General features: G+C 41.8%; 4 protein-coding genes and 1 long non-coding RNA gene across 10 annotated transcripts in view; 4 read left to right on the top strand and 1 right to left on the bottom strand.

Moving 5' to 3' along the window:
- Window positions 1–17,536, top strand: part of kcnj6 (potassium inwardly rectifying channel subfamily J member 6) — a 17,722-nt gene extending 186 nt beyond the window's left edge. Inside the window, exons 1-3 of the mRNA XM_015961234.3 lie at window positions 1–19; window positions 11,870–12,796; window positions 16,507–17,536. The exon at window positions 1–19 is cut by the window's left edge and continues 186 nt beyond it. Coding sequence (XP_015816720.1) covers window positions 11,893–12,796; window positions 16,507–16,862 — 1,260 coding nt within the window. The 5' untranslated portion in view covers window positions 1–19; window positions 11,870–11,892 and the 3' untranslated portion in view covers window positions 16,863–17,536. The remainder of the gene's footprint in view (window positions 20–11,869; window positions 12,797–16,506) is intronic.
- Window positions 17,537–21,686: 4,150 nt separating this feature from the next.
- rabgef1 (RAB guanine nucleotide exchange factor (GEF) 1) lies at window positions 21,687–27,083 on the bottom strand. 2 transcript variants are annotated; one of them, XM_070555786.1, is made up of 9 exons: window positions 26,960–27,083; window positions 24,047–24,238; window positions 23,694–23,884; window positions 23,444–23,610; window positions 23,290–23,371; window positions 23,044–23,176; window positions 22,758–22,849; window positions 22,408–22,664; window positions 21,687–22,332 (listed from the first exon to the last, which is right to left on the bottom strand). In XM_070555786.1, exons 2-9 carry the CDS (start codon window positions 24,223–24,225, stop codon window positions 21,919–21,921), a joined length of 1,515 nt encoding a protein of 504 aa, XP_070411887.1. In that variant the 5' UTR covers window positions 24,226–24,238; window positions 26,960–27,083; the 3' UTR covers window positions 21,687–21,918. The 2 variants fall into 2 exon arrangements, with proteins under 2 accessions (XP_070411887.1, XP_070411888.1); XM_070555787.1 differs by having other exon boundaries at window positions 26,984–27,080.
- A 3,420-nt stretch (window positions 27,084–30,503) lies between these two features.
- Window positions 30,504–48,250, top strand: LOC107372993 (dynein axonemal heavy chain 10). The gene is made up of 25 exons (XM_070555779.1): window positions 30,504–30,833; window positions 39,078–39,169; window positions 39,283–39,400; window positions 39,489–39,604; window positions 39,683–39,839; window positions 40,956–41,113; window positions 41,299–41,529; window positions 41,659–41,849; window positions 41,993–42,191; window positions 42,304–42,486; window positions 42,588–42,758; window positions 42,860–43,039; window positions 43,112–43,252; window positions 44,901–45,067; window positions 45,156–45,307; window positions 45,403–45,567; window positions 45,642–45,849; window positions 45,932–46,085; window positions 46,172–46,651; window positions 46,734–46,892; window positions 46,973–47,089; window positions 47,183–47,285; window positions 47,362–47,540; window positions 47,614–47,825; window positions 47,974–48,250. Exons 1-25 carry the CDS (start codon window positions 30,608–30,610, stop codon window positions 48,134–48,136), a joined length of 4,422 nt encoding a protein of 1,473 aa, XP_070411880.1. The 5' UTR covers window positions 30,504–30,607; the 3' UTR covers window positions 48,137–48,250.
- Window positions 48,251–53,683: 5,433 nt separating this feature from the next.
- Window positions 53,684–54,219, top strand: LOC139072242 (uncharacterized). Its single transcript, XR_011521825.1, has 2 exons — window positions 53,684–54,062; window positions 54,141–54,219. It is a non-coding gene; the product is annotated as an uncharacterized lncRNA (long non-coding RNA).
- A 12,515-nt stretch (window positions 54,220–66,734) lies between these two features.
- Window positions 66,735–70,450, top strand: LOC139072241 (uncharacterized). 5 transcript variants are annotated; one of them, XM_070555783.1, is made up of 13 exons: window positions 66,735–66,763; window positions 66,877–66,924; window positions 67,017–67,097; window positions 67,161–67,241; window positions 67,996–68,056; window positions 68,170–68,220; window positions 68,289–68,333; window positions 68,415–68,479; window positions 68,658–68,781; window positions 68,921–68,950; window positions 69,168–69,333; window positions 69,437–69,547; window positions 69,700–70,450. In XM_070555783.1, coding segments are annotated over exons 2-13 (918 nt in total). In that variant the 5' UTR covers window positions 66,735–66,763; window positions 66,877–66,922; the 3' UTR covers window positions 69,801–70,450. The 5 variants fall into 5 exon arrangements, with proteins under 5 accessions (XP_070411884.1, XP_070411882.1, XP_070411885.1 ...); XM_070555781.1 differs by having other exon boundaries at window positions 67,017–67,241; XM_070555784.1 differs by lacking the exon at window positions 67,161–67,241 and having other exon boundaries at window positions 69,700–70,449.
- Window positions 70,451–71,157: the final 707 nt, after the last annotated feature.

Genomic DNA, 71,157 nt, shown 5'->3' with positions numbered 1-71,157 from the left:
GATTGATCAGCTGCACGAGGTAGGAACTCTGTGCGCGCGCGGTTCCTGTTGGCGATTATCGCATGTTAATATGTAATAATCTGTTGTGTGTGTGTGTGTGTGTGTGTGTGTGTGTGTGTGTGTGTGTGTGTGTGTGTGTGTGTGTGTGTGTGTGTGTGTGTGTGTGTGGTGGGTGGGGTGGGGTGGGAGGGTAGTTACATAACAAGACGAATTACAGATTAATTAAATATAAATTAAAAAACAAGAGCGTGAATGATCGTGATGAAGAGGAGGAGGATGAGGGAGAATCAGCCGGTGGGATGCAGAGGATGAAGAAAATGTTCCAGGCTGGAGGAGCATGCAGGCCCTCAGAGAGAGGAGCTCCAACCAGGCTCGCTGCTGCTGCATGTGAAGGCACAAACATTAAGAGGCTTTTTATTCTCCTTCTGATTATCTGAATCACCTCCGTTACCATAACAACGGGAAATCTCCAGTCCGCCTGTTTGTTCTGCTTTCCTGCGGATGCACCTGATCCCATGGCTGAGCCTGCTCCGCACTAAAACTATATAATACTTATCGTTACGCACGAAGCTGGTCGGACCTGTTTTATCGGTGAATACCCGGAAACAAAAACAGAAGATTGACCAGACAGTGTTTGAACTCAAAATATGCTTTAAAATGTTTAAATTTTGTCATCAGTTTGACAGCGGCTCGTGATCTGAGCATTGTTTATGCTTCTTTTAAACACCATTCTGTTCAAATCTACCTTAAACGAGCTCAAACTGGCTGGGAGTTTTACAACTCATAATAACCATAGTGGCTGCTGCTGTGTGCATTCAGGAATCAAATATCTCGTAAGTCTCTCTGGGATTTCAGATCATGTTTTAATCAAATCAATAAATCCGGACTGTAATATCATGTAAACAAATTTAATGTCCAATAAAACCAGTAAGGAGCTCTAAAGCTCATTATATAAGTAGGCTGATCTCAGGTATAGTTAGGCTAGATGAACAATATCAATCAGGTTTATTCTTGTTCTTCAGAATGATTGTGCATCTTGTTTTTCCCAGTCACATGTTCAAACTGGTGCAAATCTTATAAAGTTGGTTTATGATCAATAATATCATTATTATTATTATTATTATTATTATTATTATTATTATTATTATTATTATTAGTAGTAGTAGTAGTAGTAGTAGTAGTAATAATACATCTGTTAGAGAACTAGCTTTGCCAGTCCAAATGGAGCCATGCTACAAATGGATTTGTAGTGCGACTCGGGTTGCGAATGACCACAGTCACCAATTCTTTGAATTGTGTGTACTGAAACTCTAATTTCCCTCTGGGATTAATAAAGTATTGATTGATTGATTTCTTACAATTTAAAACAACTAATCTGAAATAATTCATATATCATAAATCTCCACACTTCTGTGAGTGTCCTGGTTGTAGAAATCAGTGACAGAACTATATGGGATTTCCTACTTTGCAGGACAAACATAGGGAGTGCTGGCTGGGCTGGGTGACACTTTGATAGGCTACTTGTGTTTCTACAAAAACATCTTCTCATTTCCAACAATCACAGGTTTGTCTTAATCCTTATTATACTTTTTAAAGTAGATAGTGGCTGGGGAGAGGGAAGTCTGGGCCTATCTGCTATATGATGCCACCATGACCAAACCCAGAATAAGCAGAAGTGGATGGATGGATGGATGGATGGATGGATGGATGGATGGATGGATGGATGGATGGATGGATGGATGGATGGATGGATGGATGGATGGATGGATGGATGGATGGATGGATGGATGGATGGATGGATGGATGGATGGATGGATGGATGGATGGATGGATGGATGGAAAGAGACACCATCCTCATCACCCCGCTGAATTAGCTTAGCTTCCAGTGTTGAGGAAGCTACTTACAGCTTAAAATATGTAATAAATGAAGTATCAGTTTCACTACGAGTTAATTTAGGCAAAATGTAATTTCTATGTATTTGACCACATTCTTAAATACTTTATCAATTTACATTTCACACAAAAGTGACACCACAAAATACTTTCTTTTTCTGTGCTGTACTTTTAGTAAGCAGTACCCTATCTTTGTGCATACTTGATGAACATGAAATGGTTTTCACCGAAGAGCTTCATCCAAAAAATTAGATAATTGTCAAAAGTAGCCTGGTCAACATTTTCTTTAAATAATGATAAATGTGAGCTACAGGAAGTGCACCATGGAGCTTCTTCTACAGTTTCCAACTTGATTTGGTCCACCACATTATTTAGAGGGAGTTTAGCATTTGTTTCAAACACACATCAATGCAGACCATTTTAAATGTGCTTGTAACTTACATTAAATTAAAGACTAAATTATAAAGAAATTGTTATAGTCAATATATTGAATAAGTTGCCATACTTTTAAAAGAGCAGGTTCACTGAGAAACAATTTTTACTTAATATTTTTGAAAATGATCAGTCATTCTTAGTTTAACATGCAGGCCAAATGTGAAAATAGACTTCTACCCCTATTTCCCGCATTAGCATAATAGAAAATAGACAGAAAAACACTCGGCTCAGAAAAGCCTGACAGATCTACGTCACACTGTCACTTAACATTCAGGGACTCTCCCATCTTGGCTCGCGACAGAGAAGGCTGTTGTTTGTTTTGCTGTATTTTATATTCTGATTTGTATTTTATTGTTTTTAATGCATTCTGTTTTTATCGTTATCTGTTAAGCACATTGGTCAGCTGTCTTGCTGTTTTTAAATGTGCTATAGAAAAAAACTGGATTGAATTTAGCATCCAGGAAACAGCAGATCACATCTTGGCTAGTAGAAGCTAACAGTTAGCATTAGCAGCTCCACCACATGGCAGAACTCCTTCAGGGTTGTGTTATTTGTGGAGATTTAAAAAATCAACGTTGCAAAACAAACATTGTCAATGGTAGGGTTGTGTTATTGTTAGCCATTCAGAGGCAAGATGTATAAATATCAGGAAATAATAAGGCTTTCACATCTGGATCAGCCCGGCCAAGTCCTGGTAGGTTTATTGACATTCATTCCTACTTGAGACTACTAAAATTGTTTTAAAAATATGAGTAAATTTGACCCTTAAACGTTTGGCGGAGGATGTTTCTGAATTTCAGGAAATAACTGACTTCTCCACTATTTGAAAAAAAATACGCATGAGAGAGAACGCCCAGTTATCCTCGTGCACGCTCTGTTTACAATTAGCTGCTGGCATTGCAGCTAACTTCTTCTAGCAGTAAGCTGAAAGGAATTTCTCCAAATAGCATGCCGAACTTAAGCTTACTTGTCAAGCAGAAAAGCAGTGACAGAAGCATCTGTGGGAGCCCAACCTTTGCTTTGAAGTTTTTGAAGTAAAAACTACCCAGCAGCATGCATGTACGACGAAGGCCTTGTGTGAACAGTTCACCAGAATGATTGACAGTTATGCTGACCAATGGTTCAGATGTTACCCTGAAGAAAAAGATCCTCCGCTATAGGGAGCCTAAGTCTCCTCCCCTTCTGATCGGCTCACGGGTCTCCAGAAGAATGAAAAAATTAAAGCTAAATTAAAGCAAGTCAACGGGGCTAAAAGAGTTCTTTTCTAATCCGCTTTGCTTTAGGCCCTGGATCGCACATATGTTGTACTGCAATTTAAATGAAAACTAATGATGGGTGTTTCGACCATGCTTGTCACGTACTTTGAGATTTATCATCTTGTAAATGTTCCTAATTATGACTACAAATTAGATATTGACACGTCGCATATATGACATCACCACATAATCTGTTCTCCACTAACGTAGCTGCTACTTACCAGATAGCCAGATTTATGAAGGAAGGATTTTAAGATAGCTAAACTTACAGTCATTTTACCCTCAGTTTTCTCTGTGTCTCTGTGTCAAAATGCGTATTTAAAATCCACGGACATCATATGTGAAATAATCCATGGCACATAACATGCAGAATTAGAAAATGGTGTTTTTAGCCCCATTGACTTGCATTCATTTTTTCATTCTTCCGGGGACCCATGGTCGGATGTAGATGGGTGTGACTTGGGCTCCCTATACCTTTAAACTGATGCGCCAAATCACTGTTACTGAAAAAAGGAACATACATCTGTATTTTGTTACTTTTGCAATACATTACTCTTACTGCTAGCTTAGTTGCTCGCTTCTAGGTAGCTGCATTTGAAGCAGCAATCAGCTTTAGCTTGTCTCTGACTGAATATCAAATAGACAAGGGTATTAACTTTGACGTTTATTAGGCTACTCAGGAGCTTTTTAGTTATCATCTGTGAATAAATTCACAGTTGGACAGTGTATTCTTTTATTGATTTGATAAAGAATGAGTCATTTTCGGTTACAGGCCAATTGGTATCCCTAGGCAGACCTAGCCATCTGTTGCCTTTCCAGTTTAGCCTGTAATGCTTATTTTTATCATTTACCCTTTTGAATGTTATAGATGTGTTCTGAGTCCTAGTTCTTGGATTAGCCGTTCGCTTGTCAGTCTCTTGTTCTATAAAACACGTTCATAAACGCTCCAGAAAACCCTCCAATAGAAACAAATTTCCCTTACTGTCTAAATAAACCGATGAACTTTTTGTATCTTGATTCACTTTGAGTTCATCTGAAGCTCCTTAATAATGACTGTTTGTTTCAGGGGAAATATGTTGGCTAAGGAGGGGTGTACTCCACTGGGATTGGAGCAACATGCCCCCCACCCTAAGAGCTATTTTTGTGCATCTCACTTTCACAGCTCCAGGCTGATTTTCTAACCAGCACCCAGTTCTTTAACACAGAACTCAACAAAGTCCATCAATAATAAACTACACCAAAAGGATGCCCAAATGACTTCCTGTCAGCTGTTAAATTAGTGAAAGACTTGTGAGGTTCCTCTGTTCTCTTGTAAAAGAGTTGGTTTACCCACAGAAGCTCAGGAGAAACACTCTGAAGAGCTGAGAATTAGATTTGATGTCAGCTGCGCCGGCACTCAGCTGTTTACATGCCTTAAAATAGCACATGTTCCCATGTGGCATCTGCTTGAAATTGGCCACATCTGGATCGTGCTACCTGGTCACTGCTCACACACACACACACACACACACACACACACACACACACACACACACACACACACACACACACACACACACACGTGTGTGCTGCAGTGATAATGAAAAAACAAATGAAACAATTGTCTTCAGACTTTCCTCTGAGCTGTGCTTCAGCCCACACATTAGGAGGTCTGCTGGCACCACATCCTGCTGCAGGACACGTTTCAGCACAGTCTCACTTGCACCATCATATGCTGTCTATGGTAACCTCAGGTGTTATTATGACAGTTACTTAATAGGCAGTTTTAATGCTGTCTGAGGTCAAAGTCCTGTTTATTTCCCCCTTATTTTATTAAGTAATGTGTGAACCGTTGGCGAGCTGCAAACGAGCAGGGAACAAGTAGTAATAAAAACACATCCAGTTTCTATCTAGTCCATGTGCCTGAGTTTTGAAGCATGCTTTTTGTTTGTGTAGCCTCTTAACACTGACCTCTGAATCATTCCGACATAAAACAGGCGCCTAACTCCCAGGATGCAACTGGAATAGAAAGCTGAGCAAAAAGGCAATTTAAAAAATATTTGGGTGCTTTTCAACCTGCTGCGTGTCTATCTATCTATCTATCTATCTATCTATCTATCTATCTATCTATCTATCTATCTATCTATCTATCTATCTATCTATCTATCTATCTATCTATCTATCTATCTATCTATCTATCTATCTATCTATCTATCATCTATCTATCTATCTATCTATCTATCTATCTATCTATCTATCTATCTATCTATCTATCTATCTATCTATCATCTATCTATCTATCTATCTATCTATCTATCTATCTATCTATCTATCTATCTATCTATCTATCTATCATCTATCTATCTATCTATCTATCTATCTATCTATCTATCTATCTATCTATCATCTATCTATCTATCTATCTATCTATCTATCTATCTATCTATCTATCTATCTATCTATCTATCTATCATCTATCTATCTATCTATCTATCTATCTATCTATCTATCTATCTATCTATCTATCTATCATCTATCTATCTATCTATCTATCTATCTATCATCTATCTATCTATCTATCTATCTATCTATCTATCTATCTATCTATCTATCTATCTATCTATCTATCTATCTATCTATCTATCTATCTATCTATCTATCTATCTATCTATCTATCTATCTATCATCTATCTATCTATCTATCTATCATCTATCTATCTATCTATCTATCTATCTATCTATCTATCTATCTATCTATCTATCTATCTATCTATCTATCTATCTATCTATCTATCTATCTATCTATCTATCTATCATCTATCTATCTATCATCTATCTATCTATCTATCTATCTATCTATCTATCTATCTATCTATCTATCTATCTATCTATCTATCTATCTATCTATCTATCTATCTATCATCTATCTATCTATCATCTATCTATCTATTATCTATCTATCTATCTATCTATCTATCTATCTATCTATCTATCTATATATCTATCTATCTATCTATCTATCTATCTATCTATCTATCTATCTATCTATCTATCTATCTATCTATCTATCTATCTATCTATCTATCTATCTATCTATCATCTATCTATCTATCATCTATCTATCTATTATCTATCTATCTATCTATCTATCTATCTATCTATCTATCTATCTATCTATCTATCTATCTATCTATCTATCTATCTATCTATCTATCTATCTATCTATCTATCTATCTATCTATCATCTATCTATCTATCTATCTATCTATCTATCTATCTATCTATCTATCTATCTATCTATCTATCTATCTATCATCTATCTATCTATCTATCATCTATCTATCTATCTATCTATCTATCTATCTATCTATCTATCTATCTATCTATCTATCTATCTATCTATCTATCTATCTATCTATCTATCTATCTATCTATCTATCTATCATCTATCTATCTATCTATCTATCTATCTATCTATCTATCATCTATCTATCTATCTATCTATCTATCTATCTATCATCTATCTATCTATTATCTATCTATCTATCTATCTATCTATCTATCTATCTATCTATCTATCTATCTATCTATCTATCTATCTATCTATCTATCTATCATCTATCTATCTATCATCTATCTATCTATCTATCATCTATCTATCTATCTATCTATCTATCTATCTATCTATCTATCTATCTATCTATCTATCTATCTATCTATCTATCTATCTATCTATCTATCTATCTATCTATCTATCTATCTATCTATCTATCTATCTATCTATCTATCTATCTATCTATCTATCTATCTATCTATCATCTATCTATCTATCTATCTATCTATCTATCTATCTATCTATCTATCTATCTATCTATCTATCTATCTATCTATCTATCTATCTATCTATCTATCTATCTATCTATCTATCTATCTATCTATCTATCTATCGGTCTGTCTGTCCATCTAGAACACGGTTATGTTTTATTGTGTGAGTAAAAAATGACATAGTTAAGGATCTAAATGCTAGCCCTAACTCCAAAGGAGACATGGTGTCATTTCTGGATTTAGATTATAAAGAAACATTTGGGTAATACTTTACAATAAGGGTCCCTTTTTAAGGCTACTTGGTGCATTATAAAGCATAAAAAACGCTGATAAATAAAGGATTAGCTATGCCTAATATTAATGTTAATATTAAATAATGCATTACTAATCTTAAAGCAAGAGTTCATCAGGATGAACAGGTCATTTGTCCTAACCTAAGGACACTTAATAGTTAACAATATTGGGAATATTACAGTTTTTCTCCATTGGTTTGGCTCATTTCTTGAAACAGAAATTTCATTCTCAAACCTCTAAGATCCTTGGGCAAAACACTCTTACAGCTTAGCACAACCCTATAGCTCACTTGCAAAAGCTCATATCTCTTCCAAGACTGTTCACTCAGGCTTCAGTCTAAATCCCTTTCTCATTTAAACAGTCAGTGTCTCCAAAATGGCAAAGATCCTTCTCATTAGCTTTGGCTCATTTCTCGACACAGATCGGACATTCTCATCGTTCTTGGTCCTTTTGTCAAAATAAACCTGGATGGTTGATCACAACAACATGGTTTACCTGCAAAAGCTCATATCTCTCCTAAAACAGTTCACTCATGTGTTAAAACTACATTTCCTTCTAATCTGAACAGTCAGTGCCCCCAAAATGCAACGTCCCTTTGGCATTGTGTGAGTACTACCATACAAAATGTTTAGATGTTTTGACACTATGGCAAAGGACCAACAATATACAACCCAAAAGAGTAGCCTCCAAGGTTTGACATCACAGACTGCACTCTCACTACCAAGGAAATTTTAACCATTTTTTATTCACACGCAAAGAAAGTTTCATACGTATGTAAAAAGAAAAAGTACATTACAGTAATACAGTGAATTGTTTGAACACAATCAAAAAACAAGGACGTATTCAGTGGTCGCTGTACTCATTCTCCCGCTCTTGTCCACGGTCTTCACCCTCCTGAATATTTACACGCTGTTGTCCGTCTGGCCACAGATGCTCGTCCACATCACAGCGGATACTTTCTCTTGTCTGTTTGCTTGGCCTTGTCTATCCGTGTTCAGAGATCGGACTGGCGCTGGTCAAGCTCTATATATCTGTGTTTGGCAGCACACAACCATGGAAAACACCTGTGTGTGTGACACTCCCCGTTCGTTAGTCTAGTTTCACCTGACTGTCAATAACTGTCATCAATGTATCAAATATTCAAAGAAATTCATATATGGTATTATGCTCTTGACCAATTCTGACAACTGAACAGACAGTTGTGCATGCGAGTACTTATACAATGAAATCATGCTGACATGTTTTGGAGAGAATGATCGTTAGAATGAGAATCAACTAATCAGTTTAGATCTAGAAGATCTATTCATTTGGAAAATGTGCTAAATGTGGGCTAACTGTATAACTGTAGGCTACATGTACTTAATCATTTGCAAAGATGCACTGAGACAATTGAGACATGTACTAAGGCATTTGCCATTTGATAAAATAAGTGAGAAATGCCATTCTGTTGTGAACATTTGCCAAGAGGTTTGGAGGTTTGTCCATGTTATTTTGCTAATGTAATTTCTGTTTCAAGAAATGAGCCAAACCAATGGAGAAAAATTGTAATAAAGGGATCCTTTGTTTATTACTGTAATACTGAATAATGCACTAAGGTTAGTGAAGTGACCACTGTAAAGTGTTAAACATTTTAGTAACCAGGGTCATTTTTACTTTAAAATCTAAGGAGGAAAGGCCTCATAACCTGGTTTTCTTTGAGTGAAAGTGAAAAGTTTTTTTTTATGTAAATGTTTTCAAATTTTATATCCATTCAGTAATTAGAGGTGAAAATGTGTTTAAATTTCACTTTCAGGTCCTAGATAGGACATTTAATTGGCCACATTTAAGATAGTATCAGACTGGGCCCTGAAATCAGTCCAATTTCAGAAAATAAACTATTTTTAAACAGAAAATGTATGAAAAGTTGAAAACGAATGAAAACTTCAAGGAAAACGCACCACAAGACAAAAAAGGAAGTAAATTTGTGTGTCTAATAGTCAGCGTGCACTCACGATAAACCAGATAAGAGATTTGCTTTTATTGTGTTTATTTCTGAGTGCCCTCACAGTGTGCATTGTGTGTGTTGTTTGTGTTTTATTCAGTGTGACAAAAAAACAGATGTTACATGAATGGCAGCATTGTTCCTCCAAGGGGCTGTGCTGAAAACCAGATGAAACACACAAACGTTACCCAACGCCGCGGCCTCATCCAGGCACATTCCTGCTATATTGCGAGCACTTTGTAGATGGAGCTGTGCGTTACCATGGAAACCAGCACAGCTCGAGCTCATGATATTCCCCCGGTGAACAGAGTGCACAAACGGCTTTGGCGTTTATTCCAGTGGTGGGAACGCTGATGGTGGCTGAGGATGGGATTGTGCAGGGTAAAGGGATTCTGATCTGATCTCAGGTCAGTCTGGAGGGCTGCAGGGGGGGGACTCAGGGACCTGACTTAGTGAACAGGCAGGCTGCTATTTGTTTTAAATTTATAGTAAACAATCTAAAAAGTTTTGGATGGCATCAATAAGATGATTATTGCATATTTTAAAGATGTTCACCTTATTCTGTACTTCATTTTGCTGCACTGGAATTTCATGTTGTGCCATATTTGGGAAGTTTGCCCCCCCCCCCCCCCCCCAACACACACACACACACTTTTCAGTACGCACCGACAGGGGGCAGCAGCCCCAAACACTGACCGAGCAACTGTACAGCAACTGCAAATCCGTTCAAACCAATCAAAATGTACATTGACAACATGCTAACACAACTTTTACGAACGTGGTATTGTATATTCAGTAAGTCTTACGTTCAGCCAATCATCTACGTTATCGGCAGATGCAGGACCCCAAACTTATCTGGCAGCCCTAGGAGATCCCTTACCGACAACAGCACTGTGCAGACAGACTAGAGGCAAAGATGAGCCCTTCTTTCCGCATTAGCCACCGATAGAGTAGACGGGGAAACACTAGGGTTAGAAAAAGCCACACAGATCTACATCCCACTGTAAATTAGCATTCATGAACTCACCAATCTTGGTTGTGAAAGACCAAGGCTGTTTTTGTTTTAGCATCCAGGAGAGAGTACAGCATGTCTCACTCCAATAGAAGCTAACTGTAGCATAAGTGACTCCTTCACATGGCAGAATTCTTTCAGGCTGGTGTTATTTGTGGAGATAAAACATCAACATTGCAGAAAAAATGGAGTCAGTGGTAAAGCCACATTGCTGTCAGCCAATCAGAGGCAAGATGTAAGAATATCAGGAAACAATTATGAGTAAGATTCCAAATTCTGCAATTCTGTGCTCCCCTCATCTTTGGCTAACTTCTACTTCCTGAAACAGGAGCGCCAGAGCTTTTTTACCTCAGAGATTGACTTACAAGTCATTAATTTATACTAGAGACCACTGCAAATGCATTGAAAAACTGATTATTATCTGCATAAAGATGATAGATGTCCTTAAAGATGACCATATAGGACCCAAAACAGAACCCTGTGGAACACCAAATGGTGGGTTGGGATCTGCCAGAAGAAACTGGTGATTTTCTAAGATTTTTATATATACTGTATACACACACACACACACACACACACACACACACACACATACAGCTTTGAAGCTGCTGAGATGGCGCTCCTGGATATTGTTGCTTTAAGCTGGAACCATGCTAAAAATAAATTTGTTTTAAGAAGGTCCTGTGCAACATAAGTTACAGTAAAATGAACAAAAATTCTGCTGTCCTGCAAAGTAAATTCAATAACAGAAAATTAAGTTCACCAGTTAGTAACCATCCATGGATCCACTCATTCCTAACCCTTTAAATCTCCACTCTTTCTTTTTGGAAGACATCAAGCCATTCCCAACCTGACCTGCGGCAATCTAATCGCTTTAGCAAGATCAGAGTTTGTTCTAAAACTGAGCATTCCGTTGAATAATCCAATCCTTCCAGATTCAGGATTAAATCTCATCCCTCATGTGTCATGCTTAGCTGTCCCAGTGTTGACTTAAATTCTCCACTCTTGTGATGCCAACAACAGTTAACCCGGGAACTGTGATCTGTTTCATAGTTATATTTGTACTTCTTGCACACATGTTAATCTTCTCCTGCACCAAACACCAGAACAAACTACTTGTCAGTGGAACGTCTGATTTAGGAATAAATCAGATCCTGATTCTCAATAATCCCTTCAATGTTTCCCATCTTGCAGGCTTGAATCCACCTAGAGTCCTCATGGAGCAGGATGTGGAGAGCCCAGCCGTCATCAGGAAGCCCAAGCTGCCGAAGCAGGTCCGAGAGGACCTGCCCAAACAGCTGTCAGAAACAGGCCGCGCCAAGAAGATCCAACGTTATGTCCAGAAAGACGGGAAGTGCAACGTCCATCATGGGAATGTCAGAGAGACCTATCGTTATCTGACGGACATTTTCACCACGTTGGTAGATCTCAAGTGGAGGTTTAACCTCTTCATCTTCGTGTTGGTGTACACGGTGACGTGGCTCTTCTTCGGCCTGATGTGGTGGCTAATCGCTTACCTCCGGGGGGACCTGGAGCATTTAGATAACGTAAATGATCCCTGGACTCCGTGCGTCAATAACCTCAACGGGTTTGTATCTGCGTTCCTGTTCTCCATTGAGACAGAAACCACCATTGGTTATGGATACAGAGTCATCACGGACAAGTGCCCCGAGGGGATCGTTCTGCTTCTAGTCCAGTCGGTGCTAGGATCTATCGTCAATGCCTTCATGGTGGGCTGCATGTTTGTTAAAATCTCGCAGCCCAAGAAACGTGCTGAGACACTAGTGTTTTCCACCAATGCCGTCATCTCCATGAGAGACGGGCGGCTGTGCCTGATGTTCAGAGTCGGAGACCTCCGAAACTCGCACATAGTCGAGGCTTCGATCAGAGCAAAGCTCATCAAGTCCAAGCAGACCAAGGAAGGGGAGTTCATTCCCCTTAACCAGACGGACATTAACGTGGGCTACAACACGGGAGATGACAGGCTTTTCCTCGTGTCGCCGCTCATCATCTGCCACGAGATAAACCAGCACAGCCCCTTCTGGGAGATCTCACAGGCCCACCTGGCCAAGGAGGAACTAGAGATCGTTGTGATCCTGGAGGGGATGGTGGAGGCCACAGGTGAGCTCTCACCAATATGTTGTAATGTTCATCTTGCAAGAAACTATAGGTGTGTAAGAAGAATGCTGGTCTGAGATCATTTTTACACACCTTATGCTGCATTTAAACTACAATTTCATGTAAACTGTCAGCAAGTCAACCTCTGTCATGACCGCCATTAGTCGCCAAAGTAAAACCAAATTAAATCCTAGGGTTTGTGGGGTTATATGGTTGCTTCATGCTGTGGCTGGTTATGCTGAAAGTTTTTATTTATTTATTTATTTTTACCTATTTATAACATTTACTTCCTTCTGCAATCCTCATCAACTAAATAATTATTATAATAATGAGAAGTGTTAAATTATTTTAATTGTGTTTCAAGAGCCACAAAATGTGATCTTTGTACAGTTTTGGGAGCTATAGACGCCACAGACAATTGTAAATTTATCCGACACAAACTCCGATAAGACTTTCATCATCCACAAAGATAAAAAAGCGAGAGACGAACAAAATATGTTTTGTAAAAGTCAAAAGTAACAGAGGATCTGCAGCTGGGAGCAGGACGACCACACATCTGGATCTCACCACATCAAAACCACATTTACGGCTTCAGATGAAAGAATCTTAAAATATCTGACGTGTGTTTTTAAGCTGATATGGAGATGATCAAGTACAATAAAAGGGTTACATAAGAATGGAATTTTGAAGCAGCTGCTGGAGCTTCACAGCGGATTCAGCTGTCTGCAGACAGCTGAATCCGCTGAGACGCTAATTAATGTCAAAATATCAAGTAAAGGCTGCTGGGAAGTGGTTAACAGTTTACCAACATCTGCAGATTCGAGACGGTGTTAGGGGCAGAAAGGTTCACCAGGGTGGAGACATTCTGGTCTAATCAGAGTGATGCATATGCAAAGTGTGAATAATAATCCATTCCTGATGCACTTTTTGCTGCTAAAAATGGGACATTTGTGTGTTTTATAGACCAGAGATCACAAGATTTTGGTCCAAACTACAGCAAAAATATGCGATTACTTGTAGGCAGCGCTTTAGAAGTGGACAGGGCTCTGCTTTGACCTAAATGCTAGCATCAGCGTGACAGCGCACTGACGGTGAGGTTGGAGAGGACTTTCACTCGATTCCCAGAGGAATGAAATCGTCACTTCCTACCAACTTTGAGCCAATTCTAGTTCTGCTGGCATCGTGCAAATGTGTTTATTTCTTCTTCATCTATTAAATCAGCACAAGTCAGCATCTGCTCCGGAATAAAACCTCAGCTGAGATCAATGTGACATTATCATACAGAGCACTAACTACTGCGTTTGTCAAAATAATTTAATTTAAATAATTTTCATTTTATAAATATTTTAAATATTATTATATACAAATTAATAAATTAATACATCATACTTTTATAAATGTGTGAAAACTGTTTGCAACTGACTGCTTAATAAAAAAGTATAATTAGTTACTAAAAACATTAATAAATTAAAAAAATACAAATTAACAATGGCAACAAACTTATTTGATTTATTAGATTTTTAAATATTTTTATTTATTTATAAATATATATTTTAATAAATATTGCATAATTTATATGAGTTAAACTATAATTACACATGAATAAAAATAAATCACTTAATAAAACTATTAATATATTTTATAAATATATAAATAAATAACATAAATTTAGACTCTGAGTCTGAGATCAGTGGACTCAGTGGTCTCCTTTAAAAAGCAGCTGAAAACTCACCTGTTCAGGCTGGCTTTGGTGTGACTTCCTGATCATACTCTTCTTCTTCATTAGCTTCTTTTCATGCTTCTGTTTCTGTCAATTCTGTATTTTTTGGGATCCCATGGCTACCTTTTTCTTTTTTTTTTCTTTCTTCACATTTTCTTATGTATATTTTTGAAGAAAAATATAAAAGGAAACAGTCTTCCCTCGCCCAGAGCCCCGGAACCCCCGTCTGGAACCAGGCCCGGTGTTTCACCCATGAGGCCCAGCCAGGCACAGCCCGAAGAGGAGAGTTGGGTCCCCCTTTCCCATCGGGACTATGCATTACTAGGACCTCTGATACGGGCTGTTAAGTCCCTATATGACCGATGTCAGAGTTTGGTCTGCATTGCCGGCAGAAAGTCGGGCTTGTTCCCAACTTACTGCTGGAAAACTTTGACACCAATCATACAGGGAACAGCCCGTATCAGAGGTCCTAGTACCCCATACTCCTGATGTACCACCCCACAGGGCCTCAAGAGGGACACAGGGCATCTGATACAGGCTGTTAGGTCCCTGTATGACTGGTTTCAAGAGTTTGGTTTGCATTGCCAGCAGTAAGTCGGGTTCATTCCTGGTGAGAATTGAACTAGATTTAATTAGATGGGGGAGATATACTGCTCCTCCACATCAACGTTAAAGTTTAAGTCCAATTAATTCATCACACACTGGTGAAATTCATCTCTGCATTCAGCCCATCCCCGTGGGGAGCGGTGAGTTACAGCTGTGGCCGCATTCAGGAACTATTTGGTGGTTTAAGACCCCAATCCGACCCCTTAAAGCTGAGTGTCAAACAGGGAGACATTGGGTCCCATTGTTAAAGTCTTTGGTATGACCCTACTGGGATTTTAAACCCTCATCTCACAGTCTCAGGGCAGACACTCCACCACTAGGCCACTGAGAAGAGGAGCCAGTTGAGGTGGCTCAGGCATCTGGTTAGGGTGCCTGCTGGACGCTTCCCTGGCCAGGTTTTCCAGGCACGTCCAACTGGGAGGAAATCCAAGGGAAGATCCAGGATACGCTGGAGAGACTATGTTTATTGGCTGGCCATGGAACGCCTTAGGATTCCCCCAGAGGGTCTGGCTCAAGTGGCTGGAAAGAGAGAAGTCTGGGCCTTCCTGCTTAGGCTGCAGCCCCTGTGACCCAACCCCGGAAAAGCGGACGAAAATGAATGGATGGATTGTTATAAATGTGTTAAAAACTAGTTATTCGAGTAAATTTTTGTTATTTAGAATTATTTAGTTTTGAAAATTCTGCAACAGTAAGGATAAGATCCTTTGCTGCTATAAAACAAGTATCCTATCTGAATGGAAGTTTTTAGGACTAATACAGATCAAATATAATTTGATACAATTACAATTTTAATGTGTTTTTCTGACCATTAGTTCTCATAAAAAAGTGGGTTTATGCTATTAGCAGATATGCATGTAATTTTTTTGTAATAAAAAGGTGAAATATTATGCAAAATCCACCTTTTGAATTATTTTGTGCTGCCATGCAGGTCTTTATACTGCCTATATATAAACACTCTATAAACACTCCAAACTTGAAGAAAAACCTGTACATGTGTTTTTTGCAAAATTCTTGTTTTAGAAATGATGTGCCTAAAATAAGCCGTTTCAAAGATTCCCTGTCTGTGATGTCACAAACAGGGAAATTAGAATAGAATTACTTCTCCTGCACAAGAAAGAGCTGCTGCTGAAGGAGCAGTGTCTACTACGAGCCCCTCCCAGATATAGGAGTCTCTTGGTTTATAGCAGCCCAAGTAGAGGGTGGGTGTGTGTGGCCAGACTCAGCTTGTTTTCTTAAAGTGACAGAGCCCTGAAACAGCTCATTGTGGAAGCACTGAAACTGCTGAATTCACTTTATGTGAGATGGATTTCATGCAATTAACATCTTGAACATGCTTTGAGACCATATAACAAAGAAACTAAGCTAAACCTTTGTGCTGCGTCTCCAGGAATGACCTGCCAGGCCCGAAGCTCCTATGTCAGCAGTGAGATCAAGTGGGGCTATCGCTTCATGCCTGTCCTGACTCTGGAGGACGGTTTCTATGAGGTGGACTACAACAGTTTCCATGAAATCTATGAGACGAACACACCAAACTGCAGTGCCAAAGAGCTCGCTGACATGACCAGCCGCGCACGTTTACCCCTCACCTGGTCTCTGGCCAGCAAGCTGAGCCAGCAGGGGCTGCCAGAGTCCGAACAGGAGGGCCAGGAGGCCAAAACCAGCCTGGAGAAGGACGAAGAGAGGAGCCAGACCACTGAAAGGAACGGGGACATTGCCAACCTGGAGAGTGAGTCCAAAGTGTAACGAGGGAGACTACTTTCACCTGGACTCAGTAATCCTGTAGAACAACTACATGTGGACCCACCGCTGGACTGGAAACCCTCTGCATGGTTCAGATATGAAGTAATGTCCTCCTGAAAAGAGTCCTATTATTTTTTCTATTAAGATATTCTAAGGGGCATTTGCATAAGTATTTTTGTACATAATACAGTTTTGACTGATCTGTTTTGTTGCAGTGTGAATATTTAAATGATGTTTGATACTAACACCTTTAGGTTAGTTCTGTACATAATCTATGCCTTACTCCATGTACAAAACTTTGTTTTCAGAACTATATCTAAGCATGTATAAACGTTATCTGCTGTTCATTTATCTTGTATTCTGTACATACTGTATGACAACGATGTAAGAAAAACGTATGTTTCAATGGATGCAAACTCTAGTTTAAACCAATGACTAATTCTTCCCCGGATGACAAGTGTGTGTTTATGGTAGTTACCACGCCAAGCCATGACACGCTGTTTACAGCTGACCCGCTTCACACAACGGCCCTTTAAAAACTGCATTTTGTCACTTTTTTGCACACTGGAGATTTCTCACCTGGTGGAGGATGTTAGTTGAATTTTCAGTCTCCAGAAATCCCTCACATGTCACCTAAATTCATCAAATAAAGAGTAAGATGCTAATTATGCACCTGATTGGGTATTCTGTCTGTTTTTATTTAAAAGGTTTCTTATATGATAGCTGGGATCTTTTGAAGTCTCACTTGTTGTAGATGGCTCTTTGACCAGCCTCAGTCTGGAGAAAAAGAGATTGCTTGATAAGCTGACTGCCAGTCCAAGATCAGAGCAGACTGTTGTTTTGTAAAAAACCTAAGTTTTCATAACAGCTCATAAGAACAGCATAGTAGAAAAGTTTGTCTTGGTAGCGCTGTTGCCTCGATTCCTGTTGGTATACTGTATTATATCTGTGGGGAGTTTGTTTCTTCCCACAGACCAAAACATGCAAGTTAGATTAATTAGAGACTCTAGGTCCCTAGGTGAAACTGTTTGTTTCCTTTTGATGGATTGTCCAGGGCATCCCCTGCCTCTCGCCTGATGACGGCTGGAAGTCGCCAGCTCACTGTGACCCTAGTGAGGAAAAGCAGATCAGAATATCTACTGTATCTACTAGCTCAGCGGCAGTTCTGCATTTTTCCACATGGAGGTTGCAAAAAGGGGGCAAATGATATAGGTGGGTGCCAGTGCTGGATCTCCTCATTAATGAATGGGAAAATCCTCAATATGTTAATGGAGTCAACAAAATATCCCCAGACATCATGTATGTCATTTTTTTTCTTCATAGAAAGACAGTTTTAGGCTTAAAGTAACACTAAATTGTTTTTTAAGCTTTAGCATTGATCTTGGTGATTATTGAGTTAGAAACTTGACCAGTTTCATATTTGACACCAATCTGCAGCCCTCTACTGGCCAGATACTGCATTTAACATTTTTGTGGAGCGGGTAGGTGCTCTATAGAGGTCGCTCTTTACATGCTTATTCTTTGTAAAAAGCACGAGAAGAAGAAAAAGAAGTCTGTTTCTCTGTTGGCATCAGGGCGAAGCCTGGAAGTAAAAGAAAGAGAGTAAAGTTTTTTAAGGAAAAGCAGAGAGCTAAAACCAGAGTGAACATTGCACAGCCTACGCTGGTTTGAGGAAGCTAAAGGAGGCCACAAAATCACGGACTGATGGTGACCTGGCTTTGTTGCTACTGGACTTGTATGTAATACTATTCAGTGTTTCCCCTAGGAATTTTTCCAGCTGTGTGTGTGTGTGTGTGTGTGTGTGTGTGGTGGGTGGGGGGGTGGGGTGGGGGGGGCTTGGGGAGAAATTATGACACGTCTCCAAATAAAGTTAAATTTTCTAGCGCAGAGAGGAGACAACCCATAGAAGCACTGATTTTATCTCATTTCAGAGAAAAATGGAACAGGTTAGATGCACCTAATAAATAAAATTACTAAAAAACTCAGGAATCTGTTTCTTTGCTTCACTGTTCTGGTGCTGAGAATATTACTAATGCGGATCAAAGGAGATACACAGATGAATGCACCTCTTATTTATTATTTGGAAACTGCAGCTGGCAGAGGCTGAGATTTTTTTACTATTGATACACGGAATTTACAGAATCATTTTAAATTTTAATAGGGGAAGACTGCAGGAGGGAGCGGTAAAATACAGGGGGTCCCCAGCAAAAACAAGAAACTTTACGAGTCTGATGAAACCCGCTGGTTTTCCATCAGGCAGTCACGGGGCAGCTCCAACGACCCAGTGGCTGTGCTGGGTCAATGTTATCGAGCTCAGTCCGGCTCTGCAGAGGGTGAACAAGCTGAGGCGACGTCACGCTCTGTTATTTTCCGGCTTCAGAAGAAGCGTCCAACGTGTTTTCACGCTTTCTCCGAGACTTGTCACGTCACTAAGTTGTTAGCGCCGCGCGCTAACACGTCAATAGTGCAGCGTAGCCTGCTGGAGGTTTTAAGGGTTCAGATGAAAACACCCGACCTCTCAGGCTGCTCACACATCTATCTTAAGTTGTCGCTGTTGCGCTCATGCCGTAATACAGTATTAGATGCGGTTAAAGTCAGACACGAAAAAATAAATAAATTTTACATAAATAAGTTATGCTTAGCCTGGTGGGAGGAGGAAAACCTGGCCTAATAAGCACTGGAGGAAACCCTGTCAAGATCGTCAACACTCGTTTATCTTAATGCTATTGAAACATGTAAACCACAAAGCATTATATCCACTGCTACCTTTCTAATTTTAAACTCAGATGCTGTAACTTCACCTTGCCCTGCCTGCTCCTCCTTGCTGCTTACCGGCTGTGATCACAAGCGACAACATAGTAGTTCCCGCTGCTTCTTCGAGAAACAGCGCCAAAAAAAAAAACTTGGGATCTTGTAGGCGTGGCGGGCTGCCACGGCTATGCCTATGTAAGGGAAACCCTGCTATTTTTCAGACAACAGTGTGGATCTTTTACTTCATAGTTTATTTTAGTATTAATGTTAGTGCTAGCTTGTTGTTAGCACTAGCTACAGCAGGCTGCAGCAGGGTTGTTTACAACTGTTCTAATTCCACTTTCACCTAGTAGGGCGGAGGAGCAGGAAACTGCTCACTAGGACTTCATGAAGTAAAACAAATGCTACACCAAAGAAAAACAGAGGAAAACAAATTCAGAAAACTTAAATGGCTGTACAGGGCTGAACCCGGCCATCACTTTTAGGAGTGATAAGTAAAGGCTCTACAGAAGGGGGCAGTGCCCCTTTGCCTCCTGGTAGAGCTGCCCCTGGTTAGCTACTGTGGATCTCTAGGTAAATAACACCACATTTTTCCTTTTAAACATCAAAATAAACTGAACAAGAGATATTTTAAAAGTCATGATGTTGCACGTAAAGGCGGGAAGTAAAATTATTTGGAAACAAATACAGAGAACATGTCGACTCCAAACTGACTGAGTGGAATTAGAGGAGAACCCAGGTTTGTTCTTAATAAACTGCAACATGCAGTGTGGAGAGGGGAAAGCCAACACAACTGCAAGGAGACAGCTCTGATTTAAGCAGCTGGTCAGGCTTTAGTAGACTCCTAGTGTCCTTAACTGTTTCCACACGCTAAGCTGTGACATGCACTGCAAACATATGGCTGCTTCACTTATTCCAGACCATTTAAATATGCCTCAGATCATTCTAGATCTAAATCTAAAAAAAACACACATTCACACACACATCTTTGCTTTTTATTTGTCAGACTTTATTTTGAAGTACAGTTTTTCTGAGAAGAATAGATACCACCTACACAGGTGAAGCTGCTCAGGCAACAAGCACATGTGGCAGGGTCAGAGGTCACAATGGACAGAACAAAGGCTGTATGTGAGATATATTCAAATAAAGTGAAATGAGATAAAATAAGGCCCAAACAAACAAAAATCAGCAGCATATATATAACTGAACAGCAGCTGAAGCAGAACTCGGATTTCTGCTCAAAAAGAAAATCAAATCTGGCAAAATGATGATCTGGAAAAGCATCTTTATTTCATCAAGGCATTCATACAGTCTTGTTATATTTACAATGATCCACCAACTCATTTTATATCATACAGCTAAAAATCAAACTGTTACATTTGACCTGCTTTTAAAAACTACAGTCTGTGCCATAATCCTTTTTTTATTATTATTATTTATTTTTTTTTATTTTTTTTGCTTTTCACATCTCATGAGATCCATAAAACCTGTTTCTAAACCAGACAAAAACTTTAGATTTTCAGTCAAATTAAGTAAAATGGAGGAAAATTGAAATGAACGGGGCACAAATAAATAAAAACATTTAAAATTCCTTTACATTTAATCAAAAGTGATTTAAATAATCCAGATTATTAAATAGGTTGTATTAATCTGAAAATAACTGAAATCATAAAGTCAAAGACTTTCATGTTCCTTAATTGAACGTAAAACAGAAAAATCAGCTGAACTGAAAATACAAACATTTATAAACCTACATATTATTATTATTATTATTTCATAATAAGGCATTAAAGAAGAAACAATTTGAGATAATGTTTGGAGATTTTCTGCAACTTGTTGCAGCTAAGTTTCTGTTGTGCACATAATTCAACAAAAAAACTACATACAATGAGAAACAAGATCACAAAAAATAAAAACTCTTATCTTCAGTCAGTACCTTTAACATAGCTGCGATTTTGAGCCACAGATGCTAACTTACAGCTTTAAGACTTTAACAGTAATGGCCTCTTTCCTATTTTGCAGGATTAGATGATAAAGATGGTTTAAAACAGAATGAACATTTAAAAACAACAGCTTATTATTTTTCTGTTGCTGAAGCTGCCTGATTATTTTAGAACCAGTCAGCAGCTTTTTAGCTAATGCTGCACACATTAGCAGAAATGAACATGACAGAACTTACTGGTCTAAAGTGAAATGATCTGGGTTAAATGTTAGCGTTAGCTTGATTCTAAGGTGCTGATGAGGAGATTTGTGACCCTTGTATGAATGTTTAAAAAGTTGGAGTGTTTTCCTGCTTCGATCGTTTCGGTTAGTCAGCAAACACCTGGGGTTTGATGGGTGATGGCAGGTTATCGTTGTCCGTGTTGGCATCAATAGCAGAAACTTTGGAGATGATCTCCAGCGGATATTTCTCTAATATGTTGTGCACCTCCTGCTGCACACTGTCCGACCAGGTGAGGAGATCGGCCTGGAGGCTTTGAGCGGCCTCCATCACGGCCTCCTGGCGGGTGCAGAGTCCCGTCAGCAGCTCCAGGTTGTGATTGAGTTGGACCAGGACGGGGTTGGTGACAGTGGTGCCGAGCCCCGACTCGGAGCAGGGCCAGTCGCTGTCTGAGCTGCTGAATTGCGGCGAAGTTTGACCGGACATGAAGCGCTCAAACTCCTCCGGGGAGAGGTTAAGAGACTGAGCGTTGAGCTTCTCAATGAAGGCCACTGCACAGCACTAGAGGAGAAATGCAAATAAGCATCAGAATCGTTTGAGGTTCCAACTGAAGCTGATGAGAATGAAAGGACAGACCAGATTTGTGAAGTAGTATCCATCCTCTCCAGTCATTAGCCTGCTGGGGTTACAGAACCTGGTGATGTACTGAATGTTGGACTGGAGCCGCGGAGGGTTGGCTTTGAGGACGATGTAAATGAGTGCAGGGAGGAAATCATCGGCGGATGCCGGCTCATTCTTGGTGATCCTAATGGCGCTGAAGATGTGTTTGCTGCAGCGGGTGATGCAAGCAAGCTTGTCCCGAGGAACTCTCTTGGAGTCCATCTCAATGATGTCTGGACACGAAGAGAGCATTGTTTCCTTTGAACTTGTTTTACCCCCACATGTAGACAGAAGTCACGACCCTGCGTGTTGAATCACGTCCTCACCTGTTATTGCTTTGACCACATTCTCAGAGACTTCAGGGATGTCTTCTTCCATGGACACACAGAGCATCTGGATGGTGACCCAGTGCAAAGCCCTGCAACACAAGTGATCAATGTTCATGAGGAGTAAGCATGAATGTTGATTTTTATCTATTTATCTGAATAAGACATGTGCATACACGTTTGTCACAGTAGTTTCCCTTGTGAGCCACAATCAGGCTGCAGCTGCAGCCGTTCGCTCATACGGAACAATAAAAGCTAAAAATGGCTGTTGCGTAATCAGCCTCACCTTATCCTGTCCTGTGTTGCCAAGTCCTTCTTCTCATCATCGGTTGTCTCTGGACAGAAAACGCTCTTATACAGACGCGTCATGATGTACTTTTCCACTTGGTCCATCACCTGCTCCACCGATTCTGAAGAGCCTGGAGAAAACACCAATTAGATGTTGATGGTGCTGCCATCTTGTGGCTGTTCCTGCACACACAGCTTGATGGTGGTAAATATAATTTCTATTTCTGTAACTTTTAGAGCTAACCTTTGAAGTGGCTTATCAGGCGGTCGGCCAAGTTCTGGTAGAAGTCCTGAACACACTCAGACAGCTCATCAGCGCCCAGGTCCTGTCGGAACAAGAACGTTTCTTTATTTTGATAAGAAATGCTGACCGTGATCGTTTCCGGAGGACAACACACCTTCTTACTCGACATGTTCAAGAGGAAAGCTCTGCACTGCTTGTAGGTCTCCCGGCCGGGCTTGTGGAGGTTCTTCAAGAAGTCCACAAACTCTTTCGACACTTGATCGGTATCAAAGCTAGCATGACGGCTAATAGACGGACTTGGTGCTTTAACTTCCTGGATTTCTAATCAGAGAGAACCACACAGCAAAGGTTTAGGCTACCTTCCATGTTTAGCTGCTTTAATCAGACCGAGCTGTGTGTGACACCTTTTTTAGAGGTAGTTCGCGATGAAGGGCTAAAGAACTTCTTAACTGTGGTCACTTTGCGCGTCTTCTCGTTGGTTTTCTTTTCCTCGAACTTGGAGAAGTGGCCGACAGAAGCGTGCTGCGCCGCAGTAGATTGGGAATGCGCACTGTGACTGCTGGCGTACGCTGCTGCCTCTTCCTCTCGCTGCAACCTGGAGCCAAGAAAAAGTTGATGCAATATGTCAACTACCAGGCAATTTTTAATTAATTCAGCTGAAGTAAAGAGGAAAAACCCAGCTAAATGTATTTGTCCTTTGGGCTGTTTTAATGAGGCTGCAGCTGGGTGTTGTTTTGGAGTCCAATTAAGGTCTCACTTCTCTGCCAAGGCCCAGTCATCCTGGATCTGCTTCTGCCGCACCCGCTGGTACTCCTCTCTCCAGCACTTTGAGCACAGGCCCTGCCATGCTGCGTTTCCATAGTAACCACATCCCTTTTTGCAGAGTAGGTCTGATTGGTCCACATGGATGCCCCGTCGCTCGGTCCGCTGACTCATAATGCTGGATGACCTGGAATAAAAAATTCAATATTGGGTTTATTAGTGTTTTGTGCACAGCGCTGATCAGGCTGATCTCTCTGATGCTGCCTGTTTGTGTCACGCTGACATGGATGGATTAGTCAGCCTGCACACAACACACACCTCACACAAGGAAAAGCTTCCATGATGTATCCATCAGATGAAGAGGCTTAGAAAAAAACGAGTCTAGCCTGCTTTCTTATTATGATATATTCTGGAAATGATTTATAACCCTATCTATATGTCTATAAGGTTGTTTGCTAACAGCTGTTTAGCTCTTTTATGGTAGATTGAAAGGAACCTTAGTGCACAGATTCAGTGACATCTAGCGGTGTCTTTGCAGCTTCTCTTCAGGTGGCTGCAAAGAATCATCATTTGAAAAAATGTCCAAAATTCAGAGCTACACTCAACAATTGGTTTCATTCCTGAAGTTTGAAAGAGAAAATAACTCCTCGTTTTTTTCAGGAAACAATGCATCTGAGAAGAAATAAAAATATATTTGAGAAACCCCATGAATGACAAATTGATGCTTCCTTCATAGACTTAAAAACATTCCAGAAACAATAAAAAGATGAATAATTTATCACTTTGGTTTGTTGTTTATTTTTGTTTATTTGACTTGATCTGGACAACATTCACTCACTCTCCAACTATATACATCTTTGTGTGACTTTAAAGGGACTTAACGGACTTTTGAATTTTTATGCTCGCGATTGCCCCCTCAGGCCAAAAGTGTAACGGCAGCTTCAATAGTAGGCTCGTGCACGAGGTGCACATGCTGTACATGCACACTCCTTTACGAAAATAACAGCTGAGACAGTCCCTTGTGTGTGTGTGGCCCAGAGGACAGAGGACAGGAGAACGTGCAGCTAATTAATTAATTAATTTGGTTCTGTACCTTTCTCTTCAGCACAGCCGACAAAGGTTTAAGATGGGTCAGTCCTCCTGCATGCTCAGATCATTCCCTTCCCTTGCTTGAAAAATTGTTCCAAAATGAAAGTTGAACCCACATCTTTTTTATCTGTGAATTCAATGCCGTTCGGCGAGTCTCAAAAAAATTTTTGGGCATCTTACTGTAAAAAAATATACCATTAATGTAAAAAAGAAACGCTAAAAAAACTGTGTTCTCACCCAGAATCAAACCCAGGTCTTCTGCATGGGAGTCAGACGTCTTACAAGGTGAGCTACACTCTAGTAACATTCACAGTATCTGTAACTTTTATATCCTTGATGACACCTGAAACAACATCACACCAAAGAAGGTTTGGAGTGAAAATGGCTATTTCGTTGCTAATTTGCAGGAAATATCTAGAAGAAAGTAGCTAAGGGTCCTCAGAAACGTAGCTAGGTTCATCACTAGGCGTTAGGAACAGCAACAAAGTCGCTGAGTTGGCACTACCTCTCTCTCTGCTGCTAAATCTACGGATAGCAAATGCTACAGGCTATGCCTGAGCGTGAACGCGCATGAAGCAGCCTGCTCGACCCGAGCAACTCTCTTTTTCTGTGATTTTACAGAAAAACAGGCAATCACAGTAAAAATGCCAGGGCTCGTTCTACAGGACCAGGGCATTGCAGGAGAATGTATGAAGAAGAAATGTATTATTACTATACATGTTTTGGCTGTCAAACTTCCATAATGCCCCTTTAAAAATGGCAGAGAAATAACATTTCTAAATATAATGTAATCAGAGGACTTTTCACCAGAGTCTGCAGCTTTGGGACAGCTATTCAGACAAAAAACACTCACAGTCACAACTCAGCATTATGTTTAACAACAGTAGGGAGATGTTTGAAAACAAACAACCTACAAATAGAAGTTCGACAGAAAAGAAATAACTTTTTTGTCTGCTAATAAATATGGCCTCGTTTTGGAGTTAGTAGGAAAAAAAGCTAAAAGACATTTAAGACAAACAAAACACAAAGAATAAATAAATGACTTCTTGGCAGATCTTGAACCTGTGTCATAATTATGTAATAATTTAGTTTTAGACTATAAACATTAGGGTTGGGTTTTAAGGAGATATATTATTGGTCGACCTCAAAACATTCCTAACCAACTACCGGTACTCAGAGAGTGTTGAAACTAATGCCTGTTTCATGCCATCGATGACAAGTTGTAGGGAAAGACTTTTCCATACACGCCTTTGTTTTCTTGCTTAAATATAATCAAATACAAAAGTATTTTGTATGATTTAATCTCTTTTTAGAACATTTGTATTGTAATTGTGTTTCAGTATGAGGTGTCAATAAAGTTTTATTTAAAGTACTCTCGTTTTCAGTGCACCAAAACAGTAAAATAACATTCTTATTTAACAACAATCTTCATTAATTTAAGAAACATTGTTTTTGAGCGCCACAGTCACGTATTTTAAGTCATTACAAAATATTTTTCATATTTTGTGAAATAATGTGCTATCTGCTGGCTATAAAAGTAACCTAATGTGACTCCAACTCGTTAGTTTTCGACAAACTTAACTATGACGGCTGTTTTCTCAGTAGAGAAAGATGGATGTAAACTATAAGCAATCATTAGCTGTGTGTTTACATTCATTTACTCAGCTTTTGGTTCTATTTGTCATCCTGGAGGTCAACCGAGCTAGCTAACGGATATAGCAGTGTGTTTTCATGGCTACTATAAAAAAGCGCCGTAACCTGGGTGGTTCGGTTTTGGATACGATTATTTCCAGTTTGCTGTTTTGAAAATGTGATTTACCTGGAGCGCCGTTCCGATTCCCACCTGTTATGTTTTCACCGTTCAGAAGCTGAAATCACTTCCTCCGCCTCCTCTGTCGGTACAGGATCTGCTCGGGTGCAAGATCGGCTCGGGGTCCGTCGACTGCCAATGACGTCTAAGTAGTTGATTGGCTGAACATGAACCTCACTGAATTACGTAATCATGTTACGTTGTTATCACGTTACGTTGGTCCAGGCAAATCTGTCTATTGGAAAGATGGACAACTTTTACAAAGAAATCCATCATTACCTCTTTGAAAATACACTTTTAGCATAGAGCTGCATGTATATTAGGGCTGAACGATTAACTGCATGTGCAATTAAATTGCGATGTGACAAAAGGAGATTTTCTAATCTCAAAGGCTGCAATTTGGCAGCGAGTGGTTAGCGCAATGCTAATATACATGGGAAAACCCATAGGAATGCTAATGCTAATATCGCCGATTACATTCTTACAAATTATGAAATAGAAACGTGCCAAATGATTACATTTGGAGTCTAATAGAAAGTAAAAATACCATCAATCAAATAAGTACAGACAGATATTTTAGTAAAGCCAGGAGATTTTCTAATCTCAAAGGCTGCAATTTGGCAGCGAGTGGTTAGCGCAATACTAATATACATGGAAAAACCCATAGGAATGCTAATGCTAATATCGCCGATTACATTCTTACAAATTATGAAATAGAAACGTGCCAAATGATTACATTTGGAGTCTAATAGAAAGTAAAAATATCATCAATCAAATAAGTACAGACAGGTTTTTTAGTAAAGCCAGAAAACTTTTAACTCCAGAGTTTTGGCTAGCAGCTACAGTCTATGACAAGACGTCAAAAACTCTAAACACAAAATACTTAAATAAACGGGACACACTTCTTTCCTGCAAATACAATTTCACAGGTGTTGCTAATACCTATGATTCTTCAAGGGATGTGCTCAAAGAGGAGTTCAACATTATGAATAAGATATAGTGTTTTATTTTACAAATACCATTATAAACACAAACTTACGTCTTAAGAAACGTTATTTTAACAACGAAAGTGCTAAATTCTTTCCAACAGTATAGACGTGTAGTGTATTTTGTCCGAGTCGGTTTGCCGTAATTTGACGTCATCGGCAGTCGAAGGACCCCGAGCCGATCTTGCACCCGAGCAGATCTTGTACCGACACCTGTCCACCGGTCTTACTGTGAGACCGGGTTGACGCGTCACGCTTGTGCGTATGCGCTTCCTGAGCTGAAGGATGTCAGATTCTGGGCTTCTCCTCAGACAGGTTCCTGGATGCGTCGCCACATTGGAGACAGGAACAAGCGCTATTCAGCCAAAGTTTCATAATCAAGGAACACTTTCTAAGTGACAAGTCTCTCTGAGAGACCGGGTTTGGAAAACACTCGCTTCAGTGGGAGGAACCTTCCCGCATGCGCTCTGGTTCTGAGAGCCTGGATTTGTATTCTGAACAGTCTAAACATGTTTTTAAAAGAATCGCGTGACAAAAGTGGCACCTGCTCAGTAAAACCACCTACAGGGTGAAAAATATCAAAATATTGTAGGCAGAGAGGGGCTACAACTTCTGGATCATCTTTATATAAATCGTTTTATTGGTTATCTTCTTACGAAAGATAACTTTGACGTACACGAGCGACCAGGCGCGTTGCAAACTTTTCAAAAGTGTGGGGGATATTGTCTGTGCCTAAAATAAGTTCATGCTATTCATCTTGTTAGTTTAATTTCCATAATAGCGGAGCAGGTGCGAATTTTAGATGCGTCACGCATGTCTCCGTTTTAAACATGTTTAAACTGTTCAGAATCCAAATCCAGGCTCTGTCTCGTTATATTGGTATAACTAAAGTTTGTACTGAATGAAACTTTACATTAAACCATGTTGAAAAGAAAAGGATCCGATTAAATCATTTCCCCTCATTTACAGTCACGACGTACAGCGCAGTGCGCGTGGCTCTGGGGTTAATCAAGTTTAATTGTTTCTCTTTGCAACAATCTTCACAGGAAGGCAAAACAGTTAAATGGCAGGTTACAGATATTTATATTAGACTTTTATTTTGACGGATAAACTCAAGGATGTTCGTTGATTTCCTCCCACTGAAGCGGTCTGGAAACCCGGTCTCTCTGAGGGATGTGTCACTTGGAAAAATGTTATTTTTATGAAATTATGAAAGTTTGGCTGAACAGCGCTTGTTCCCGTCTCCAATATGGAGACGCATGACGCATCCAGTCGCCTCTTCAGCTCAGAAAGCACCTGTAGAGACATTTGATCACGCACAAAGTTTATGTGGAGCAGAAGCGGTCGGGCCACGGCAGGTGAAACGTTCCTAGCCTACATGAAGTGAAACTGTTTAATTGTAACATTAATATGTTACTGGACACGCAGGTCTGGTTGGTTAGACCAGTGTTTGAAGTGGAACACACACACACACACACACACACCAGATAAAATAATGCTGATAGCATGGACTAGAAGACAGGTGATGGTTTACGTATTTAAATGATGATCAGGCTGCTGTAAAATGTAATCTCCATCCACATCCAGACACAATTATCCTCTATTCTTTCTCTAGTTGCTCTGCTCTCGTCTGGGCCGATAGCTGACGGTGCGCGCGGCACGCCTAACTAGCGGCTGATGCACATTTTACGCATTTGGAGAGGTGGGCTATGCTTTGCGTTTACTGGAAGATGGTCCACTTAACGCACGGGTGTAGACTACATATTAATGACAAATGAATGAAAATTAAATTGGGAGTTTTTACTTCATATTTTATAAATAAAAATGAGAGGGAAACACATTTATGACGTCTTATTAAACTAAATTTCCTAGCGCGACCTGCCTGCTTCACTAAGTCACTGCTTATTAAGGTCCGTCCAAAATTACCTTGGCCCACCCAAAAATGAAAACCTGGCGCCGCGCCTATTATAAACCTCTGCAAATGGTTGTTCTTCACTTTATCAAACTCAGACTTTGTACAGCTAATGTCAAGATGTAAAATTATGAATTCAGTCGAGCTCTTCCGTCCCTCCCTCTCCTGCTCTCCTGGAAACCCGACATCGGCTGTCAGAAGCGGAGGTGAAGAAGGAGATGAGGCAAACAGAGTGAGTGTGACGTAAAGAAACCAGACTGGTGTGGAGGTGAGCAAAACAGCTGGAAAAGTGTGGTTGTTGAATCCCCCACGGGTGCGACGCCCATGGTACCGGCTGCTGTCACCTGGTTGTGAGCAGCTCTCTGAGGCTAGGCCCCGCCCACAACGATGCGACTGCTGCGGTGTTTTCTTTACTGTGGGAAATGGGTAATAATGGCTCTTTGATGGGAACAGGTTGCCGACCCCTGGTAAAAGATCTGAGCTGGTAAAACAAAAATCCTCATCAGCAGGCTTTTTTGAAAGTGGGGGGGACACAGCTGCCAATTACAAATTTTGCCGGGGACATGTCCCCGGTTAAAATGACGCCTATGGAGACATTCCAGTCACTCCCCCCCCCCCCCCCCCCCCCCCCCCGGCCCTTTTAATCTACAAGACCGTTGTCAGGGTAACGGGACATCGCTACCAGCAACAGCGGCTGTAAGTGATTTGAACGGTTTCAACCACTTTACACGATTCGAGCTAGATAAAAATCTTAAAGAAATGGGGATCCACGATATTCGCGTGGAGTGGATCCGAAAGACGGTAACAGTTTCTTTTGGTTTAACAAAGTATCAAGAATCTTTCGACGAACTCCTGAGTCGGGACAGTGGCGCAGAAGAGACGATCATCCGGTTTTTAAACGGCGTCTCCGACGTGGACTGTTTTTCATGGCTTTATTTCCTTAAACATATTAGAGAGGAGGAAATAGAAGAGCAAGTTCCCGTCGGTAAGTGTTTATCTGGACAAACTCGCCTAAAACACCAAAATTATCTAGACCAACGGTTGTAAAAGCTGAATCAGACATTTACATAGTGTATTTGTGGAGGTTGTAGACTGAATAAGTTAAAAATATTATATATATTGCTTCTAAAAGTGCTTCTGATGTATTTGCCTAAGTATTATCTTTTATGTTTACAGTTTTATCTATTTTTTGGAGAGACCAATTGCTATTCTAGAGTTTTTAGCTGGTTTGGCATTGACTAGTCAGTTCTGAGTTGGCGCGAGGGGAAACGTTGAGCTTCTACTCAGTCATTAATAGAGTGGAAACGGCTGAACTCACACCGTGTTTGCGTGGTTCTCTCTATTCCCCTTTTATCTGTTTAAATTTATATGGGGAATAGAGAAAGAACCACGCAAACACGGTGTGAGTTCAGCCGTTTCCACTCTATTAATGAATTAGTGGAAGCTCAACGTTTCCCCTCGCGCCAACTCAGACAACACCGGATTAACCAGTGGCGGCTGGTGAAAAATATTTTTGGTGGGGCTGTGCTATTTTTTTTTTAAACAAACTTGTGCGTTCTGAGCTTTGTGCACAACTTCACTATTTCCTGAATTAAGCACAGCTCTTTTATTTCCTGTCTTACATCATTGGACAAACTGATTAATCCAAGTGTGTCTGACTATTGGCACGCTGCCTTGCAGACCAAGGTTGAAAAATACTGCATTAAATTGCACATAAAATAACATGACCATAAATGGTAAATAGGCAATGCAAGAGGCAACAAAAACATTTTGTTTAATTTCAACATTTGAGTGAACACGAAAAATTATGAGCAGGTCACTGTTACAGTAATGGTAGTAAACACTACTTAGACAAAATGCCAGAAATTTACACTGTTAAATATTTCTGGAGTGTTGTGCCAAGGTCAACTTTATACAAAGATCAAGTGGATGCATTTGTGTGTGTGTGATACCTCATTTGTACAGAAATTTTGCCCTTCTGTCCTTCTGAGTGGCAAAGCTCTCGATTAGCTTTTTATTGAAGTCAGGAATGTTTGTGACAAGCTTTTTTTTTCCATGGAGAGCATGGCAAAAGCATTCAGCCCATCCTGTGTCATGGTGTTCCTCAAGGAAAGTCTTAATCCTCTTTAAAGTAGATAAATAAAACAGATAAGTACATAGGAAACACTTTCATAGGAAATAATATCAGTATCCACTTACAAATGTCATATTTCCCAGTTTTTGGGACAATTAAACATTTCTGATTCTGTCATGACCGAGGGAAGTTTCCTGACCCAAGACATGCAGAATTCACACTAGGAGACGTGGTAGGAAAAATAAATGGTTTATTTTAAGTAGAACTAAAGGTGCACCGCCAGACGTGGTGGTGAGGCTGAGCAGAGCTCCGGGCTGGGTCTATTGGAACAAACACTGTCAGTGTTGGGCAGCGAGGAATAGAATCTTGCAGGATTTAGTTTGTAGTGGATCTTACTGTGGGGCTGAGATCCAGAGCTTGGGAGGGTAGCCAGGACTGGGGTGAGCAACTTCAGCATGAATCCAAAATCCAAGGAAGGTGAGCGGTGGGAGAGCGGGTCGGTTCTGGTGAGGAGGGAGATCAGGCTTGGAGATGAAAAACCAGGTTATTGCAGGAAAGGTTCGTGGTGAGAATTCCTGATGAAGGGAAGGCAGAGGTCATCAAAAAAAAAAACATCAACAACAGACTAATATCAGGCAAGACTAAACTGTAGTTTACTATAATGGCAAGAGCTACCCAAGGTGCGTAATCTTCCGGCGAGGTGAAGTGATCTCCAGCTCCTTATAAACCCATGTAGCCGATGAGGGAAACTCACTGCAGCTGGCCACTCTCCAGAGCCGCCCACCTGCAATGACTTAAGGTGATTAGAGGAATGTGCAGACTCACCCCAGATCCTGACAGATTCTCAATCAGATGTTTTTACATTTGAGGTAAAAACATCTAATTGAGAATCAGAAATGTTTTATTGTCCCAAAAGCTGGGAAATTTGTTTGCTGCAGCAGAAGTGTAACAAGTAAAATGGAATCAGATTGATGTATGTACAAATTTACATGAAATACACATTTACATGATTAAATATGTATAATAAGTATGTGTGTTGAAATTAGTTTTTACAGTTATTGCACATTAAACAATGTACATGTTTTTAAACAAATGTCCCAGTTTGTGGGACAACCAAGGATTTCTGATTCTGATTGTCTTGTTCACAGAAATGTAATGTACAGCTTACCTCTGCACCCAGCTGCTGTTGTTCCCTCGTCGAGCTGCATGGCAACATTAGCTCTGCTGCCTAGCATGGCTAGCTTCACCGTGTTGTTGTCCATGTGTGCCCGGGATGACTCGTGTTTCTTCACCTTCTCAGAAAAATGTTTCATGTCTGTAACTCCTGACTCATCCATGCCTTATCTGTCCCAGCAGTTTTGAATAACAAACACGGAAAGCAAAATAACGCATTAGCGTGATTGCATCCAGCTAGCCAAGCCTTCCTGGTGTACCAATTTCGGGAGAAGCCTAGTGTGTACAGTTTACCTCTCTCCTTCTCCTGCTGGCTTATCTTTACGTCGGGCTGATCTGGTCCAAGCTCTTTGACATTAAGTTTTTCCACCATAGTTCTCCTCTCGAACGGATACTGGAGAAGAGACCGAACTGAATTCAGTGGCTGCTGAGATCCGGTACCCATGCTGGTTGTTTTCACTGGCGGCGTCCATGTTACATCTGCGTCACGACCAAAAACGACTCTGCCGAGTTCTACCGAACACCAACGAAACCTTTGGCGGTAGCTCTATCGCCCATCATGCTTCTGAAACAACGTCGGCGCTGATTGGATACATTCCCATTCCTACCCTTTGATTTTCTTGTCAGCAATTGGACAGCTGGTCTCGTCTTGTTTGGGCGATTGAAACACAGCACACAGCCTCCACCGCTCGGCAGAGACCGGCAGAGATCGGCAGAGACCGGCAGAGACCAATATATATATATATATATATATATATATATATATATATATATATATATATGATTTATTTTTGTTACAAAACACACAATTAACTTAGAATATGTGATTATTGTTCATTTTATTTATTTATTTTTTAAATAAAAATTAAAAACACGGGAAAACTGGGAGGGCGGCGCCCTATCGCCCTCTACTGGCCAGCCGCCACTGGGATTAACCATATGGGCAATTGGGCAATTGCCCAGGGCCCACAAACTCTGAAGGGCCCAGGGCACGAGCAAAATACTGTATCTGTAATTTCCCGCTTTATGGAGGACTATGGTGACCGTACGTTCCGTTTTCCCCGGACATGTCCACTTTTCACTCTCTGTCCGGCGCGTCCGGACTGCGGGTTCTTGTATTGATGAAAATGTCCAGCTTTTCATCCAGGAGCAGGGATCGAATTGTGGGGGAGCTGTATATCCTACACATCCAGGGGAGCCGGAAAAAAGTTTTCTACCTATATTATATCATTTTTGGACTCTTTTGAGCAGAGAGCGGCACAGCGCTGTTGTTGCGCAGCGATCCAGGCAGCTGCTTCCAGCGCACGGTCCATTCTCAAAGTGGCGCAACCAAAAAAACTATAATTAGCACACGATCGTTCATGTCTGCACATGTTCTCTATTTTCTGTCTTATTTGTGCCTGAAGCGCTCAGCCACTGCGGAGCTCATCACCTGTGCTGCGGTCGGTGATTTCACCTCACGCAGCATCGAAAACGCGCTCTGCGCTTTGCGGCAGGAGATCCCTTTGATCTGCTCAAAAGTAACTGATGAGGTGAAAAATTAAGAATCCAGGCAACAGATTTTCTGGAGAATTAAGAGGAGGTGCAGATGAGAGACAGACAGGACAGGAAAATAGTTGCATAAAAACAAGAAAACAAAACTAAGTGTTGAAAGTAAAATGTAGATAGATTTATCTCCACTACATGTTTTACCAGTATAAAACAATAAGTTATACACATGTCATATTTATACATCTGATACAATTCAGATCACCTTCAAAACTCAGTCACACACCCAGGGCCGTTTCAAGACATTTTGGGGGCCAAGGCAAAATGCCCCACCCCCCACCCCCACCCCACCCCACCCCCCATAACTGGGCTCCCCAGAAGCCTGTGTGTAATTCATACCCTCTCCAGGAGTGTTAGCTATACAGTGTTTATAAAAGCCCCTCAGACATCACTGACATGTTCTAATATTTTCAGATGAAAAACTAAATTATCAGACACGCTGTCTCATCTGCTTCTTTTCTAAACTTGCAAAAAGTAACAAAACTATTTGAAAGCCACTATTTGTGGATTCTCTGAAAGTTTCCATGGAGTGTGGGACAACTTATTTTTTCATTGATCCTATCGTCTAATCTCACAGCTGAAACAAGCATCCTTAATAATCTGTGCACAGGAAGCTTACCGATGCTGTAGTAAAACAAAAGGTATAACAATTTATTATTAATAAAACCTTGTTGCAGCACTAAAGCAGAAAAAGGACATTTTGCATTAAATATGCAAAATATTTACATATGAACTGTTTTGGAGCCCTTTTATTGGCAGAATCTGATATTAATTTAGTTCTTACAAAAAATGGGTCCCAACATGGTTTGTGTGGCTTTGTCATAGTGTGATGTCATAGGCACAGATCGCCTGTCCTCTTGTTTGGAAATGGAAATATGGTCACCCTATATTAAACAAACTGTCCACCCGGGATTTTGCACTGCAGAGAGACGCTTCGCTGCCTATGACTTTGAACGTCAGTTGAGAGTCAGTCTCATGCAGACTGACCAATGAAGAGAGGGCCTCAAGTTAAGACCCTCTCCTCATTGGTCAGTCCACACGAGGTGGGTCAAAGGTTACTCTGGGCGGGTTACATGTTGTCAGGCATTCAAGTATTGAGTATATTTACTGCATATTACAGTAAAATATTCTGTATGTGACCACATTATGGTGATCCTCGGGTCGTGATGATGGGGCCCTTGAATATTGTTGCCCAGGGTACAACAAAGTCTTAATCTGGCCCTGAACTCAGACCTGACTAGTCAATGCCAAACCAGCTAAAAACGTTTAATAACAAACTCTAGAATAGCAATTGGTCTCCAAAAAATAGATAAAACTGTAAACATAAAAGATAATACTTAGGCAAATACATCAGAAGCACTTTTAGAAGCAAATTTTGTGTCGTCTTGACAAGGCAGGAATAATCGATCACAGATCACTCGATCTTAAACTGCAGTGCATTCTAACTCTCACTCATGAGCAAAATAGCATTTTAGATAAACTTGTCTTCTACATTACGAAATATTTCAACAAATCACTCATTTCAATAAAGTATGTTTCTAACCAGCTTAACCATGAAATAAATCAAATATTTTTTACTTATTCAGTCTACAACCTCCACATAATGACCTGGGGCAGTGTAATGACCTGGCTGGGGTTGTAAGCCAGGTGCATTCTGGGTATTGTGTTATATGTGTTTCCTATCATTCTGCTAGTTTCTATGTGTTGATTTGAGTGTTATGTTAATGTAAGCCACAGGGAAGGTGATGTGTGTTCTGTGGAGCGGGTTGAATTAGCATGGTTAACTGACGCCATGACTCTGTGTGGTAGGAGCGTGATAGAGGTCGGTGTCTGTAGCGTTGCAAAGCGTTGAAGAAGAAACCTAATATAGGTCTGGTGTGCACCGCTACTGCGTCCTACTGATAGATTTGGGGACCACAAACCTGCCGCTGAGACGCTCGGGGTCGCTACAATATGATGTTGTAGGCCAGAGATTCCTAAAGTGTGGTGGGGACTACAAACCTGCTGCTGAGACGCTCGGGGTCGCTACAATATGATGTCGTAGGCCAGAGATTCCTAAAGTGTGGTGCGCGCACCCCGGGGGGTGCGCGAGCTGCCGCGGCCCGCCAGGGGGTGCGCGAGGTGAAAAGTGTAATGGCTGCGGAGCTCAAAGAAGTCTGTCATATCATATGTCACCATTAGCGTAGCCAGAAACTCATTTGTGGGTGGGCCAAAGAAAAAGTAAGTGGGCCCAATAAATGTAATTGAAAACAAGTATATTTTTGCGCGCGCGCGCGTGTCCTCCACATGTGCCCTATAGCTTCATAATAACAATGCGCCGAGCTTCAGTACCCTGGCCTGCCCACGCCGATATGTTCCGTCGCGCACGCGCGTCCCCCACGTGTGCCCTAGCTTCACAATAACAATGCGCCGAGCTTCAGCACTCTGGCCTGCGCACGCCGATATGTTTCGCCGCGCGCGCGTGTCCTCCACGTGTGCCCTAGCTTCACAGTAACAATGCGCCGAGCTTCAGCACTCTGGCCTGCCCACGCCGATATGTTCCGTCGCGCACGCGCGTCCCCCACGTGTGTCCCCCACGTGTGCCCTAGCTTCACAATAACAATGCGCCGAGCTTCAGCACTCTGGCCTGCGCACGCCGATATGTTTCGCCGCGCGCGCGTGTCCTCCACGTGTGCCCTAGCTTCACAGTAACAATGCGCCGAGCTTCAGCACTCTGGCCTGCGCACGCCGATATGTTCCGTCGCGCGCGCGCGTGTCCTCCACGTGTGCCCTAGCGTCACAATAACAATGCGCCGAGCTTCAGCACTCTGGCCTGCGCACGCCGAAATGTTCTGTCGCGCGCGCGCGCGTGTCCTCCACATGTGCCCTAGCGTCACAATAACAATGCGCCGAGCTTCAGCACTCTGGCCTGCGCACGCCGATATGTTCCGTCGCGCGCGCGTGTCCTCCACGTGTGCCCTAGCTTCACAATAACAATGCACCGAGCTTCAGCACTCTGGCCTGCGCACGCCGATATGTTCCGTCGCGCGCGCGTGTCCTCCACATGTGCCCTAGCTTCATAATAACAATGCACCGAGCTTCACATGGCCTGCGCACGCCGATATGTTCCGTCGCGCGAGCGCGTGTCCTCCACATGTGCCCTAGCTTCATAATAACAATGTGCGAGCTCAATGTGCGAGCTTCAGCATTCTGGCCTGCGGACGCCGATATGTTCAGTATTTGATCATTTTTAACGATGTTGGAGGAATCTGAAGGTGGCGAGCTATTCTGGCAGATTGTAATTAACACCGTGTCTCATGCAGGTGTTCTGACATTGTAAACCTCACACACAGAACATTGTGGATGTAACAAAATAAATCAAGAAATGATTCCCATTCAGGCTATTAACAGCGTGCTGAAGATCTGAAGTTCAGAGCGCGTCTGTCAGAGGTCACAGGCGTTACAAAATTGGTTTAAATAGCACCAATAACGAGACGCGGTGACTTGAGCGGCTCATGGAGCTGTGCCGCGTGCACACACACACACACAGATTCAATAAGCGCGCACGCTGCGCAAACTCCGGCGCGCTGTCAGACTGAAGACAGAAATGAACGCTGCCTCCTCCGTGATAAAAACTTTTAAGAGGTTTTTTTAACAACATTTTTCATTCAAGGTCAAATTAAGATATTAGCTTCTATTTTGGGATGACGTATTAAAGTCGGGTCCGCTCCAGCAGTGACTCCTCATGAACCTGACTACAACTCATGTTACTGCAGCATTTGTTGTTCCAGTCCGCGTGGCAGCGGATCGCAGATTCAGCCACAACATAAAACAGCAATAAGTCTGTCTGAGGCAAAAGTGAACGTCATGGCTTTTCCACCTTTTCCCGTATAGACATTTGATTACGCACAAGTAGGTGATCAGCTCAGGTTTACGCAGAACAGAAGGAAGGAGAGTGCTCTGGCCGCTCAGGTTAAACGTTCCTACTTTAAGAAAACCGTTAAATTGCATTGTTTATGTGCTACCTGGGCACTCTAAATATTTATTTAAAATTAAATCAAAGGAAATTGTAATGGTATCGAATGTTTATTAATTACTATTTAAAAAAAGAAAGTGATGGGGAAAAAGGTCGATCATATTTTTTTAACCCTGTCTGTTTAGCTTGACGTCTATATATGGCCATGCCCTGATGTGGGGGCTGGGGGGGGGTGGGGGGTGCGTCGACATGGTCGGGACATAGCAGGGGGTGCGCGGCTAAATAAGTTTGGGAACCACTGTCGTAGGCTACTGAAATTTGCTCCCTAATTGCATTAGAGTGAATCCACCACATTATTCTGGCTGGGGCAGTTTTATACGGTGCCTACTGGTGATTTCTGTGAACAGCTATGGAACTGACTGCCTCAAAAATGATGATATAAAAATGATTATTGTTGTTGTTACACTGAATAACCCAAGTTTCTAGGACCTCAGAGCAGAATAACGGCGTATCTTCAGATCCTGACCACGAGTCCTTCAGTGAAGTGGAGTCAGAGACAAATGACAACTATGTAAGAAATTTCCCACAAACTTGTTTAAATTTATTTTAAAACACCTTTCCAGGTGATTGTAGGGATGCAGAAAATACAACCACCTCTGTTTTTTTCTTTGTGTTTGTTTTCAGAAGACTGAAGTTAAAGTTGTCCGTCACGTGGAATTATACGTATCATTGGACGAGATTCCAGAGAGATTTCATAAGAATCCTAAAGATCCTATCTTCTATTTTAAACGAAACCTTAAAGGTGACATAACTATTTCACAGTAAAACAAAGTTAAGTTGACATTAAAATTACAGACAATTAAATTAAATCAAATTTTACTTTGTAACAGAGACTATTGTTCACCCAGTGGACATGAAAGAAGCCAATACTCTAATGACTAGGTTAATAGACATTGGTATGCAGAGTGGAGATCCGCTTGAGGCGTTTCGAAGGCAACTGCTCCATGTAAGTCCATAACAATGAAACATTTGTTACATCTGGCTCTTGGTAAATAATGGTGTATATTTCTCTGTCACCTTTCAGATTTATGTACCCTGGTTTACTGCTGAAGCAAGACCAACAGCTGCCCCAAAGAAAGCTCCTACTGATCTGCCACTTAAGGGTCGTCATTCGGTGCTCACCAGTGTGCACAAATACCTCGGAAAGCTCAGTCAAACAATCCGAGAGATTCATGCTCAAGGTTTGTTTGGTTCACAACAAGAAAATAAAGGGAATGAAAACAGAATGTATTATTGAGGGCCAGAAATCAGGAAATAATTTGAACTGAGTAAAAAAAAAACATTTTCATCATGATGAATTTATTCTGAGTACAGTTGTCATGACTCGAGGTAAGTGCCTAACCCAAGACATGCAGAATCAGACTCGACGAGTAGGTTGAGTAAAAGAAAAGTTCTTCATTCAAAAAGCGGGAAAAAAAATAGCACAGGGAAGTCCTATGGGAGATGAGCGGTGCAGCTCGAGTCCATGTAGCGCTTGGGGTGAACAAGGGAGGCGTGAAAGCCGAGGTGAGTGCTGGGCAGAGGGTGAGCAATCCGGGATGGGTGAGGTAGCAGAGAGGGACCAGACAGGAACAACGGAGGAGGATGGGACGTGGTGTATGTAATCCAGAGTTCGAAACAGCGAGGGTGAGGCAGGTTGTGTGAGGATCCTGAGGGAAGGCAAACAAACACCAGATGTAAGGGGTAGTCCCAAAACGTAATCCACAAATCAGTCCGAGGTCAAAATCCAAGTAATCCAAGAGCGAGTCAAAGCAAACAAACAAGTACAAATGGCTGTATTTGATGTAGCGCCTTCTAGAGTCCTGGAAACCCCCAAGGCGCTTTACAACACAATCAGTCATTCACCCATTCACACGCTGGTGAGGATGAGCTACGATGTAGCCACAGCTGCCCTGGGGTGCACTGACAGAGGCGAGGCTGCCAAGCACTGGCACCACCGGTCCCTCTGACCACCACCAGCAGGCAAGGTGGCTTGCCCAAGGACACAACGACAGCGACAAACTGAGCGGAGCTCGAACCTGCAACCTTCCGATTATGAGGCGAGCACTTAACTCCTGTGCCACCGTCGCCCACAAAAGTACAAGTACAAGTGGCTGGGGCTACCTAAACTGGTGCAATCATCCGGCGTTGTGAGGTGCCTCCATCCTCCTTTTAAACCCGAGTTCCTGATTGGGAATCTCCTGCTGCTGCAGCCCCCTCCGCTCCTCACCTGTGGGAAATCAGCTCAATAACAGTTAGAGTGGAGATGGTGTCACTCACCTCGGCTCGGGAACATGACAACAGTGTCTTTGCCCTAGGTGAAATTGTACTCCAAATTCCTGACCTGGACCTGGAGCTGGAGGTGAATGTCCTGCTGAACAGTCCTGAGATAGTAGAGAGGTTGGAGCAATGTGTGATGAACTGGCAGACTCAGATTACCACCATTATGGAGGAACAGCAAAGCAATCAGCCAGAGGTTTGCAATGATCCATCATTCATAAAATTACAACATAACTGATCGTTTCAGGGACTGGAGCACATTTCATCACTCACATGTCAAGAAAAGAACATTTTTCATTCCTCTAATGATTTGGTAGAGGAGGGGAAGGGTTAATTCAGTGATACATCTGGGAGAAGTGATCACCTGTGATTCTCTTTCAGGCTCCTGGACCTATTGCAGAGATAGAACTTTGGCGGGACCGTGCTTCTGTTCTCAGTGCTCTGTGTCAACAGCTCAAACAGCCGATGGTACAGAAGATCCTGGATGTGACGACTAAAGCAAATCCAGCCATTATTCACACCCTCAATGGAACCATTGCTGATCTATCTAAATACCACTCAGAGTCAGATAATAATGTATTTTTCCTTAAGACGCTGGAAAGACACTTTTTGGTGAGTAGCCTTGTTTCTTTACACCCAAGTTTTTCTGAACAATTGAACAAGTAGGCGTTGGTCCATTTGTTGTGGCATCTCCTCCTTTAGAGGCATCTTCTCCTTTAGACGTGTTGTTGTCCTTTGTAGAATTTGGCTGCTGGGTCAGATTTTACCATGATGAAGGAGACTATCCCTGAGATGATGGAGAGCTTACAGATCATCTGGCAAATCTCTCGCCACTACAACTCAAACGAACGTATGGTCCCTCTAATGGAGCGGATTGCGTGGCAGCTTTGTGAGCAAGTGTCTAGAGGACTTCATGTTCTGAAACTGTTCAAGTATGCATTAATGCTTTTCATTTTATGGTTGAAAACAGCTCAAAAGTAAAGTTTTGGTGCTAATTTGTGAAAACAATATAATCGTCTATTCAAATGGATTTGCTGTTTAAGTCTAACTTCACAAAACGCTGTGTGTTGAACAGAGTGAATAGGGAAGAGGCCTATTCCATGGTGCTTTGCGCTAAGAGTGTCCTGGAGCAGTGGAAGTCATCCTACTATGACGTGCGCGCTGCAATTGAAAAATCAGGCAGAGCACCTCGATGGGAATTTGATCATAAAAGACTGTTTGAGATCAGCGATTACATGGCGTCTGTCTGCCAGGATCTGTGTTATGTGTTTCAGGTCAGGCTATTTATATTTAGTGAAACTCCAAAAGTTACTGGCCACTTACACAAAAGCCATATTGTAAATTTAGAACTTTTGACAAAGCTCTTCTGGATTTGGGGTTTTACAGGTGCAGAAGGAATTCCACAACTTCTTTGACCCAGACATGAAAAGTAGGGAACAGATCAAGGAAATGTTGATCAGACTCGATGGTCTAGTTTCACTTTTTGAGGAGGTCGAGTTTGATCCTTTCAACATCTCAGAAAACGGCAACTGGAAAAAGGTCATGCAAGACTTTGACTCTGCACTTGGGGTAGGTCCAGGAAATGTATAACTAGACCAGTTAATATTCAGCATAATTGAATGAAGAAAGGTGGATTTTTTTTTATCAAGCTTGTTTGTTTTCTCACTCAGGTTATCGATGAAGAAACGATTGAATTTGTCGATTTGGCTTTTAAAACTGTGCATTCGTCTGCTGCTGCTTTTGAAATGCTGCTGAAATTCCAACAAATCCCCTTCAGAAAGGCCATCAATGACCATTTGAAACGAAAGTTTGATGGATTCCTAATCCAGTATTGCAATGAGGTACTGTACAATCAAAATCTACAAAAGCTAGAAAAACTAAAATGTGGGGATGAAAGTATTTTGCAGTATGCAGAGAGTAAGTATTTTTGTTGCTGCTACAGGTTGACAGAATTAATAAAATCTTTGATGCAGAGAAGAGCAAACCATATTTAGTAAAGTGTGAGACTCCTGTGGCAGGATCCATTACATGGGCCAGAACTCTTTTCTGCCAAATTAAAGAACCCATGCTTTCCTTCCTGAAAGCAGCACAGATGCTTGGAAGTGAACAACAAAGCTACATGGTGAGTTGTCTTCACTCTGTTAAAGTTCCAATATGGGAAAACATTTATGGTTTTCACAGTTTTTCTGCTCAGGTCAAAATCAAGTATAAGGACACTGCACTGCGGATTAGGCAATATGAGACAAAGAAATATGAGGACTGGCTGAAAGAAATTGAAAACAGCTGGCCACTATTGAAACAGCCTCTGCTGACTATCAGAGAAAACCAAGACCTGGTATGGACCACTCACTGTTACTCATATCAACTTGTTTCCCTCGTGTTTTTTTTTATCGGCCGCCAATTGTGCACATTCTCCCACTTAAAAAGATGAGAGAGGCCTGTAATTTTCATCATAGGTGTACCTCAACTATTAGACAAAATGAGAAAGAAAGTTCCAGAAAATCACATTGTCTGATTTTTAAAGAATTTATTTGCAAATTATGGTGGAAAATAAGTATTTGGTCTCCTACAAACAAGCAAGGCTCTCACAGACCTGTAACCTCTTAATGGCACCTGTTGGAACTCGGTATCAGTATAAAAGACACCTGTCCACAACCTCAAAGAGTCACATTCTAAACTTTACCATGGCCAATACCAAAAAGCTGTCAAAGAACACCAAAACCTGCACCAGGCTGGAAAGTCTGAATGTGCAATAGGTAAGCAGCTTGGTGTGAAGAAACCAACTGTGAGAGCAATTTTTAGAAAGTTGAAGACAAGACCACTGATAATCTCCCACGATCAGGGCTCCACACAAGATCATACCCCATGTGGTCATTATGATCACAAGAACAGTGAGCAAAACTCCCAGAACTACACGGGGGACCCAGTGAATGACCAGCAGAGAGCTGGGACCAAAGTTACGAAGGCTACCAACAGTTAAACACTACGCCATCAGGGACTCAAATCCTGCAGTGCCAGACGTGTCCCTCTGCTTAAACCAGTACATGTGCAGGCCTGTTCTAAGTTTTCTAGAGAACATTTGAATGAACCAGGAGAGTATTGGGAGAATGTCAAATGGTCAGATGGAACCAAAATAGAACTTTATAGTAAAAACTCTACTCGTCTTGTTTGGTGGAAAAAGAATGCTCAGTTGTATCCAAAGAGCATCATACCTGCTGTAAAGCATGTGGGTGGAAACATCATGCTTTGGGTGTGCTTTTCTGCTAAGGGACCAGGATGAGTGATCTGTGTAAAGGAAAGAATGAATGGGGCAATGCATCGTCAGATTTTGAGTGAAAACCTCCATCCATCAGCAAGGGCATTGAAGATGAAACGTGGCTGAGTCTTTCAGCATGACGATGATCCTAAACACACTGCCTAGCTAATGAAGGACTGCCTTCATAATGGGGATGTAAGAAATTATCGATATGGCATTGTATTGTGATATTTTTTCTGCAATATTATAGCAATATTCAAAAGCCGTGTATCAAAAATATTGATATCAGAGTATATCATGATATTTTTTACTGCAATATTACATTGATATTCAAAAGCCTTGTATCTAATTTTTGGAACAATTTCCTTGCAAACTTTTGTGTATTTTCTTTTCTTTTGGTGCAGTTCAAATGCCAACCGCTGGTTGGCAGCAGTGTGCAGTGGGTTTTGTTTCCACCATTGAAATGTAAATCCCTTAATGGAATTTTGTTATGGACCAAACACTTATCTTCCACTGTCATTTGCAAATAAAGTCTTTAAGATTAAGACAGTGGGATTTTCTGGATTATTTGTTCTTCTTTTTGTCTCTCATAATCGAGGTACACCTATGATGAAAGTTACAGGGCTCATCTTGTTAAGTGGGAGAACGTGCATAATCAGTGGCTGACTAAATATTTTTTTGTCCCACTGTATATAAATATCCTAAAACCTCTTTTTGTTATTTAAAGAAAGTTCCAAGACCAGAACAAAGCAAGAAAAGGAACGTGCACTACATAGTAAACTTTCCTCCACAATTAAGGAAAATGATTTCTGAGATAAAGCCCCTCATGTTACTGGGCTACTCTGTTCCGAAAAAGGCAGAAGACTTGGCTATGTTGGAACACAGTCTCCTGAGGTGAGTACACTTCCTAAAGCACAGTGTATACTAAATGTTAAACCGTTTATGGTGTCTCTGCTTTCTGCTGCTTTAACCTCATCTTTAGGTCTGCTGATGATCTGAACAACCTTATCGAAGACTTTCACTCATTGGTGGACAGCCTGCGTGAGGAGCATCTCGACATGCTGCTGCCACATATAGAAGTGGTCAAAAAAGAGATGGAATTTGGATTGAAGAAGCTCAACTGGTGTTTCTTAGGTTTGTTAGCTTCACAGGATAAGCTATTTGAAGACCATGCAGTGGTTACATTATTCTTTCTGTTAGATTAAAGCACAAACGGTGTTTGGTTTTAGGGATACCTGAGTTCATCAGTCGAGGTGTCCAGGCTGTTTCTAAATTCAAGTCCATCGTCAACCAGATTCACAACAACGAGCGTGCAATTGATTCCAAGCTACAGTCGATAACTCTGTCCAACTTGCTGAAACTGCCAGTATCTGATAAATCTAGAGACTTGCCAGGTAACACGAAATTAAGGAGATATTTACTGGTTCAAAAAATGAAAATCTACCAGTGTAAAATCTTTTTTTTTAAGATATCAAGGACTTCTGTGACTGCATTGAGGGAGAGCAAACCAAGACTCTGAATATTCTCACTAAGAATTATTCTGACATCAGTTTCCTCATCAATGAGACAGAATATGTGATTATGAAAACCAAAAGTGGCAAAGCCAAATGCATGGCTAGATACTATAAATACTGGGAGTGCAAAGTGTTTGATTCCCTGATAGAGATGCTCCAGAGGTAATCAAATTATGATTTACCCTTGTATGTTTTAGTGTTAAAAACACATTCACACATTTGTTTGTCCTTTTGTGACCTTAAGGAGCATTCAGACGTTCACCAAGGTGCTGATGGGAAACACAGCTGTTTTCAAAGCAAACGTCGTCCTATCTACTGGTATTGTGTTAGAGCCACGAAGTGACGTCATCAACAGGATGATCACGGGGTGCATTGACATGTGTGTAGAGAGCACCAAGGTGAGCTCCTCTGGTGATATTTCTGGAAAGTATGTGCATTTAGCATCAAACTAGTGACTTGATCAGGCACATCATTTTGATTTCAGCGTTTTCCACGTTGGATGCATGGGACCTGCATCAACTGCCCCATACAACTTGTGAATGATGAAGAGGGGTCTAAGAAATTCACATTCTTCTGTGATGTGTCTAAGCATCCTCAGATAAAGCAAAGTCCTTTAATGGTGTCCCAAAAGATTGAGGAGCTGCTCCTCTCAGTGAGTCGCAACTTTGAGTACTGGAAACGCTACCAGTTTCTTTGGGAAAAGGACAGATGTCTTGTGACTGGAGAGTTTGCAGCCAAAAATCCATCCTATGCCAAGTATGATGATGAGATGAACGTCTTTGCTATGGCTAAGCAAGATGTGAATCTGGAGCCTCGCTGCAAGACGGAGAGCATGATCCATCTGAACCTATCGCCACTGCTTAACACACTACAGGTGATCGCAGAGTCCTGGATCGATTCACTTGGTTATTTGCTCAACAAATCTGCCAAAAAGAATCTCTTCAACTTTAGAGATGAACTCACGGTACTGAATCATGCTCCTCAGTCAGATGTTCCCAAGCTGAATGTTTCTGGATTTTTAACTTAATATTTGTCTTACACAACAGCAACTCTCTAAAAAGCTGAAGCAAAGCCCAGACACTGTGAACGACCTGAAGTCTGTTCTCAGCACCATCTCAGACATCAGGTACATGTCTGTAGACATGGAAATAAGAATCACTGATATCCAGGAGAGCTACAGAACCCTGGCCATCTATAAAGCTGAGGTACTGTGTTCAATTTGAAGTTGTTACTCAGAGATTGTATTTCTCACCCAGGTAATACCACAGTTCTGTGTGTGCCCTAGGTTGGAGAAGATGAAAAAGAGCTGGTGGCCATTATTGACCAGACATGGAGTGACCTTTACACAGAATCTAGACAAGTGGATCATAGTCTGAAAGATGTCAAGAAGTCATTTGCTGTGGTACAGTTTCAACAAGTCATTCATTAATATCTGAACTGAAAAGAATGTTTCAGAAATACACAGAGCCAACACATCTTTTTGGTTTCTGTTAAGATTACCAAAGAGAAGGTTGAAGAGTTCAGACAGAACGTGTCCATCTTTGCTGAAAGCTTCAACCTGCATGGTCCTGGAGCTGTGGGAGAAGATTTGGATAAAGGTGCCTAAATCAAAACCAGTAAAGGAATGTTTAAATGTGAAATGCTGACATTTTCGTTGTTGTTGTTTTTTTCCAGGACTGAGCATCATGGACAAATATGAAGAAGACCTTGCCAAGATTGTGGCTGAATGGGAAGAGCTGACTAATGCTGAAAAGCTGTTGGACCTGCCTGTCACTGTGTGCCCAGAGGTCACCAGGATTCAGAAAGACATGAGCGGCTTAAGACAGGCTTATAATGTGTATGAAGCACAGAAGGTGGGAGAATGTTTGAATTTTCCCATCCTCAATTGATTCCACACTTTCTTGCTTGAGTTGGTTCTTTTTACAGGAAGCAAAAGCAAGATGGTCTGAAACACTGTGGGTAGATTTGGACATCCAGATGTTACAGGACAACATAGAAGGCTTCATCAAAAGCCTGAGACAGCTGCCCAAAGATGTGAGGGCTTTACCTGTTGCTTTTTTTCTGGACGCGAGTATGAACGAGTTCAGAGAATCACTGGCTCTTCTGCAAGACTTGAAGCACGAGGCACTCAGAGACAGGTTTGTCTGGAAAATGAAGAGTTTGAGTTCATTTCTTTTTTAAGGCAAATTTTTATGCCAATTAATTTATTTCACATCATGAGAACATTTGTTGGTTTTTCTTTTATCATGTGGTTACTTTATTATTGTTGTTTTAATTTTATTTTAGGCACTGGGAGGAGCTGATGGAAAGGACTGGCACCAGCTTTGAGATAAACCCTGACAGCTTTACTCTGGAGAACATGCTTGCTATGGAACTGCATAAATATGCAAACGTCATCAGTGACATTGTCACATCTGCTATAAAAGAGCTGAACATCGAGACACAGTAAAAAAATGACTGTGGAATTTACATAAAAACTTTGTAAATGCACAACAGAAATGTTATGTAAACTGCAACATGTATTTTCTGTTGTAATCACATTAAATGTTTGGAAATGATTAAACAATATGTTTATGTTATATTTACATTACCATTAAGTGAAAATAACTATATCTATTTGTTAAAACAACAAATAAAGGTAAAAAATAAAGCAAAACAATGTAATTGTTGTGAGCTGGGAGGTGAGCACTCCACACACACCATGACATCACCTGGCTTGTGAGTTCTGTTTTCAGGAGAGAGAGCAGCAGCTGCAATCAATCAGCTGATCAGTGGGTGGCCTTCATAAGGAGGACGGAGGACACTGCTAAGCCGCCGGATGATTACGCCTACTGGTAGAGTCCCAGCCACAGTGTTAACTCGATTTTGAAACCTTGACTTTGAACTGTCGGATCTTAGACTTTGAACTTTGAAACCTTAGCCTTGAACTTTAGAAACGTGTTTTTTGCTAGCGATCTTTTGCTCAGATTTTGTTCTCGTTTTGTCTCAGGCTCAGTCATCTTTCCATACACCACCTCCTCGCTGAGACCTTTTGGATTTACTACTCGACCATACTACGTCTGGACTTCACTCCCGGTTCCCGTCCTCCTCACGGCACTAACTGCTCCCAGCACTACAGGCTCTCTCTCTCCTTCCCTCCGGTTGTAAAACCTTGCCGATCTTCATCACCCCGGAATACTCATTCACTCTCCCAGCTCACCCCTCCCTGGAGATCCTCCACCACGCTACATCTGTAAGTCCTCCTACCAAACTCATCCTCTACCACACTACAGTTTCAATCAAGGACTCACCTCTGTTTCCCTTCCCTCAGACGCTGCTCCCGTTTACCCATTCACTGGATTTCCAGTGCACCCTAAGTTCTAGTTACCAAATAAATCTTTATTTTTTCACATCCTGCTCCAGTGTGTTGATTCTGCATGTCTTGGGTTAAATCATTACCTCAGATCATGACAGAATCATCCGGCCAAGACGTTAACCCAGCAGAATCGATACTCACCTCTCTTTCTCACAGATTAGCCCAGCAGGAACAAATCCTCCCGAAACTCATGGAGCAGTTAACCCAATCCAACCAACGCTGCCAGCAGTTGGAGACAATAGTTCGGCAACTGCATGAATCCATTTCTACGACTCGTCCCTCCACATCCTCCTCGGATTCACAGTTAAATCCAACCACTGCTACAAGCATTCATGGAGCTGAAGCTACAAGCTCCTCAGAGGAGACTCATTTCCGCGTTGCCCCGTCACCGGCGACAACCACCTTCGGAGGTGAGTTTGAGGAGTGTCACAGTTTCCTGCTTCAATGCAGATTGGCATTTGAACGTAGCCCTGCTGCTTTTAGATCTGATTCAGCCAAGATCTCCTATGTTGTTGGACTTTTACGGGGCAGAGCCTTAAGATGGGCTGAGGCCAAGAGCCACAATGATTCGTTTTTACATGGACTCTTTAATGACTTTGTGACAGAATTCACCCAGACGTTTGGCAGTGTGGAATCTGTTTCTGACATCAGGAGGAAACTAATAAATCTCTCCCAAGGCAGACGTTCTGTGGCAGACCTGGCTGTGGATTTTCGAATCTTAGCAGCACGCACGACTTGGGATGAGGATGCCCTTATGGGGGTGTTCACTGAGGCCCTGAATGACAGGATCAGGAACCAGCTGGCTCTTTGCCCCGAACCCAAATCGTTGGCTGAATTAATCAGGCTGGCCATGTCAATAGACAAGCGTCACCGCGAGATGAGAAGAGTGGAGTTGGTGACCCCTCTTCCTGTTCCAGAACATTACTCCGGGGCCAGGGGGCGTTCCACACCCGAACTCCTACCCAAGGACGAACCCATGCAAATGGGCAGAGCCAAACTCACTCAGGAAGAAAAAGAGCACCGACGCAAGATGGGACTCTGTTTATATTGTGGAATAGCGGGACATGTCGTGAACAACTGTCCCTCTCTGGTAAAAGGGCACGCCCACCGGTAAGACCGGGTCTATTGGTGGGCGGTAACCTGATTTCTTCTGTGACCCGGTGTTCTTTGCCATGCACTTTGTTTTATCAATCTAAGCAGATTCCTCTTGAAGCCCTAGTGGATTCTGGGTGTGAGCAATCGTTATTGGACCCTCGACTGGTGACGGAATGGGGAATTCCCACAACGAAGCTCTCTACGCCTCGCTCTGTCTCTTCCCTGGATAACCGCAATCTCTCATCCATAACTCTCCAGACGGTTCCTCTCCGCCTTCAGGTTTCAGGTAACCATGTGGAGACTCTCACTTTTTATGTGTTCCCTTCCCCTCAGTCTCCACTGGTGCTAGGACATTCATGGCTTGTCCGCCACAACCCCATTCTCGACTGGAGGGAGAACAAGATCATTGGATGGGGCCCAGAGTGCTCGCAGTTGTGTCTGCACTCCGCAGCTCTGCCTAGCCGTGGACCTGTCAATCCCCCTGCAGAGAACATCGATCTGGCTACGGTACCACAAGTTTACCATGATCTGAAACTTGTTTTTAGTAAAGACCGTGCTTCTTCATTACCCCCACACAGACCGTTTGACTGTGCCATAGATCTATTACCCGGAGCCCCTCTGCCTTCCAGCCGTTTGTACCAACTGTCCAAACCGGAGAGAGAGAGCATGGAGGATTACATCCAGGACTGTCTTGCAGCCGGCACTATTCGACCGTCATCCTCCCCTCTGGGTGCCGGCTTCTTTTTCGTGCCTAAGAAGGACGGTTCCCTCAGGCCCTGCATTGACTATAGAGGTTTGAACCAAATCACGGTTAAAAACAAGTATCCTCTGCCTCTACTTTCATCCACGTTCGAACCAGTACAGGACTCCACCATCTTCACCCGACTAGACCTCCGGAACGCTTACCACCTGGTTCGGGTGAAGGAGGGGGATGAATGGAAGACGGCGTTTAAAACGCCAGTGGGTCACTTCGAGTATCTGGTGATGCCCTTCGGACTTACTAACGCCCCTGCAGTCTTCCAATCCCTGGTTAACTCCGTGCTGGGTGACTTCCTTAACCGCTTTGTCACAGTTTACTTGGATGACATTCTGATCTTTTCTAAGACCCTGGAGCAACACATCCGGCATGTGAGAGCAGTTCTCCAGCGCCTTCTCGAAAACAGACTATACGTAAAAGCAGAGAAGTGCGAATTTCACGTCCCAACCGTCAAGTTTTTGGGGTTTGTCATTGAGGGTGGTAGGTTGAGGGCGGATCCTGAAAAGGTGCAGGCGGTGACCGAGTGGCCGACTCCGACGACTAGAAAGCAGCTTCAGAGGTTTCTGGGGTTCGCTAATTTTTATCGGAGGTTCATTCGTAACTTCAGTCAAATCGCCGCACCCCTGACCCAGCTGACCTCGATTAACAGAGCTTTTGTTTGGTCCCCAGAAGCTGAATCCGCTTTTCAGGTTCTGAAGAAGAGATTTGCCGACGCACCCATCCTACACCGGCCTGACCCTCAACGTCAGTTTACACTGGAGGTGGATGCCTCGGACACTGGTGTGGGGGCTGTGCTCTCCCAGGTGGCTGAAGAGGACAAACGCCTGCATCCCTGTGCATTCTTCTCACGACGCCTCACACCTACCGAGAGCCGTTACGACGTAGGGGACAGAGAGCTGTTGGCTGTGAAACTGGCCATTGAGGAATGGAGACATTGGTTGGAGGGGGCTGAACAACCATTCATCATCTGGACTGACCATAAGAACCTCATCTACCTCAAGGAAGCCAAACGTTTAAACCCACGCCAGTACAGATGGTCTCTTTTCTTTTCTCTGTTTAATTTCCTGATCTCTTACAGACCCGGTACAAAGAATACCAAACCCGACGCACTCTCTAGACAATATGCTCCAGACCGGGATAACCCACCATCGACCATCCTTCCCTCCAACTGTGTGGTAGGGAGCGTCACCTGGGAGATCCGGGAGCAGGTACTGGAGGCCCTTAAGACTGACCCTGGTCCAGACAACGGCCCCCCGGGTAAACTGTTTGTTCCCCAATCTGTTAGAGGCAAGGTCATTCACTGGGCTCATGCTGGTCGGTTCTCCTTACATCCGGGGGTGGCACGCACTGTGGCCCTTATTAAACGTACATTTTGGTGGCCGTCCATTTTTAAAGATACCAAGGACTATTGGTGGCCGTCCATTTTTAAAGATACCAAGGACTATGTTTCTGGTTGTCACACCTGTTCCCAACACATCGCCTCCCAGCCGGTCTACTCCAGCCTCTGCCTACTCCCTCACGGCCTTGGTCGCACATCGCCCTGGACTTCGTCTGTGGTCTCCCCATCTCCCACGGTTTCACCTCCATTCTTACCATAGTCGACCGGTTTTCAAAGGCTTGCCACCTGGTGCCCCTTAAATCTCTCCCTTCATCCACAGGCACAGCGCAGCTCCTGGTTAAGCATGTGTTCCGTCTCCATGGCATCCCGGAGGAGATCCTGTCGGATCGGGGTCCGCAGTTCGTGTCCCAAGTATGGAGGGAGTTCGCAGAGGCCTTGTGGGCGAAAGTGGCACTTACCTCCGGACACCACCCCCAAACCAACGGCCAATGCGAACGGATGAACCAGGAGCTGGGGGCCATGCTGCGCTGTGTCTGCTCCATTCACCCGTCGTCCTGGAGCACCCATCTTCCCTGGGTGGAGTATGCCCATAACAGCCACATCTCTACAGCTACAGGTCAGTCCCCGTTTGAGGCTTCCCTTGGTTTTCAACCCTCGCTTTTCCCCGCACAATCTACGCCTGGCTCCTCCGTTCCCCAATTCCTCCGTTGTGCCCGTCGTGCCTGGACCACCACCAGGGCGGCGCTGGATCGCACTGCACAGAGGAACAAGCAGATAGCTGATCGCCGACGGCGTCCAGCCCCAGTCTACGTCCCAGGGCAGTCTGTGTGGTTATCGTCCAGGGACATTCCACTGAAGGCCTCTTCCCGTAAGTTATCTCCCCGGTTCATTGGTCCCTTTAAAGTTTTGGCTGTTCCGTCCCCCACTACGGTCCGCCTGGACCTCCCTCGGACCCTACGTGTGCACCCGGTGTTCCACGTCTCCCTGGTCAAGCCTGTGGTCACTAGTCCTCTCTGTCCCGTGCCTGCACCTCCTCCTCCGGCTCGCCTGCACCAGGGGGACTTGATCTACACTGTTCGCAGGATCCTGGACTCCCGTCCCCGCGGTCGGGGTATGCAGTACCTTGTGGACTGGGAGGGCTACGGTCCCGAGGAACGCTCCTGGGTGCCACGCTCTGCCATCCTGGATCCTTCCCTCATTCGGGATTATGAGGCTGCTGCGGCTAGGACGCCTGGAGGCGTCCGTTGGGGGGGGGGGGGTACTGTTGTGAGCTGGGAGGTGAGCACTCCACACACACCATGACATCACCTGGCTTGTGAGTTCTGTTTTCAGGAGAGAGAGCAGCAGCTGCAATCAATCAGCTGATCAGTGGGTGGCCTTCATAAGGAGGACGGAGGACACTGCTAAGCCGCCGGATGATTACGCCTACTGGTAGAGTCCCAGCCACAGTGTTAACTCGATTTTGAAACCTTGACTTTGAACTGTGGGATCTTAGACTTTGAACTTTGAAACCTTAGCCTTGAACTTTAGAAACGTGTTTTTTGCTAGCGATCTTTTGCTCAGATTTTGTTCTCGTTTTGTCTCAGGCTCAGTCATCTTTCCATACACCACCTCCTCGCTGAGACCTTTTGGATTTACTACTCGACCATACTACGTCTGGACTTCACTCCCGGTTCCCGTCCTCCTCACGGCACTAACTGCTCCCAGCACTACAGGCTCTCTCTCTCCTTCCCTCCGGTTGTAAAACCTTGCTGATCTTCATCACCCCGGAATACTCATTCACTCTCCCAACTCACCCCTCCCTGGAGATCCTCCACCACGCTACATCTGTAAGTCCTCCTACCAAACTCATCCTCTACCACACTACAGTTTCAATCAAGGACTCACCTCTGTTTCCCTTCCCTCAGACGCTGCTCCCGTTTACCCATTCACTGGATTTCCAGTGCACCCTAAGTTCTAGTTACCAAATAAATCTTTATTTTTTCACATCCTGCTCCAGTGTGTTGATTCTGCATGTCTTGGGTTAAATCATTACCTCAGATCATGACAGAAATCCTTTTAACACAACAATTCTGGCAAGATTACATTAAAATATTGTGAAAAAACTTTATTTTTGGCCTATTATTTTTAAAATACAATAACAGAAATATGTAAGTCACTTTACAAATTTAAGCTGTACCTATAATTGATTAAATTGTGCCTATTTCCGGTAATAGAATTGTTTTCAGTAAAAAATTAATCAGCATCATGAGAAGTTATGAGCTGCTGGGGTCTTAAGGTAGTGAGATCCGACTCCCACTGGTCAACATTATGATAATGTCACAGAAAATAATAATAATAATAATAATGCATAGGTGGATTTATAAAGCACTTTTAACAACTACTAAAAAATGCTGTTCAAATAAGGAGACAACCAGACAAAAACAAAATATAAATGAAATGTTATATATATAATTTTTTTGCTAACCATAACATTTGCATGCATAATGTTAAATTTAGTTTTAAATGGTGATCTACAACTTTTCCTTCTGGTTTTCTGTTTATTGATGAAAAATAAATACTAAAATGAGCACAGTGTGACTATCACAGGCTAAACAACATGAAAGTGCCTCCTCTGAAAGTGGACTTGTACATTTTCTTTTGTTTTTAATACGATTTAGCTGAAGAGCGTCTAATTTTGAATTTGAAAATGTAAAGCTGAGGCTCGTCTCTGATTGGATAAGACGTGAGGGCGGGAGGAGTACGTGCTTCACGTTCACGGTGCGACTGACGTCAATAACGAGCGAACGAGATAGACGCGGGCAAATGAGCTGCGTGTCGCTACCCGATCCGTACCGGAACCTCAAATTTCCTATAACTCCAAAAGCCAAAGAAATCCATTATAGAGTTTTAAATGACGTATACCCATCTGGGGAATTCTTACGACAGAGATGTGGTTTTGAAACAAATAAGTGTGTATTTTGGAGGTGGGGAGAGAAAGGAAGATGGCGGGAGTGCAGGCTGGTGGCTCTTCAGCTCCAGCAGGCTTGAGAGCCTTTGGTGGACCCAGAGCTAAACCAGTGATTTATAACACTTCTGATGGCAAGACTCTTGTTGAAGATGAGTTTTTAAATTTTCTTGTTAAGATGAAAACGTTATGCCATGATGACATCATTTTGCTTGCTGTGAAACACTTTGGTTTGGAGTGGATTGAGGCCTCAAAGAAGGTCCTCCATGATTTATGCCCGAGCCCAACGCTGCGTCTAGTAACGCACAAAGGCCCTCAAAAGGACGTTAACAACGTGAAGAGCTGCTTGAAGCTTCTTAATGAGGCCGGCGAAAACATCCCCCGCTTTGTGTCGCATCATCTGGACGAGCTTCCCACAATTACTTTTAGCAGTATGGATGTCTCCTGCCTGCTTGGTAAAATTGAGAAGCTAAGCACTGATGTTTCTCTGTTGACGCAAGCGATGTCTACCCAGACGAGTGTCTGCGAAAATCTCCGTGTGGTGACAGCTAACATGAGTGATCGCCTGGGCGCGGTAGAGCAACTTGGTGTGAACGGCGGAGGCAACCCGCCTTGTTCCGATCAGCTGGTGACGTGTCAAAGGATGGAGAAGACGGCGCGGCAGATCGGAGCTACTGCTGAGGTGCAAACGGCTTCATCACCTGCTTCGGGCGGTGGGGCTGGTGCCCGAACGGTGAGGAGGGATCCGGTGGTTTCAAATAATGTGGGGGCTTTGGATCCGAGTAACGCTTCTCCTGCCTGGAGTCAAGTTGTTAAAGAAGGACGCCGTCCAAAGCGGGCTCCAGATGACGGCCCCGCGCAACTAAGGCCTAAACGGAATTTCGCTAACAGGCATGTTGTCGTGGGATCCTGTGCCGGAGGAAGGATCAAAGTTTTAAAAACGAAACTGGTGAGTGTCTTCGCAACAAAGTTCTGCCCTGATCTTATGCCGAGTGTGCTGGCTGACTATCTTAAAGAAAAACTACATCGTGAGGTGCGGTGTGAAAAGATTAACAACAACCAGAGCCGATGTAGTTCCTTTAAAGTTTCGGCAGAATGTGAGGAGGTATCTGAACTGTATGATCCTCAACTGTGGCCTGAAGGAACCTTCGTGAGGCGTTTCTATGAGAAGCGCAGAGCTGTGGCTGTAGATGGAGCTGCGGGTGGGCCCAGTGGGGAGCCACTTACTCAGGGAGCTTCCAGTAAAGCATGAGAATTGTGTCATATAACTCCCGTGGCCTGCGCCTTGGTAACGGGGCTGGGGATAGGGCACGTCGTATTGTTGTCGATAAACTTTTGGAAGATGTTGACATTTTATGTCTGCAAGAGACAATGCTGCCCAAACAGAACCTGGATCGGTTAAACTCCTTTCACTGCAAATTTTTTGGTGCTGGGGAGTCCACTACTGATCTGTCATCTGGAATTATTCAAGGAAGGATACCTGGAGGCGTGGCCATCCTATGGTACAAGGATTATGACCCTTTTATTTCTGTTGTCAGGCTAAATGTGGACTGGTGCATAGCAGTAAAAATTGTTATGGATGACAAGGTATTCATGATCTTAAATATTTATATGCCATATGAGAGTCAGCAGAATGAAGATGAATATCTGGCAAAACTTGGTTTTTTAAGCTCGTTTATCAGTCAGTGTGAGTTTAATTGTGTTTTTATCGTTGGTGATATGAATGCTGATATTTCAGACACTCGCTCCACCTTTGGGCAACATCTGATTCAGTTTTGTGTAAATAATAACTTGGTTTTAACTAGCAAAGAGAGACTGCCAGCAGACAGCCACACGTATGTCAGTGAGGCATGGCACTCAACTTCCTGGCTTGATCACTGTATATGCACTGAGGATGCACATGAATGCATATCCAGGGTGGAAATCTTATACTCCCTGGCAACATCTGATCACATCCCTGTTTCCTTAGTGGTAAACTGTGAATGTTTGCCTGTGCTGCTCCAACACCAGAGGCCCTCACACACAGAGAAGCTTACTTGGGCTAAAGTGTCAGTCGAGGATATTAGGAAATATTCCTTACTGTCAGACTGTAGTCTGAGATCTGTTAGTGTCCACAAAGAAACGTTACAGTGTAAAGATGTTAACTGTGAACATATAGAGCACAGGCTGCACTTATGCACTTTGTATCAAAATATTGTGGACAGCTTGATTATTGCCAGCGAGTTCCTCTGCCAAAAAGGAGCAACAAAATTTAAACCGCTTCCAGGATGGAGTGAGCATGCTTATGCGTTACATGCGGAGTCCAGAGCAGCCTATAAAGTCTGGGCAGCTGCTGGTAAACCAAAATCCGGTTCAATATTGGAGTCTAAGGAAGCCGCGAACGTTAAGTTCAAGAATGCTGTTCGCTATATCAAAAGAAATGAGCAAACAATGCGGGCAAACTCCTTGGCGAACAAACTAAAGAATAATGATGTTTCGGAGTTCTGGAAGGAGTTAAAACGCTCCTGTATCAGTAAGCAGCTGCTACCCGCATCTATAAATGGGGTATCAGGAGACAAGAACATTGTTGAAGCCTGGAGGAATCACTTTAGCAGAATTTTTAACTGTGTAAATAGTGAAAGGTTCAATCTTGGCAACATTGACTATAATGATGGTATGATTGTCAGAGCTGATGAAGTCCGTCTCGCTATAGAGAAAATGTCTTTAAACAAAGCTTGCGGCCCGGATCAACTATCAGCAGAGCACATGAAGTACGCTAGCTGTAGAGCTCAGGTGTTACTTTCATTGTGCTTTACCGGCTTTTTGAAGCATGGAATCTTGCCTGACCATATGTTATCTGTTCTCTTAGTCCCTATAGTCAAAGAGAAAACTGGAAAAATCTCCTGTATTGATAACTACAGGCCTATTGCGATGGCAAGTGTGTTGTCCAAGGTGTTTGAGCATATTTTGCTGGAAAGACTGCAGAATTTTATAACTACGACAGAGAATCAGTTTGGTTTTAAAGGTAAACTTAGTACTGACTTGTGTATTTATGCTTTAAAAGAAACTGTAAGCAAATACATGAGGCATAATACTTCTGTTTTTATGTGTTTTTTAGATGCCTCTAAGGCCTTTGACAGAGTCAATCATCAGAAATTATTCATTAAGCTACAAAACAGAGGGGTCCCTTCTTACCTAGTTAGGATTTTGCACTTCTGGTACTCTCATCAACTGATGCAGGTAAAGTGGGGGACAGAAGTGTCTGAACCTTTCTCCGTATCAAATGGAGTCAGACAAGGCGGGATTCTGTCTCCTGTCCTTTTTAACCTGTACCTTGACGAGCTGTCTGTTACTCTGACTGCTATTAAGACTGGATGCTTGGTGGGTGACCGACTGGTAAATCATTTAATATATGCAGATGACCTAGTCCTCATGTCTCCCTATAGCGCAGGCCTGCAGCAGCTGCTCAGGGCATGTGCTAAGTATGGTGAGCAATTTGACATCCTGTTTAACCCTAAAAAGAGTGTGGTTATGATTGCTGCTACTAAAGGGGACCTGAAGCTTAATTTTCCATCTTTTAATTTAGCAAATCAGGTCCTCGAAGTGGTAAGCAAAGTAAAATATTTGGGGCACATTTTAAGAAGTGACCTCTGTGATGACGAGGACATTAAGAGGCAATGCAGTAAGCTGTACATGCAGGCTAACACTCTGGCACGTAACTTTGGCATGTGCTCAGATCCTGTTAAAGTGTCCCTCTTTCGTTCCTTTTGTACTCCTCTCTATACAGCCCACTTGTGGTGCAACTATAGTAAGGTAGTAATGAAGAAGCTTCAAGTGGCTTATCAGGATGCTTTTAGGATCCTCATGAAGCTCCCTAGATGGACTTCGGCAAGTCACATGTTTGTTACGAGTAACATCCCTACTTTTCATGCGCTTCTGAGGCTCTTCATGTACAAATTCATCTGCCGACTGAGTTTGTCAGCTAACGCGGTTGTTAGAGCTCTGTCATCTTTATCTTACAGTGACACGAGGTACTCCTCAGTCCTTTTTAAACATTGGAGCAACTGCCTATACGGTTTTTAATTAGAATGTGTTTGTATTTTTTTTTTTTTTTATTCTTGTTATGGACATATCCCTTGTCTGAAATAAAGTTTGATTGATTGATTGATTGATTGTGATGATATAGAAACCTCGGTTCATTTATTTTTTCAATGCATCTACTCTGAAGCTCTCTGGACTGATATACATGACTGGCTATACACAAAGATGCGTATTGAACCCTTGTCGGAGAACGATGTCATTTACGGAGCCATATTAGATAATACTGAGTGGGACTTTCTGGTAAATAACATAATCATTGTTGCTAAATTTTATATTCACAAATGTAGATATGGAAAGGTGAAGCCTAGATTCTATGCATTTCATAACGAGTGTCTTTCTTTCTCCAAAGCCCTTAAATTTATGAAAAGTAAACATGCAATGAAACTCCTTAATCTTTTTGAAAAGTATGATTTGAAAACAAAGCCCTAGCTCTGTCTCTTTTTTTGTTTATTTAATTTATTTATTTATCTTTTGTTTGATTGTTTCCTTCACAAATATTCTTGCTATCTACGCAAAGTCTCTTTTGTTATCTTTTTTTGCACCTGATCCCGGGTAATGTAAAACAAAGGAATTTATGCCATGTTGTTTGTAAATGAAAAAGTTCAAAAAAAAAAAAAAAAAAAAAAAAACCCGATCCGTACCGGAAACCCGATCGGTACCACGCATGCGCGAAAGGCGTCTACTTCCGCTCGAAGCATTTTACGGTAGTTACGGGTCAGAGTATCTGTTAAGATGTTAAAAAATAATAAGTATCTATTAAAATGTTTGCAATAGTGAAACCTTTCAATATAATGTAGATAAAAATGAAAAAAAAAAGAAAACGTCGGACCATACAGATCGGGTCTACCCGATCCGTACCGCGCATGTGCAGATGTTCTATTCTTCTTGTGATCCATTCAATGGCAGTTTAATCCGCAGTGTACGAGGATACTGCCACTTGCTGACCGAGCGAATTAGCCCGATTGTAAACTAAATTTGCGTTGTTACAAATCGTGTTTTAAATGCGTGTTAAATTTGATTTAGTGTGTTTATGCTTGTATGTGTGGAGACGATTGATTTGAACTATCTTGATGTTCTGTTGATAATGTCCACTGTAAATTGTCAGTAAACACTGGCTGATTAGTCTTCAGGTAACCTATTACATGTTTGTTTTTTCTCCACACAATAGGTTATATTTTCATTTAAAAGCTGAAAATGTGTCACTGTGATACAGCAGATATTCTTAATTTGCACTACATGTCCTATGAATGTTTTCCAATATGAAATGTAATATATTCTTGCACAAAAGCCAATTTGGCTCATCACCTAAAATTTGTTTACTTTCTACTTTTGTGTTAGATTTCTTAGTTTGCCACTTTGTCTTGAAATAACTTAATTCTTTGTAATACCATAGTGATCATTTTCACAATGTTGCAAAATTAATGTTTGAAAATAGTTTCTCAAGGTATTCATAGGTTAAACATGTTAAATACAGATTTAACTACACTCATGTTTATATCCATATAAAATAACACAGGACCACTTTATAATTTCCACACGTTTACTGTAATAATGCGGAACACAAACAACAGATTACAAGAGCATGAACAACAGAAAAAGGATTGAGAGGATGGTTACAACTCAGATTATTTGAATAAGGAGACACATATTGATGGAAATAAAGCTTTTTATTTTCAGCCTGTCCTTTCTGGCAGTGTGGTACTCTGAGTACCAGGTACAAGCCCAACAGATTAACTTTCTCAAACAGAGTGTGACAGTGTGTGTCCTGTCACAGTGTCCCGATTGATCATGCGCCCTGGCTACTTGGCCAAGGGGATGTCCCTTTGGCTGACTGGTTAGAGCGTATGACTCTCACCCGGGAGTCTGGGGGTCGAATACCGCCCGGGCCCTCGTTTATCCACCTTGCCACAAGAGCATTACAGTTTTTGCTCTAGAACTCCAAGAAGAATGATCAAAAACTCTCACAAAGAAAAACAGGCATCAAAACACAATCCAAGATGTGGGAGAACCACTGATGGGGAACCTGGTCACTACAACCAGGTTGGTGTGTGTGTGTTCTTGTACATACTACATACTGAGGACCATTTTGACCACTTTCCCTACAAAGTGAGGACATTTTTTGGTCCTCGCTTTTTTTAGAAGCATACCAGAAGCTTACTATACCAGTTAGAGGCATAGTGTGAATTAAGTTTTAGTTAAGGTTAGGAAAAGATCAGCGTTGGTTATGGTTAGGGTTGGGGTATGGGTTAGGCATGGTGAAATCACAAAAATGAATGGAAGTCAATGAAGGGTCCTCACTATGATAGAAAGACAGATGTATGTGTGCGTGAGTGTGTGTGTGTGTGTGTGTGTGTGGTTGTGTGTGGAGACGGGGGCGGCGACAGAGCAGACACATTAACTGTTCATTTGGCTGCAAAAGTGGCTGCAGTAGCCTGGGAGCATCTCCTCCGAGTAAAGTGCCCTTAGTTCTCCTCTTTTTCCTCTGCCAACGTATCCTGTAATAAAAAAAAAATATATATATATATATATATATACATCAACCAGAGAAGAATAGGCTCCAAGTGGTATGGTTTTCATGATGTCATGCATCATTGAGATTTTTATTGTATGTAATGACAACAATATAAGATTATAGAGTGTTGCATACCTCCGGGGCAGTGTTTGTACTGGTCTCCACATTGAAGGCAGATCTCAATAGAATACATATTAAAGTACTGTTCTCTGTACTTTTCTGAGAACCTGCTCCATGTGCAAACACCTGTGGAAAGCAGAAGTATAAAAACAAAATTACATTTACATACTGTCAGTGAAAAACATGTGACAACAGCAACAATAACTGTGTATATAATTTCATTATTTACTGAAGTCCTCACTGTGAAGCCACTTGAAGTGTGCTCGTCTTCTGAAATATTCAGTAGACACAAGGTCTCTGAACATGGAGCACACCAGAGCCAGTTTGAAGATCGCTGTATCTCCTTCGTGAAGAACAACCTCTTCCAATATGTCCATTAGGACACGTTCTGGTAACTGTAACATTTATGTCAGGTGACAATAGTGAAAATACAAAATTTGTCCATAAAGTTTCCGAAATATGAGGACTGGAAACACATTCCATTGAGTAGTGTTTTCATAACTATTACTTCATTCTACTACTGGATAATGTCTCTGAAGGAGCTGCCTGTGACCATAACTACTAATTCAGTTATATAAATAAATTAAAGAAACAGGAAAATCAATAGATTACCTCCAGTATAAGACACCTGTCAGCCTCAGCCTTTAACAGAAAACATGATTATCACATTAGACTGAAATGAAGACTACCACCATGTATGTAAACCTGCATTGTGATGAATAGTCTCAACATTGTGTGGTTCTGTCCTACAAATAGTTATCTGATTGTTGTCCTCTCTCACCGGTCTGATTAGACTTGGTGAAGGCTTGGAGGAAGTTGCCTTTGGTACCCTGAAGACAGGCTGGAGAGTCCCCTGGAGGAGAAGGGATGCTTCTTCTGTCCAGAAGGCAAATCTTTGTCCATGCCTTTAGAAAACAACGCCAGTCTGAATGGACTCTAGTTATGGACTGCTGTTTTCTTCAGTATGTTCAGTCACAGGGTTTACAGTAAGCCACTTTCACAAACATCTGTTTGACCTGATGTCTTGCCTGAACCAAAGCTGCAAATATGATGGTGCCAGTTTGTCTAAAGTGCCTGCCATACCCCTCAATGCCGAATCTCTCCAGCAGCTGAATACACCACCACAGGCGAATTGCTGGCATTTCGTCCTGAAGACAAATATAATATAAGGTTTATGAAGACTGGACACTGGCACAGATACTTTGGTGGTACTGTCTGAAAAAGCTTACCTCTGTGAAAGATGGTGGAGATGAGGTGCAGATGCAGAGAGCATACTGCAAAGTAAAATCAATCTTTAACATGTTAAAATGTTATATTCAAGTAATGGCAAGACAATTCTCACCATCAGCATAAAGATGCCGCAGCAATTTCCCATGAACTGCTGGGGAAAGAACTGTAAAAAGAAACATGTTTCAATAAATGAGGAGAGCCGACATGCACCAGCTAGTTTTTAACTGCATTATTATGCACCTGATGAGCTTTCAAACTTTTGCACTGAAAACATACCTCAAGGTCTCTTCCTGTTTTCTCCATCCAGAATCCAGAGTCAATGAAGCCTGCAACTCTCCTGGCATTGTAGAGAACACACATAACACACCAATCAAATGTTTGCCATAAAACAAAAATACATTCATGTTGTAGGGATGCAACAATACTTTTTCAAACTGATACGATACAGCTAATTGGATCCGAGTACTTGTTGATACCAAGTACTCGTGCTAATAATTCTACCACACAATGGAATGGAATGAATCGGAAGGCAGTTTTATTTTCTGCAGTGCTTGTTACAAATAATGGTGAATTAGATTAAAAAAAAACATGAATTAAAATGACCACAAAATTCAAAGTTCAAGTGAAAAATAAACATTTTCTGTGAAAGTTTTGCAGTTTCCACATTTAAAGTATCGGTTCATAGTATCAGTTAACTAAACTATGCAGATACAAGTTAATTAGAACAGTATTGGCCTGGATATCAGTATTGGTGCATCCCTATCATGAAGTAGCCTTAGAACGAGGCTGCCTCCCAAACCTTTAAGCCCAAGAACGAGGCTGCTTTTAGACGATCTTTCCAAAGAACACAAGAGGCCATTGAACAAGGCCAGAACAAATTTTCATTTTAGTGTCAACCTAAATGTGGTTCGGTAGAGATCATCTCCAAAACCATCAGGGCGAAGTGAGTCCAGAAACAGTATCTGTCTCTCAGCTACCAATATAGCCTGAAATAGACATGTTAGCATCATCCATGAAAACACGACATGTCAACCTCTGTTATTTTCTATCAGATGAAAAAACACAGAGCAAGAAAGATCAAGGGCACTCACACAGAGCAGATAATGGTCAGCTTCACCTGCCTGCCGACTCCAAGCAGGAAAAAGCAGGATGTCCTTGGACCTAAAGTTTTCCTACATGTATTGGTACAAATTAGTAAACATGCACATGCAGGAGTAAAACCAACAAAAACATACCGGCAAGCAACGCAGCAGGTTGACTTGTGGATCCTTCCAGGTGGCCACGACATAGAGGTCAGCAATGTGAACATCTTTTCCCTAAAGGAAACACACACAAAACAGCAAAATCAATACACAACAACCATTCATGGCTATAACCAAAGAAAAGGTGTACCAGTACGACAGATTACATGTCTTTGTGCAGCTTCCCCCACAATCTTCAGACAAGCGTTCCCGATCTGAAAGAAATAGCAAAAAGCAGTAGAATCAGTTTCATTCACTATTCTTAAAATCTTACATTTCATTATCTTTTCTCTGCAGTGCACTAGACTAAGTAACAAGATGTACTTACAGTAGATTCCATGGACTGTTCCAAACCCAGGCTCCAAAAGTCTTCCCGAGTTAGGCAGATTTTGTCTTCCTTCACAAGGAGTTCTCCTGGAGGTCGGTTTTGGTCCAAGACATATTCCACCTAAATGAAGAGCATTTCATGTGATTTTGCTTCAGTACAATATAGAAAATAATAAAGATTAAAAGGGCAACTACAAAATAAGGCTGGCGTTGTTTCTCATGCTTCAGCAATTCTAAAACTATCATCGACTTTGACTTATTGAGGTCTAACGTGACTGCATAGAAATGTGCCGTACCAGACTGGACTGAAGAGGGTCCAAGTCTTTCTGCCACTTTGCTCCTGGGCTGGCATACTGATGATCAATCTGCCATTCAGGAGTCCCATATAAGTGGTCCAGGAGAAACTTCCCATCAGTTGGTGGATCTGATAATATACAAATATGTGGCATGACAGACCACCTTAAATCCATTTTTAACATTAAATCAATATTGAACTGTGACTTCTTATTACTTCTAATACTGTATGCTTACTTTTTGATCTGTGGTAGTTCCTCAGCCTGGACACGTTTACCTTCTGGCAAGTTGCTCCCTTCACAATAGTGGCCACCCCCTTTGGTGTGATGCTGGCCACAGTGTACGGTCCCTGGTGATGGCTGGAGAATGCATCTCCCGTGCGTCTCCTTTTTGGATCTCCAGACAAAAGCACGTCATCGCCTGCTTGAACAACACACTGCCTTACTAGCTTCCTTTTCCGTGTTCCAAAGGTCTTCCTCTGGGTGTCCTGTGCCCTCTCAATATTGCGAAGAACCTACAAAAACATTACATGAAAAGCAGAGAGAGAAATATAAATATTTATTATTCACCAGGCCGCCATGGCAACGCTCATTCTGGAAATATAGAAATACAGAAAAGTTAGCTACTAAAGCAGAAAAAATGTTGAATACACAATAAAAAATGAGAACTGTATTAACCACATTTCCCCTTTTTTCCCCTTGACAAGTCTCCTTTCCCTGTCAGTCAGCCCTCTTCAAATGTACAGACCGTTTCATTCAGAACCGTCATCTCCTCAACTCTTGTGTCGATGTCCTCTTCTGGGTCTGCAACCTCAAAGTCATCGTCCATGGGACAGGCGTTCATCACAGCAGGAAGACGTGGATGTCGGTGGAAGAGCAGGAAATAGGGACTGTGGCGGGTGGAGTGCTGATCACACGAAATCTCTCCATTAATTCATTTTCTCTTGCACTTGTCAATAACTTCTTTTTTTATAAGCTTAAGTTTAAACACATTCTTAAGACGACACTACACTGTGAAGCAGCGTAAAAGTCATACAAAATGTCAAAATAGGAATACCTGCTTTGCAGTGTTGATGCCGTACACCACAGCAGCAAGGTGAACGTCCCAGTCATCGTGGTTCTGGTTCACGTACTTTCTGAGAGCACGCTTAATGTTCTGGTTGGTCCTCTCATCCTTTGAGTTGTATTGCAGAATAGATAAAGAAGCATGACTGATTTCACATGAGTTACTCAAGGTTAGATATCCAAATGCTAACCTGCCCGTTGGTCTGGGGGTGGTACGCACTGGAAACAGCATGTTTAATATTCATCATGCTGAAAATGCTGTCGTTGAGCTGCAGTGGCATGAGCAGACTTGGTCTAAATACATCATCTCAAATGTCAAGGTACGACTAACATTTTCACAAATTTTACCTGGTTCACAAACTCCTTTCCTTGGTCAGTGATGATCTTCCTCACCATGCCAAACATGTATAACTTAGATGTCATGACTGCAGAGACCTCAGCAGCAGTCTTGGACTTAAGAGGTTCTGCAATCACCCACTTCGTATACAGATCGGTCATGGTCAGGACATATCGGTTCCCTAGACGTGTTTCTGGGAGTGGTCCAATTAAATCCATGCCCAGCACCTCCCAAGGTTCTTTTACCTGCAGGTCACAGAACTTATCAAGTGAAAATTTAAAGCTAACATGCAGCAGACAAGCTTATTAACTTGAAAATTAAATGTAAATAGCTTTAAGATGTACCTTGATGGGATGTAATCAGTCCATGGAATCTACTGTAAGTACATCTTGTTACTTAGTCTAGTGCACTGCAGAGAAAAGATAATGAAATGTAAGATTTTAAGAATAGTGAATGAAACTGATTCTACTGCTTTTTGCTATTTCTTTCAGATCGGGAACGCTTGTCTGAAGATTGTGGGGGAAGCTGCACAAAGACATGTAATCTGTCGTACTGGTACACCTTTTCTTTGGTTATAGCCATGAATGGTTGTTGTGTATTGATTTTGCTGTTTTGTGTGTGTTTCCTTTAGGGAAAAGATGTTCACATTGCTGACCTCTATGTCGTGGCCACCTGGAAGGATCCACAAGTCAACCTGCTGCGTTGCTTGCCGGTATGTTTTTGTTGGTTTTACTCCTGCATGTGCATGTTTACTAATTTGTACCAATACATGTAGGAAAACTTTAGGTCCAAGGACATCCTGCTTTTTCCTGCTTGGAGTCGGCAGGCAGGTGAAGCTGACCATTATCTGCTCTGTGTGAGTGCCCTTGATCTTTCTTGCTCTGTGTTTTTTCATCTGATAGAAAATAACAGAGGTTGACATGTCGTGTTTTCATGGATGATGCTAACATGTCTATTTCAGGCTATATTGGTAGCTGAGAGACAGATACTGTTTCTGGACTCACTTCGCCCTGATGGTTTTGGAGATGATCTCTACCGAACCACATTTAGGTTGACACTAAAATGAAAATTTGTTCTGGCCTTGTTCAATGGCCTCTTGTGTTCTTTGGAAAGATCGTCTAAAAGCAGCCTCGTTCTTGGGCTTAAAGGTTTGGGAGGCAGCCTCGTTCTAAGGCTACTTCATGATAGGGATGCACCAATACTGATATCCAGGCCAATACTGTTCTAATTAACTTGTATCTGCATAGTTTAGTTAACTGATACTATGAACCGATACTTTAAATGTGGAAACTGCAAAACTTTCACAGAAAATGTTTATTTTTCACTTGAACTTTGAATTTTGTGGTCATTTTAATTCATGTTTTTTTTTAATCTAATTCACCATTATTTGTAACAAGCACTGCAGAAAATAAAACTGCCTTCCGATTCATTCCATTCCATTGTGTGGTAGAATTATTAGCACGAGTACTTGGTATCAACAAGTACTCGGATCCAATTAGCTGTATCGTATCAGTTTGAAAAAGTATTGTTGCATCCCTACAACATGAATGTATTTTTGTTTTATGGCAAACATTTGATTGGTGTGTTATGTGTGTTCTCTACAATGCCAGGAGAGTTGCAGGCTTCATTGACTCTGGATTCTGGATGGAGAAAACAGGAAGAGACCTTGAGGTATGTTTTCAGTGCAAAAGTTTGAAAGCTCATCAGGTGCATAATAATGCAGTTAAAAACTAGCTGGTGCATGTCGGCTCTCCTCATTTATTGAAACATGTTTCTTTTTACAGTTCTTTCCCCAGCAGTTCATGGGAAATTGCTGCGGCATCTTTATGCTGATGGTGAGAATTGTCTTGCCATTACTTGAATATAACATTTTAACATGTTAAAGATTGATTTTACTTTGCAGTATGCTCTCTGCATCTGCACCTCATCTCCACCATCTTTCACAGAGGTAAGCTTTTTCAGACAGTACCACCAAAGTATCTGTGCCAGTGTCCAGTCTTCATAAACCTTATATTATATTTGTCTTCAGGAGGAAATGCCAGCAATTCGCCTGTGGTGGTGTATTCAGCTGCTGGAGAGATTCGGCATTGAGGGGTATGGCAGGCACTTTAGACAAACTGGCACCATCATATTTGCAGCTTTGGTTCAGGCAAGACATCAGGTCAAACAGATGTTTGTGAAAGTGGCTTACTGTAAACCCTGTGACTGAACATACTGAAGAAAGCAGCAGTCCATAACTAGAGTCCATTCAGACTGGCGTTGTTTTCTAAAGGCATGGACAAAGATTTGCCTTCTGGACAGAAGAAGCATCCCTTCTCCTCCAGGGGACTCTCCAGCCTGTCTTCAGGGTACCAAAGGCAACTTCCTCCAAGCCTTCACCAAGTCTAATCAGACCGGTGAGAGAGGACAACAATCAGATAACTATTTGTAGGACAGAACCACACAATGTTGAGACTATTCATCACAATGCAGGTTTACATACATGGTGGTAGTCTTCATTTCAGTCTAATGTGATAATCATGTTTTCTGTTAAAGGCTGAGGCTGACAGGTGTCTTATACTGGAGGTAATCTATTGATTTTCCTGTTTCTTTAATTTATTTATATAACTGAATTAGTAGTTATGGTCACAGGCAGCTCCTTCAGAGTCATTATCCAGTAGTAGAATGAAGTAATAGTTATGAAAACACTACTCAATGGAATGTGTTTCCAGTCCTCATATTTCGGAAACTTTATGGACAAATTTTGTATTTTCACTATTGTCACCTGACATAAATGTTACAGTTACCAGAACGTGTCCTAATGGACATATTGGAAGAGGTTGTTCTTCACGAAGGAGATACAGCGATCTTCAAACTGGCTCTGGTGTGCTCCATGTTCAGAGACCTTGTGTCTACTGAATATTTCAGAAGACGAGCACACTTCAAGTGGCTTCACAGTGAGGACTTCAGTAAATAATGAAATTATATACACAGTTATTGTTGCTATTGTCACATGTTTTTCACTGACAGTATGTAAATGTAATTTTGTTTTTATACTTCTGCTTTCCACAGGTGTTTGCACATGGAGCAGGTTCTCAGAAAAGTACAGAGAACAGTACTTTAATATGTATTCTATTGAGATCTGCCTTCAATGTGGAGACCAGTACAAACACTGCCCCGGAGGTATGCAACACTCTATAATCTTATATTGTTGTCATTACATACAATAAAAATCTCAATGATGCATGACATCATGAAAACCATACCACTTGGAGCCTATTCTTCTCTGGTTGATGTATATATATATATATATATATATTTTTTTTTTATTACAGGATACGTTGGCAGAGGAAAAAGAGGAGAACTAAGGGCACTTTACTCGGAGGAGATGCTCCCAGGCTACTGCAGCCACTTTTGCAGCCAAATGAACAGTTAATGTGTCTGCTCTGTCGCCGCCCCCGTCTCCACACACAACCACACACACACACACACACACACACTCACGCACACATACATCTGTCTTTCTATCATAGTGAGGACCCTTCATTGACTTCCATTCATTTTTGTGATTTCACCATGCCTAACCCATACCCCAACCCTAACCATAACCAACGCTGATCTTTTCCTAACCTTAACTAAAACTTAATTCACACTATGCCTCTAACTGGTATAGTAAGCTTCTGGTATGCTTCTAAAAAAAGCGAGGACCAAAAAATGTCCTCACTTTGTAGGGAAAGTGGTCAAAATGGTCCTCAGTATGTAGTATGTACAAGAACACACACACACCAACCTGGTTGTAGTGACCAGGTTCCCCATCAGTGGTTCTCCCACATCTTGGATTGTGTTTTGATGCCTGTTTTTCTTTGTGAGAGTTTTTGATCATTCTTCTTGGAGTTCTAGAGCAAAAACTGTAATGCTCTTGTGGCAAGGTGGATAAACGAGGGCCCGGGCGGTATTCGACCCCCAGACTCCCGGGTGAGAGTCATACGCTCTAACCAGTCAGCCAAAGGGACATCCCCTTGGCCAAGTAGCCAGGGCGCATGATCAATCGGGACACTGTGACAGGACACACACTGTCACACTCTGTTTGAGAAAGTTAATCTGTTGGGCTTGTACCTGGTACTCAGAGTACCACACTGCCAGAAAGGACAGGCTGAAAATAAAAAGCTTTATTTCCATCAATATGTGTCTCCTTATTCAAATAATCTGAGTTGTAACCATCCTCTCAATCCTTTTTCTGTTGTTCATGCTCTTGTAATCTGTTGTTTGTGTTCCGCATTATTACAGTAAACGTGTGGAAATTATAAAGTGGTCCTGTGTTATTTTATATGGATATAAACATGAGTGTAGTTAAATCTGTATTTAACATGTTTAACCTATGAATACCTTGAGAAACTATTTTCAAACATTAATTTTGCAACATTGTGAAAATGATCACTATGGTATTACAAAGAATTAAGTTATTTCAAGACAAAGTGGCAAACTAAGAAATCTAACACAAAAGTAGAAAGTAAACAAATTTTAGGTGATGAGCCAAATTGGCTTTTGTGCAAGAATATATTACATTTCATATTGGAAAACATTCATAGGACATGTAGTGCAAATTAAGAATATCTGCTGTATCACAGTGACACATTTTCAGCTTTTAAATGAAAATATAACCTATTGTGTGGAGAAAAAACAAACATGTAATAGGTTACCTGAAGACTAATCAGCCAGTGTTTACTGACAATTTACAGTGGACATTATCAACAGAACATCAAGATAGTTCAAATCAATCGTCTCCACACATA

This window comes from Nothobranchius furzeri, chromosome 10 (genome assembly GCF_043380555.1).
Source record: "Nothobranchius furzeri strain GRZ-AD chromosome 10, NfurGRZ-RIMD1, whole genome shotgun sequence".
NCBI classification, from domain to species: Eukaryota; Metazoa; Chordata; class Actinopteri; order Cyprinodontiformes; family Nothobranchiidae; genus Nothobranchius; species Nothobranchius furzeri.
This window is presented reverse-complemented; position numbering and strand designations above follow the sequence as displayed.

Bases quoted from the DNA above. Each gene is read 5' to 3' on its own strand.
- rabgef1 (XM_070555786.1), bottom strand. From the start codon at position 24,225: ATGAGTCAGCGGACCGAGCGACGGGGCATCCATGTGGACCAATCAGAC. The intron at 23,885-24,046 runs GTGAGACCTTAA...TCTTGGCTCCAG, and splicing joins GACTGGGCCTTGGCAGAGAA to GTTGCAGCGAGAGGAAGAGG. The intron at 22,333-22,407 runs GTCTGTCCTTTC...TTTCTCCTCTAG, and splicing joins GATACTACTTCACAAATCTG to TGCTGTGCAGTGGCCTTCAT.
- LOC107372993 (XM_070555779.1), top strand. From the start codon at position 30,608: ATGGGGATCCACGATATTCGCGTGGAGTGGATCCGAAAGACGGTAACA. The intron at 39,170-39,282 runs GTAAGAAATTTC...GTTTGTTTTCAG, and splicing joins CAGAGACAAATGACAACTAT to AAGACTGAAGTTAAAGTTGT. The intron at 39,840-40,955 runs GTTTGTTTGGTT...TCTTTGCCCTAG, and splicing joins CCGAGAGATTCATGCTCAAG to GTGAAATTGTACTCCAAATT.
- LOC139072241 (XM_070555781.1), top strand. The intron at 67,242-67,995 runs GTGAGTGCCCTT...CTACAATGCCAG, and splicing joins CTGACCATTATCTGCTCTGT to GAGAGTTGCAGGCTTCATTG. The intron at 68,480-68,657 runs GTATGGCAGGCA...TGTTTTCTAAAG, and splicing joins GAGAGATTCGGCATTGAGGG to GCATGGACAAAGATTTGCCT.